A 72,089-nucleotide genomic window follows, 5' to 3' on the forward strand; every position below is an offset into this window, starting at 1 on the left:
TTGAAGGTATCATGATTTCACCCGCATAGCATGTGCGAAAGAGTAGAGAGGGTCACGACAAAGAAACTAAATACAGCAAAAAAACTACTCAGAAATAAATAGAAGAAAAAAATAAAGCAGAAAAGAAAAACCTATATAAAAAATTACTCAAAAATAAATAGAAGAAAATATATAACGCATAAAAGAAAAAGCTATATAGAAAATTGTTGGGGCACTATCCAGTGGTCCTGCCAGACCTAGGGTGTGCAAATTAAGGCCCAGAAGGGCCGGCAGGCTCACAGGGCAGCACACCCTAGTTAGGCCCAGAAGCCTGCTATATAGAGGAGTTCGAAGGAGCAGCCACGGCTAGGTTTATAAATCAGTGCGGCTGCTCTTTGCTCGGCGAGGTGGGACCAAACAAAGTGCACCGCGGGTGGCAGCGCACAACCATTAGTACTGGTTGGTGGCTCCAACCGGTACTAATGGGTTGGCCTTTGGTACCGGATGGGGTAATGAACCGGTACTAAAGGCGGTTGTCGGTGTCAAAACCGGCGGATCTCGGGTAGGGGGTCCTGAACTGTGCGTCTAGGCGGATGGTAACAGGAGACAAGGGACATGATGTTTTACCCAGGTTCGGGCCCTCTTGATGGAGGTAAAACCCTACGTCCTGCTTGATTGATATGGATATTGTGGATGTTTACAAGAGTGGATCTACCACGAGATCAAGGAGGCTAAACCCTAGAAGCTAGCCTATGGTATGATTGTAATGGTTGTTGTTGTTGTTGTGTCCTACGGACTAGAGCCATCCGGTTTATATAGACACCGGAGAGGGCTAGGGTTACATAGAGTCGGTTACAATGGTAGGAGATCTACGTATCCGTATCGCCAAGCTTGCCTTCCACGCCAAGGAAAGTCCCATCCGGACACGGGACGAAGTCTTCAATCTTGTATCTTCATAGTCTTGGAGTCCGGTCGATGATGATAGTCCGGCCGATGATAGTTCGGCTGATGATGGTAGTCCGGCTATCCGGACACCCCCTAATCCAGGACTCCCTCAGTAGCCCCTGAACCAGGCTTCAATGACGATAAGTCCGGCGCGTATATTGCTTGGCATTGCAAGGCGGGTTCCTCCTCCGAATGATAGAAGATTGTGAACACCAGGATAGTGTCCGGCTCTGCAAAATAAATTCCACATTCCACCGTAGAGAGAATAATATATACACAAGTTCAATCTGCTGACGTTTTTTGCGGCATGACGTCACGCCACTACCAAGCCATTACTTGAATCGTTTTTTACTCTACCACCTCAGCGCATTTAGCGAAGCGGTTTCCTTGGCACGTCTTGTCGAAGCAGAGATCGTGTTCCCCCTTAATCCGGGATTCTCATCAATACGGACGTGGGTAACCCAACCGCGCCATTGATGGTGACGCTTGGGGGATAAGCGAGTTTTACCAGGCCGGTGGGGGACGCGTAGACTTCGCCCGCCCATATAAGGGATAAGGATTCACCTTTTCACCTACGCCTTCTTCCTCCTTTGCTTATCCATCTCCGCGCACTCGAGCTCCAGCGCCCAAGCCCGCACATCTCGTCTCAACCTTCCCCAGTCATGTCTGGAGCGGGAGGCAAGTGGATGACCTCCTCCGTTACGGAGGAGCACATCGAAAGACTGCGCAGCGCCGGCTACCTGTCCGGCGACATCGCGCACCGGCTGCCCGACGAGGGGCAGCTCATCCCCACCCCCAGGCCCCATGAGAGGGTCGTTTTTCTTCCCCACTTCCTCCGCGGACTGGGCTTTCCACTTCACCCCTTTGTCCGGGGGCTCATGTTCTACTACGGCCTGGATTTCCATGATCTGGCGCCGAACTTCATCCTCAACATCTCGGCGTTTATCGTCGTGTGCGAGGCCTTCCTCTGCATCCAGCCCCACTTCGGCTTGTGGCTCAAGACCTTCAATGTCAAGCCGAAGGTAGTGAAGGGCACTCAAGCGGAGTGCGGAGGCGCCATGTTGGGCAAGATGCCCAACGTCCTTTGGTTCGAAGGGGCCTTCGTGGAATCCGTCAAGGGGTGGCAATCGGGGTGGTTCTATATCACCGAGCCGCGCGACCCTACGTGGGCGGCGGCCCCCGAGTTCAGATCTGGTATCCCCACGCAGCTCACCTCCTGGAAAGAGAAGGGCTTGCTGTGGGGTAGTTCGGAGGAGCTGACGGGACTCCAAGCCTGTATCCAGAAGCTGGTGAAGAAGCTCAGGCTGGTTAACGTGGTCCAAGTCATGCTCGTCCGCCGGATTCTCCCATGCCAAGAGCGGGCATTCAATCTGTGGGAGTTCAATCCGGAACAGCACCAGGCGCTGAGCGGGCTCTTCGACACGACGTACGAAGGCGCCTGGAGGGTGCTGTTTAAGGGCGCCGAAGCCCCCGCATCCGCGACTGAAGATCGCGGATTTCGCTCGCAGCGCCAAGCCGACGAGGTAAGTGATTCTACCCCTTTACGGGACACTTGCTTTTCATAGTTTGACTCTATGCGGGTTTTAATTTCCCCTTTTCCTTTGACAGGACTGGATGAGGAAGGCGGAGCAGATTATCTGCCCGGCTCCTATGCCAGAAAACCCAGTAGACGCCCATCTAGCGAGGCTGCTGGTTCCGGCACCGCACGTGGTGCCGGAGAAGAAGGCCAAGAAGGAGGCCACGGGTGCTCGAAAGAGTTCCCGTTTTCAGGTGTCCGACGACTCCGGGGCGGACTCCTCCCCCGAAAACGAGGAGGAGAAAGAGGACTCTCTCCCAGAGGAGGGAGAGAGGAAGAGGAAGGCTTCCCCAACAGGGGAGGCCGAAGGGTCCAAGAGGGGAAGGACTATTCCCCCGGACAGCTCCGCCAACATCAACGTTGGCGAGGAAGAATGGCCTTCAAGGGCCAGGCCTCCGGCGAGATCGTAAGTATCCGGATTCCTGAATGATTTATAATTTCTTTTTCTGCGTCACATAGTGTCATTCTGATGCCGCATGCTGCCTGTAGTCCGGCCAATGATGATCTCCCCGCTTCATCGAGCGGGTCGTTGGCTCCGTCGGATGTAGACTCCATCCCGACCGCCTCCACCCCTCGCGACACCGAGGACGCCGAGGTGGGATCCCAAGAAGGGACCCATCAGGGGGAGGCTCCGGAGGCGCCACAAGGCGGCCTCCCGGACTTTGCGCCGGACTCCACATCAGAACCCGCAGTGGTTCCGGAGTCCGGCCGGCGGCCCCTTCGCACGAAGGGCAAGACCGTGACGCCGGCAGCTTCCGTCCAACCGGAGGCGCCGGACAATTTGTTGGAGGCGCTGCAGAGCGCTTCCATCGAGGAAGAACACCGCACTATTATGAGTGCGGTGATTCAGAAGGTACAGCTTGCCAAGAGCGGGCTGACCGAAGCCTGCAGTAGCCTTCTATCAGGCTTTGAGGTAAGAAGTTAAAAATATGCAATGTAATACCGCATAGACAGTAGCCCCTGATGCTCGGTTCGGTGTTCGGAAAGAAAAGCCGGACTGAGGATCTGAAAAAAAGAAGATATACGCAGGGTTGCTAAAAAATTATGTCAATATGGGTTGCAGGCTGCGCTGCTGACCTCTGCCGCACTGACTGCGGAGGTCGGTGCTTTGAAGCAGGAGCTCGAGCGGTCCGAGCAAGAGCTCGGCCGCGCCAAGAAGCAGCTCCAGGACAAAGAAGGTGAGTAACACCACTTTGAACTTGTACCTTACAGAAAAGGATTTAGGTTGCAACAAAAATAACAAGGATAACATGGGTACTGCAGGGGCCACGAACGAGGTGGCGACCCTGAAGGAGGCCGTGTCCGCGGCCGAACGCAATGCGGCCGCGGAACGGGCAGAGCGAGAAAAGCAGGAGGCGCGGGTGGCGGTGGTTCGGCAAGAGCTCCAGGCTCTCATGGAAAAGCATGAGAGTTTGGAGCGTGACTCAAAGACTCGAGAGTCCGAGCTTGCCTCGGCTCTCGAAAGTGCCAAAACTGCCAAGGCCGATGCCCATAAGTCCCTTCAGGAGATTGAGTTGGTGAGGAAGATAGCGGCGGGTAAGGCATTTTTCATGCAAAGCAAGCATGTGAATGTAAATTACGTGTTACTTACCCGAATTCGGAGCTCTCCAGGGGCGTTTGCAGATCTGCCTCGCAGCGTGTCTGATGCCGCCGCATTCTACCGAGCCGAGGAGGGGAGCTCAACGGAGAAGGTCTTCTGGTCTCAGTATGCTGAGGCCGGCCATCCGGTGCCCCCTAGCGACCAGCTGAAGCAGCTGGTCGAGCTCCACAAGGTGGCCGAGCAGGCCATGAAGGGCCTCATAGTCCGGCTGTGGCCTGGAGAGGCCATGCCTGGGAGCTACTTCGGCCTCGTGCGACGGTTGGTGGATGCGTGCCCCTGGGTGGAGGTTATCAAGCGCTCCGCCTGTATTGAAGGTGCTCGTCGGGCCCTTGCCCGCGCAAAGGTGCATTGGGGCAAGCTGGATGCGGAGAAGCTAATCACTGACGCGCCACCAGCGGGCAAGGAATATCGTACGCCCGAGATGTACTATAAGACTGTCCTGAAGGGTGCCCGCAAGATTGCGGATGAGTGCCCCAGGGATGTAATTATTGAGTAAATTCGCAATGTGTTATCCTGTGCGCTGAAAACTTTGTTCATATGCGCTAAGCAACGCTTGTTAATTTAAAATATTACCTTCTGTGCGGCCGTTTATTAAATCTGAGAGATGGCAAGTCGTCGGCTTCAGCCCCCATGCCACGAGTGCTGGGGTGTTCGGGATAAACTTGAGCACTCTTGTTCCCATTTTTGGGTCCATCTAGGGAGGCGCTCAACACAACGAACAAGGCAACCGGACTTATAGTGCTTGAACACTCTCACTTAGCCATAGAATTCTATAATTTTAAATTTCGGCGAAGCCCCTAGTATTCGGAAGACCGAATTCGGGGCGCTATCCACGCCTTCGTCGGACATTATCCGGTACTTCGCTCGAAGCGGCGTAGGTCTTTAAGGACCCGAAAAGACCTCTCGAACAGCGACCAGTCTCTCGCCTTATCATGACAGTCAGTTTTAGCTTTCTCCACTGAGGCGTTAACCCGGCTCAACCGGGGCGCAATCGCAGTGGTTCTCCCAGTGCTACCTTAGCCGATAGAACGGAACGTAAGGTGCCAAACATGGGAGCCGGGCAAACCCAACTATTGACCCAAGACATGATTCGGAGCCGATTCATATAATGCTATAAGTTCGGGGTGCCGCACTTGTGAAAGTGTTCGGACTTTATCACACCATAATGCGGGGAACATAAGCCCCTGGTGTATTTGGCCGTACCAAAATGTACGGATGCAACATGTCGTAAATGAACATATATATATATAAGGTAATGCAATTATGGGCAAAAAGTGCTGCATTTTATTCGAGAAGATCTGCTATGAGTGCGGAATGATACAAATAGTGCGGAAAGCAAGGGATTGGACGAATTAAAGGCGTCTCCCTCCAGGGGTAGGCCGCGGAATGGTGTATTTAACAAATTTAATGCTCGTAATGGAGACCACCTGAGTGTTCGTCGCAGCCTTTGTCCCTCCCTGGCTGTTGCATCATGAGTTCGGCAGGTTCGCCGCCGGACAGAGTTCTGTATAAAAAAGAGAGAAATAAAAGATAAAAAGAGCGACACACTTGGGAGCCCCTGGTGTGGTCGAACCGCACTCTGGGTCTGTTGTGGTTGTGCCTCTCCCCCTATGCCCATGGTATCTCCAGGGCGTAATTATGTACGCGGAGAGTTTGTCTTACAATTGTGCGAGGGCTGGGGTTGAGGCCGCATTGCTACGCGTGCTCGGAACGTGCCAGGTGGTCTTGGTTGATGTTGCTCCGGGCGCGTTTGGCCGTGTCCGGTCGTTTAACGGCCGGACTCGAAAATTGCCTTAAAAGGCTGCTCTGTACTTCTGCCGCGAGAGCCGCTGTATGTTCCTCCGTTCGGAGGGAGCGTTCCGTGTTTCCATTGACCGTGATGACTCCACGAGGGCCTGGCATCTTGAGCTTAAGGTATGCATAATGCGGCACCGCGTTGAATTTTGCGAACGCGGTTCGTCCGAGCAGAGCGTGATAGCCACTGCGGAATGGGACTATGTCGAAGATTAACTCCTCGCTTCGGAAATTATCCGGGGATCCGAAGACCACTTCCAGTGTAACTGAGCCTGTACAACTGGCCTCGACACCTGGTATGACGCCTTTGAAGGTTGTCTTTGTAGGTTTAATCCTTGAAGGGTCTATGCCCATCTTGCGCACTGTATCCTGATAAAGCAGGTTCAGGCTACTGCCGCCGTCCATCAGGACTCTCGTGAGGTGAAATCCATCGACGATTGGGTCTAAAACCAATGCGGCGAATCCGCCATGGCGGATACTGGTCGGATGGTCTCTTCGATCGAAAGTGATCGGGCAAGAGGACCATGGGTTGAATTTTGGGGCGACTGGCTCCATCGCGTATACGTCCCTTAGTGCACGCTTCCGCTCCCTCTTGGGTATATGCGTTGCGTATATCATGTTTACCGTCCGAACTTGAGGGGGGAATCCCTTTTGTCCTCTGTTGTTCGGCGGCCGGGTCTCTTCCTCGTCATCGCTGTGTAGCCCCTTGTCATTGTTTTCGGCGATTAATTTGCCTGCCTGCTTGAATACCCAACAATCTCTGTTGGTGTGGTTAGCTGGCTTTTCGGGGGTTCCATGTATTTGACAGGAGCGGTCGAGTATTCGGTCCAAATTGGACGGGCCCGGAGTGGTTCTTTTGAATGGCTTCTTCCGTTGACCGGGCTTGGAGCCTCGGAATCCGGCGTTGACTGCCGTATCCTCATTGCTGTCGCCGTTAATGCGGCGTTTGTTTTTGTTTCGACGCGACCTGCCATTGCGGTCCTTGGTATCCGGACTGCCAGCGTTTTTGCTGAGGTTGTTGCTGCGAGCTAGCCAGCTATCCTCTCCCGCACAGAAGCGGGTCATGAGTGATGTGAGGGCTGCCATGGATTTCGGCTTTTCCTGTCCTAGGTGCCGGGCCAGCCACTCGTCGCGGATGTTATGTTTGAAGGCAGCGAGGGCCTCTGCATCCGGACAGTCGACGATTTGATTTTTCTTTGTTAAGAACCGTGTCCAGAATTGCCTGGCCGATTCGTCTGGCTGCTGGATTATGTGGCTTAGGTCATCTGCGTCCGGTGGTCGCACATACGTGCCCTGGAAGTTGTCGAGGAATGCGGCTTCCAGGTCTTCCCAGCATCCAATTGACTCTGCGGGCAGGCTGTTAAGCCAATGCCGAGCTGGTCCTTTAAGCTTGAGCGGGAGATATTTGATGGCGTGAAGATCGTCGCCGCGGGCCATATGTATATGGAGGAGATAATCCTCAATCCAAACCGCGGGGTCTGTTGTGCCATCGTAGGATTCGATATTAACGGGTTTAAACCCTTCAGGGATTTGATGATCCATTACTTCGTCAGTGAAGCATAGTGGGTGCGCGGCGCCTCTGTATTGAGCAATATCGCGACGTAGCTCGAGAGAGCGTTGTCTGCTGTGTTCGGCCCGGCCGGAGTAGTTGTATCCGGCGCGACGGTATTCGTCGTGGGTCTTGGGGCGCCCACGTGATCCATAGATAGATCTGGATTGTCTTGCCTTGTCCTCCAATATATCCCGCAAGTCCGGCGCGTTCCCCCGTGGCTTCATGCTTTTTGAGCGGTGCCGGGGTACGGTTTTGGTGGAGGGCTTGCACGCCTCTCTGTCGCGGCCACGAGGTGGTCGGTCTGCCGTATTGTGCGCTGGTGATGCAGGTTTGTACGCTTCCTCCTCTAGTCGGGGGAGCAACTTGCGTTTTGGGTAACTTTTGGAGGGGCGTTCGAGTTCATACTCTTCGGCCGCGAGGACCTCGGTCCATCTGTCGGCCAGTAGGTCTTGATCAGCTTGAAGCTGTTGCTGCTTTTTCTTTAGGCTGTTTGCCGTGGCCATTAGCCTGCGTCTGAAACGCTCTTGTTCGACGGGATCCTCAGGCACGACGAATTCGTCGTCGTCGAGGCTTGCCTCGTCTCCGGAGGGAGGTAAGTAATTATCATCCTCGACCTCTTCGTCTGCCGCCCTCTCGTGAGGGCTTGCTTCTGCCTCCTCCTGCGCTGGATCGTGCTGGAGGGGGTTGTCTTCGGCACTTTCTGGGGTGTTATTATCTCCTGTGCCGGAATCTCTATTCTTGCTGTGGCGGGATTTAGAGCGGCGCCGCTGATGTCGGCGCTTGGGCTGTTTCTTTAAGGAATCGGCCTCCGTTGCTTCTTCGCCGTCCCCATCTTTTGGGGTGTCCACCATATATATGTCGTATGACGAGGTGGTCTTCCAGTGTCCTGTAGGCACTGGTTCTTGATAGTCTCCGGCATCGTCGTCCATACCGTCGATGTCTTCGGAGTCGTAGTCGAGTACGTCGGTTAGATCGTCGACGGTGGCTACGAAGTGGGTGGTGGGTGGGCTCTGAATTTCTTCGTCGTCCGCGTCCCAACCATCCTGGCCGTAGTTCGGCCAGGGCTCTCCGGATAGCGAGAGATGCTTCAGCGAATTTAAGATATCGCCGAAGGGTGAGTGCTGAAAGATGTCCGCAGCGGTGAATTCCATGATCGGCGCCCAGTCGGATTCGACTGGCAGGGGCGCAGGAGGTTCGGAGTCCGGCAGAGAGTCCGGCACCTCGGAGTCATGAGCTTTATGCGGGACAAGGTAAGTGTTCGGCTCCATCGCCGTAGAAGTTGCAGCTCCCGAGGCGGTGTCCAGCCATCCGTCCTCGATCTGAGCGATCGGCTCCGGACTATGGGTCGGAGCGGATTCGTGTGCGGCCTCCAAGGTGCTGTCCGGCGGCAGAGTTAGGTCGTGCCCATCGTGACAGCGCGGCACGCTCGGCTGTGGCTCAGATCCATCGAAGATCAAGTCCCCGCGGATATCGGCCGTGAAGTTTAGGCTTCCAAACCTGACCTGACGGCCAGGGGCGTAGCTTTCGATCTGCTCCAGATGGCCAAGTGAGTTGGCCCGCAGTGCGAAGCCGCCGAATACGAAGATCTGTCCGGGGAGAAAAGTCTCACCCAGGACTGCGTCGTTGTCGATTGAAGAGGCCATCAAGCCTATCGGTGACGACACAGAGGAACTCTCAATGAAAGCACCAATGTCGGTGTCAAAACCGGCGGATCTCGGGTAGGGGGTCCCGAACTGTGCGTCTAGGCGGATGGTAACAGGAGACAAGGGACACGATGTTTTACCCAGGTTCGGGCCCTCTTGATGGAGGTAAAACCCTACGTCCTGCTTGATTGATATTGATATTGTGGATGTTTACAAGAGTGGATCTACCACGAGATCAAGGAGGCTAAACCCTAGAAGCTAGCCTATGGTATGATTGTAATGGTTGTTGTTGTTGTGTCCTACGGACTAGAGCCATCCGGTTTATATAGACACCGGAGAGGGCTAGGGTTACATAGAGTCGGTTACAATGGTAGGAGATCTACGTATCCGTATCGCCAAGCTTGCCTTCCACGCCAAGGAAAGTCCCATCCGGACATAGGACGAAGTCTTCAATCTTGTATCTTCATAGTCTTGGAGTCCGGTCGATGATGATAGTCCGGCCGATGATAGTTCACCTGATGATGGTAGTCCGGCTATCCGGACACCCCCTAATCCAGGACTCCCTCAGCGGTCGTTTCCCGCCGCTTGGCCTGGCCAAAATTGGCCTTTAGTACCGGCCGGTGGCTCCAACCGGTACCAAAGGCCTCTCCTATATATATGGCACTTACGAAAAATTTAGTTCATCGACCACCACTTCTTCTCCAACTTCGCGCGACATCGCCGCCGTCGCCGCGCCGTCGCCCCCGCCGCCCGTCGTCGCCGTCCCCGTCGTCGCCGTCTCGCGCCGCCGCCCCGTACTACGTCCCGTCTCGATCGCGCCGTCGATCGCCCCCGGCCCGTCGCCCGTCGTCGCATCATCCCCGTTGCGTCGCCGTCTCTCGTCGCCGCCTGTACGCCACCGCCCATCGCTCGTACACACACACATACACACATACACACACACACACACACTACACACACACACACATACACACATACTACACACACAGTACTACACACACACACATTTTTTTACTTATTCTCTGTTTTCTATTGTTTAGATTAATGTTAGATGAATTACGTAGATAAGAATGTTAAAATGTTAATGTTAGATGAATTAGATAGAAAAGTTTTTAAATATTAATGTCAATTGTTAGCTAGATGAATTAGCTAGATATTAATTAGGTATATATATGAGATTTGAACTAGTTGAATTAATATAACTAGTTTATTTTTAATAAGAAAATTAATAGAACTAGTTTATTTTTAGTAAGAAAATTTAGATATATGTGATTATTTAAACTAGTTGAATTAATATAACTAGTTTATTTTTAGTAAATGTTTAGTTGAACTTGTTGAATTAATAGAACTAGTTTGTTTTTAGTAAGAAAATTTAGGTATATGAGATTTGAAGATCTAATTAAAATATTACTATATATAGCTACTTTATATATTTTAGTAAGTAAATTAATAGAAGTAGTTTGTTTTTAGTAAATTCCTAGTTGAATTAATAGAACTAGTATATTTTAGTAAGAAAATTAATAGAACAAGTTTATTTTTAGTAAATGCTTAGTTGAATTAGTTGAATTAACAGAACTAGTTGAATTAATAGAATTAGTAAGTGTTTAATATTTCACCTATATGAACATAGAAAATGTCGTCTGACGACGAAAAAGACATCATTATGTGCGAATACTGTGAAGACCAGCGCGGCATGTGCGACAGAAATTTCCTTGTTTATGATAGGCGATTAAGCATTAAGCTGGATGAGACCTTCGAATTTGATACAGTAAGTCACAACGACAAGTGTTTTTTCGTAATTAAGCATGACTTATATATGCTTCATTTGCTTCAACTTATAATTTTAAATTTTCACTATTCTACTAGCGCATCCCCTGCCATTCAAAATTTTTTGTCTTGGAGAAGATAGGTTTCAGTGTTATGGAAACTATGGAGGTAAAGAGAGTTTACCTGAAAATCGAGCATGGTTATACTTTCAACGTCAAAGTATACAATGCAGACACGTACACCTATTTTGAATGCAAAACTTGGCAAGCACTATGCAAGGCTTATGCATTTGAGCCTGATATGGTTATCACCTTTGATATTCGTCCGGGAGATGATATTGAAGGTAATAGAGATATCTGGGTCGATGTGCAGACGCCTCCAGTTCTACCATTATGTGAGTTTCTTAACCATATTTATGTCTTTGATATTGTTTATTCAAAAATAGTTGACAACTAATTTCTATTGACAGCTTATTTCCATTCAAGCAAACATGTCCGACGCTTGGTAGACAGGACCTACTAGTGTCCCGGAGCTGAACTAAACTGCGAGGAGGTAAGTCATTATGTTTCATGGCTTGAGGATCTTCATACTGTCAAAACAAATTTTCTTCCTGTACTTAGAAATGTTAATACTCAAAACGTGCGACCAATAGCGATCGTATTGAACTACGGTCACATCTATTTAGAAATGATGGTAAGATTTTTACTATTTGTCCTCAGTGCATCTTTTTTATACATAATTTTTTTTAAACTTTCATTGCTAAGTATATTAATTAATATACGATGTTCTTCAACAGGGACTCCCGATGACAGGTGTGCCTCAGTGGATCGAAACTAAAGGTCGCATGTAAATGGTTAGCTTACGACCAAGATATCCTACATTGCACATGAGTGCATTCAGGATTTCTAAAAGCGATGAATGCTTAATAGTGAAAGATTGAAGTAAAATTGTTAACAATCGCAGAGAAGTACTAGGGGACAGCAATGAGAAGCGCAGCCCATGATTAGGACACAGGTTCATCTGCATGCTCCAGTATGATGAATCAGGAGAGCTATAGATGTTCTGTGCTATTTTATCTGAGAGAGAGCAGCATGAGTGATTTAGCTAGTTCATGCTCTTAGTACTTTTCCTCTCATGTCCGTGTTCTTCGTCCTGAACTTAATCTCAAAGAGTGATTTGCTTTTGTGGTGTTATGAACGCTTATAATATCATGACCATGTTGAACTCAATGATATCTTTGCTTCTAGTACAAGTGAATGTTTCTTCTTTAAGCTAGTGTTGGTGGTGATTAGATAGCGGTAATGACTATGATGATTAAATAGTGGTAATGACGACTATGATGATTTTTAGCTAGGTAGTATACTGTTGTTGATGACATAATGCAAGAGTTTTTATATTAATATGATGTTGATGATGATGAGTTATTATATAATTTATGAAAGAAACCGCAGATTGGTTTCAGCTGGATGGATCCTAGCTAAGTGATCAAGTATATGCCATATCCACATTATACTTGATCACTATGGATCCTAGCTAAGTGATCAAGTATATGCCATATCTATATTATACTTGATCACCTAGTGATCAAGTATAATATAGATATGGCATATACTTGATCACCTAGTGATCAAGTATAATATAGATATGGCATATACTTGATCACTTAGCTAGGATCCACATGCATCCAGTCGAAACTAATCTGCGGTACTTTCACCTAATAATTTAACAACTCATTCTAATCTAAAACAATCACTAAATTAAATTGAAAACATAAAATTAAAAAAAAAATAAAAAATAAAACCAAAACACGCCCAAACATTTAGTACCGGTTGGTGTTACCAACCAGTACTAATGTCCTACACGCACCCGGGCCTGGCTCGTGCCACGTGGTGGCACTGTAGTGCCGGTTCGTGATGAATCGGTACTAAAGGAAGGACCTTTAGTCCTCACTCTTTAGTGCCGGTTGCCGAACCGGCACTAAAGGCCGTTACGACCCGGCGCTAAAGCCCGGTTCTGCACTAGTGGATGTCGTGCCGTGCCGAAGAAGTATGTTGACATGTTGCCAGTGTAGTCCTGTCTCGGACATCTCGATGTTGTTCAGCTCAGGAGTCCATAGTTGCACATCGGTGGCTTGATGCAAAATAACTCATACAAACACGCATGTGGATGCGTGCGGACGTTCACCCTCCCGTGATCGATGCACGGCTGGTTCGCTCGGTGAGGACGGATGATGCAGATGGCTGACCCGCGTTGCTCCGGTCCGGCGTCCGTGCAGGACGCGTAGATGATGCGCTGGTCTCCTATTTGCCGGCTCGTTTGGCCGGCCTGCGCCGCCCTCGCATGAGGGAGTCTGAACGTAGCGTCCCGCTTGAAATTGCTGGTCCGGCAGGCGGATGGTGGATGCAGAGCCCGTGCGTATGCGTCGTCGTCCCGGCTGTATCGGTATAGTGTCATGCATGGAGTTGCTTGAGTCGAAGTAGATTGAGATGTCTGAGACAGGACTACACCGGCAACATGTCAACATACTTCTTCGGCACGGCACGACATCAAACACTTTGTCGCTGCGGAGGGACGACATCGACATATGCCGCTGCTTGTAGCTAGCTTGGATTCGCGATCTGATCATCTGTATCCTGGGCCAATTTGTTGTTGCATGCATGCACTGGAGAAGTCGCCGAGCACATGCATGGCTGCATGCAGTGCCCCGCGCGATTCGGGCACGGGTGAGGCAGCAGGCTGGAGTCCCGGGGCGCCGCGCGTCCTTGTCTTCTATCGGCGAGTGCTGTGCTGTGGATGCCTCGGAAGGCTCAACGCAGGTGGCGGCGTTGGTACGTTGCAGAGTGGATCTTGCTTGTATGACGAAAAAAGATTTCCCCCCCTTTGTATTTCAAAGCAACCAACCGAACATCCAAGGATAGGTGGTGGGGCGGAAGCAGCACAATCGCACCCAAAAGAAACAAAAGAGAAACAACAAAAGAAAAGAATGCCGACAACGGCGGATCGACGGAAACGAAGAAGCTTCACGGCCACTGCGCCCACCGAGGGTCTCCCACCAAGCTCCAAGGCTCCGAAGCACCGGTACCAATCAGCACCTCAAGAGGGACCGCGACGAAGACGACGCTGCTGCCAAGGGTTTCCCCCGGTACCCGACGAGGCGAGAGGAAGGGTCGCCCCCGACGCCCTCCAGGAAGGTCCGGCGACACCCACCGGCGTCGCCGCGTCGGTGTCGGACAGGCCGACAGAGGTTTCCCCCGATCCCAACCTTCACCTCGGGTGCTCCAGAGCCTGCCACCAAACCGACCACCAACTTGCGCCACCATGGTCAAGAAGCCTCCACGCCGTCTCACCACGGCACCACGAGGTGAGGTCTGCACGACAAGGGATAGGAGCCGGGACTAGGGGCCGCGGCACGTCGGCACGCGGGAGGGCACAACCTCCACCGTCAACAACGGTAGCCGACCGGACACACAAGCAGGAGCTTACCAGGCTCATGTGCCCACAGGCCCGGCCAGGAACTCCATTTCTGGACAGCTCCCGCCATCGCGCTGCAGCCGGCATGCCATCGGCATCGCCGCCCCCCATCCAAGCCGCTCCTCCTCCTCACCACATAGACGACGACGAAGCCACGCCGGGGAGCCGGCCCGCTAGGACCCAGACGGGGCCCGCCGGGCCCAGATCTGGGCCGGGGTCGCGACGACGGCCACCCAGCACCACCACGCCGCCCCGCCGCCAAGGAGCGGCGCCGACACCACGCCAGCCGCCGGCCGCCGCCGCATGGCAGCTGGACCGCCGCCATGCCGAGCTGCACCGCCGCCGCCTCCCTGCCCCGGGAAGGGAGCACGCGCGCGCGGGGAAGGGAAGGCCCGCCGCCGCCGGAGCCACCCGGGCCAGCGCCGGGGGCGACCGTCGGCGGCGGCGAGCGGGCAGAGGGGGAACGGGAGGCCCGCGGAGGAGGGGCGCGAGCTCCGCCCCGGCCACCTCCCGGGGAGGCGGCGCGAGGCGGGTCTGGACGGGGGAGAGGGGAGGGAGGAAGGGGGCGGAGGTGGAGCGCGGGGCCGGCGGCCGGCGGCGGCGGGAGGGCCGGCGGCGGCGGGAGGTGGGGAGGGGGAAACCCTAGTCGCCTCTCTCTCGTCTGTCTGTAATTTCGGACTCTGATCTTCCTGCCTCTCTTGCTTGTATAGACTCGCGCACATAGACCGCACAGATCATGCCGTGCCCTGCAGTATGCACTGATTTTCACCGGAGATTTGAGGGTCGCGAGGATCTAATCTAGGGATTTTATTTGTGGCTAATTGGATCTAATCTACGAATTGAATTTTTTTGAAATTGGGATCTAATCTAGTCTAAGGAACCGATCCGATCTTTGATCGATACCAGGCAATATATTTCAACATAGAGGTCCGATCAAAAAAATTCCAGAGTTCTCTAGGTCCCAAGAGATTGCATTGTTATGTAGAGACTTGACTGAAAATTGTCCTGAGACCAGTAGTTGCAATTTTGCATCAGTGGAGACAGGAGACGTACCTTACACGATGTGTTTTGACAAAAAAAAGTGTTATTGTAATGCTACAAAATAATATAATTTACTGTATGGTGGTTATTCAAGAAAATATTGCAGGGTCAGTAGTACAGTGTGTCGTAGCAAAATTTTCCAAAAATAATCATCTGTTTTTTTTCCTTTTCCAATGGCCCGAAGGGTACTTTTTTTTAGAAACACATGCAACTTTATTCATACTCGTAACAATTACAGGTACACTGCTTTGGACCTTACATCCAAGAAACTACAAAATAACTTCTATGACTAAGAATTACAATGAAATCTCTTAAAAACACCTTCTTCACGACGTCAATCTCTGCTCGAAGAAATACTCCAAAGACTTCGGTAAAGAGGCTGCAATTGAACTGGAGCAACAATATTGTCACTCCTTCACCCGCACAAACATTACCAATAATGGTTTTTTAAAACGCGTTGAGTCGCCCATCCAAAAAGACAGGAAGCCTTGATCGATGAACGTACTTGGCCGCAGCGGCGAGGTACGAGGTAAGCAACCCAACCTCCCCTGCTTTAGGAGTCGCCATTCCTCATATCGGTGACCTTTCCCTTCTTTTTTTTTGTTAGGATGCCCAAGTATTTGGGCTTGTACTAACACAGGATTAAGACCAAATTGAGCATCCATTCGTCCTCAAGCCATTTACGTCTTGAGCAGTCGAGCTATATATTTGTTGGCTTCGAGCCCCTTGAGAAGGGTTTCTGCATTTCCATTAAGAAAAAAAATATGCTGCAGTATTTTCTTTGAGTAAGTATAACAAAAAGAAACTTGCTCTCAGGCTCTCAGCTATTTAAACTTTACTTATTTCTTTTCTGATGGGATCTCCAGCCGTGGTCGATGGGCCTGAATTCTGAACAAATTAGGCATCATAAGTTGCTTCTTTAGCATCTCGTAAGCTGTTAACAGGTCTCAACCAGGTTGTCGCCATCCACCATTTGCTTATATGCCTTAACATGGCTGCCAGCACCAGCTCTCAGATTAGTTACAAGCAATTGTTTACTTGGCCAGTTGGAACTAATTAAACAAAATATGTCACTATCAATAATTGGAGGCGTGAACTCATATGCAATATAAGCTGCTTCTTTAGCATCTCGTAAGCTGTTAACAGGTCTCAATCTGGTCGCCGTCCACCATTTGCTTATATGCCTTCACATGGCTGCCAGCACTAGCTCTCAGATTAATTACAAGCAATTGTTTAGTTGGCCAGTCGCCACTAATACAACAAAATATGTCACTATCAATAATTGGACGCGTGAACTCATATGCAATATGTACTTATGTAATTAGGGCGGCAATTATTTGTACTAAAGATGCTACCTGATTGACGTACTTGACTAAAACATTTCCAGGTCTTCTCTTTTGTGACATCAACTTGCCGGTAGCTACACCATGTTCTTGAAATTCCACACCAACCACTCCTGATTTTTAAAAAGAACAATCATTGGGCTCATAAGAGATGGATGAGCAATGTGAAGTTGAAGAAAACAACAGAGCCATATGGCTAGACTACCATCTGTGCAAGTCCAAAGGTTATGGGGACTGCAAGAACTTCAGGATCTGATTGCCGCGTCAATAACAGGTACACATGAATATAGCTTTTGTACAATACTTCCTTGAACTTCTACATCGTTTAGTGAAATTTCATGCTCAACATATCTGAACTCGATAACACTTCATACAGAACTATGCGATTGACAGTCAATACTTCCAAGAGTACCATTTATTGCCTCTGCTAATGAAACAGTAGGATCAACCATTTCAGAAAAATACAGAAGCTGCTTCACTCCTTTTCCCAAGTTAATCTACATTTATCAGTCTGCTCAGTTTGCATGCATCTCCTCTTGGTTATAGGCATGTTTTTGTTCTGCCTGTATTCTTTTAGACTTTTAGCTGCAATTTTCTTTCTTTCAAATATGCAGGAAAAAGTGTATGCTGTGTACTAAGAAGAGATGGAGCGTAGCCAAGTGGAACTCTGAGGTGCAACGTAAAATCCTTGCAAGAGCGCAGTGCACAAAAACCTAGATTAAAGCTGCAAACTTCTACAAGTCCAATCTACTCGTGCACAGCTGCAGCCGATTTTAGATGTCCCTTGTAGTTTTTCTTACATTAACAAAAAAAATGGTATCTGTCACTAGATTGATTGTCGATAATAACTTTATTTTGATATAAAGTGTAGCACATCCGATGTTCTCAGCTCCCAGCTGGTGGAATTTGCAGCCTTTAAAAAGTGACTGGCATCTCCCCATAACATTGTTTTAGTTACATTATATAAGATAAAATTTTGATTTTCTCCTAACATGAACATTTGCTAATGCCATTATGGTTATCCTTCCTTTTTTTCGTTTTCTTGTAATGTTCATCTATTTGATTATTTCGTCAATGACTGTGGTATTTATCATAATGCTTTTTTCCAGTTCATGCTTTTGAAGATCTTGAGAGAGATATCAAGGGTGCCCTGATGTTCAACCTAGCTGTCTCAAACTTGTAGCAAATGGCTGAATCAGTGATTCTTTTAGCTGTGGCAAAGATTGGTGCTGCTCTGGGGAATGAAGCAATCAACCAGGCTAGTTCACAATTCAAAAAGTTCATTACGCAGCTAACAGAGCTTCAAGGCAGCATGGGTCGCATAAGAAGAGAACTGAGGCTAATACATGAATTTCTTTGCTGAATGGATGTAAGGAATCGCAAGAATCCAACATATGAAATCTGGGTGGAGGAGGTGAGAATGCTTGCATATGGGATTGAGGATATTGCGGATGAGTATTTGCATATTGTCTGTCAGAAACATCATGGTGGATGGAGAATCTATCTGAAAAAGGATTCAAGCATCCAAATGTCTTGCTTTCTTTAAATAGGAGAGCTTCATTGGTTAAGGAAGCAGAGATCAATCTTGTGCATCTGTTCCAAGCCAAGGATCGGTGGGTTCCGATAGTAGGTGGTGAGAATACCAATGACTCAAGTTACATTGTTGAGAGGTCTCAACATCTGGCAAGAATTTCACGTTCCCTTGGTGAAGAAGATCTTGTGGGGGTTGATGAAAATAAAAAAACACTTCTGAACTGGTTGCAAAGTGATGATTTGGAAAGCTCTGTGATAGTACTGCACGGGATGGGAGGGCTTGGTAAGACAGCTTTGGCTGCAAATGTGTACCGGAAGGACAGAGAAAAGTTTGACTGCCATGCTTGGATCTCCATCTCTCAAACTTATTCTAGAGAAGATATTTTGAGGAATTTAATCAAGCAACTATTCAAAGATAAAACCAGTGTTCTATCCAACATAGCCAACATGGACATAACAGAGCTCGAAGAGACGCTGAGGAATTTTCTGGAACAAAAGAAGTATTTTATCATATTGGATAATATCTGGACTCTCGAATCATTCAATGATTTTTCTGGGGCACTTATCTGTCGGGGAAACTGACCCACGGACACCTATGGGGACCGAGCCCCTTTCGGTTCGGCGGGGGGGGGGGGGGGGCGGAGGTCGCACGAAGAGCAGATCGAGGCGAAGCACACGAGCAGTTTACCCAGCTTCGGAGCTCTCCGGAGAGATAACACTCCTACTGCTGCCTGTCTGATTGTATTATGTTCTTGCTCGAGAGAGCTAAGTGTTTTTCTGGGTCCGAACCCCCTCTACGTTGCGCATGGGCCTTCTTTTATATGCTAAAGGGGTCACCGACAGGTGGCAACGCAGAGAAGGGTACAAATGTAAAAGGCAAGGTAGTTGGTACAGTTACTTGTACAGTGTTTTCTATCTAACCCTGACGGCAGGGGACAAAGGCATTAAATGCCCGTCTGAGTCGCCCAAACAGCGCAGAAAAGGACCGTTAGGGGCGCCACCGTTCGCCACGATGGCGATCTTTGTCAGCTTCGCATGCCACCGCGCACCGCTGGCTGCACAGCCATCCGCCACGCGCGCCTGGGAAGGCCCCAGAACGACACGTTGGTGGATGTGCTGGAGCGTGGATACAGAGTGGCCGCCTGCCGCGGCAAGCGCCTTGCCGCGGCCATTGTCTTGCCGGGCCCGGAAGCTTGTCGCCCACCAGGCCTCGAGATGCCTTGGTTAGTCTTCCCGGCAAGCTCCTCTTGCCGGGGCCTTGTTGCCTTGCCGGAGCGCGTGGCGCGTCGCGGCAAGTTCCTTGGAATGCCTTGGTTGGCCTTCCCGGCAAACTCCTCTTGCCGGGGCCTTGTCTCCTGAGCTTAGATACTTTGTTCTTGAATGGCTCCCAGGGAACCACAGAGGACCTTGGCGGTCGCCCGGCAAGCCTTGCCGCGGGGCGCTGCAACTGCCCGTGCACAAGTTCGGGGTACTAGGGTACCCTATTCTAGTACACCGACAGGAGCCCCCGGGCCTGGGCCATACACGGTGCCGAGCGCTGTTGGGCCAGGCCCAAAACAGGGCACGGACACACGCGGCCTGGGCCACGCCGAATCTTGCTCCGTATCGACCGCGCCCTCCCCTAACGGCACGCGTTGAATGCGGTGTCGTGGGAGAGATCGTGGGTGGTTTCTTTATCTGGAAGGGCGAAATGTCCGCCCCCTCCCTCTTTATAAGTAGAGGAAATAGGGGTAGTTCGTTCCCCCTCGCTGGTTGCTACTACTCCATCTTCACGAACCTCCGCCGCATCCCCCTTCTTCTCAAAGCCGAGAGAGCAGCACTCCGCCCCCCATTGCCACCAGCACCACCAACGCCGTCGACCTCCCCCACCACCTCCGCCATGGCTCCGAAAGCCGACAAGGGGAAGGGCGTGAAGTCGGCCGAGGCGCAGCGGCTCACGGCGCTGCGGCAGGAGCGGGCGATCTTCTCCCCCCAGCTCGGTGCGAAGGAGCTGAGGGAGTATTTCTACCTCTTTTGGGCGACGGAGACGCGTGCGCATCCGCGCACGAGGGTACTCCCGGCCGCTGCTTCTGAACTGGCTCCAAACGGGTACCATTCTTCGCGCTATTCTTCTATTGCGGGCTCTGCCCGCCCTTCTCGGAGTTCTTCTGCGACATAATAAACACCTACGGGCTCCGCCTTCTTGATTTCACCCCCAACGCCGTTCTGACCATGGCAGTTTTCGCACATTTGTGCGAAAACTTTGTCGGAGTCCACCCCAACATAGCCCTTTTCTGCCACTTCTTCATGCCTTGAGTCGAGAGAGGAGAGCCGCGTGCCGGAGGGATCGCCTGGATCTCGAGAGTCGGCAAGAAGGAGGCGTATCTGGAGGGCGAGCTCCGTAGCAAGTGGGAGGAGTGGAGAGCGGAGTGGTGTTGGATCGTTGAGGAGAACCCGCAGCCCTTCACCGCCGTGCGCCAAGCCCCAATAGTGCGTGGCAATGACTGGAGCAACGTGGCCCCGGAAGACGAGAGGCTGAAGATCGCCATCACTAGGATCCTCCGCCTCAGGCTTGCCGGGCTCACTGTAGGCGCTGTCGGCGCAGATTTCCTCCGCCGCCGCATCGCCCCCCTGCAGGAGAGGGGGAGGCTCGCCTGGGAATTCAAGAACTCGGCAGACATCATGAGGCTGCGGCCGGGCCTCAACTACAACTTCACCGTCCTGGAGCTGGATGCAATGCTCTTGGAGTTGTTCAAACGCGATCCCCAGCACCCATTCTTGCTGCCGAGGGGCGTAGTTCCATTGTGCAATAACTCTTCGCTTGACCGGATCCGCGCCATGATGCCATTGTGCGATTCACACGGAATCGTTCCAACTTGGCAAGAGCCTGCGGATGACGTCGTGCAAGCGTTCTTCGACAACTTGGAAGAAGTGCCGGTCCGCGCTGACGAGCAGAAGAGCCTCACCCGTGACACCACCGACGAGAAACTGCAGCGCATCGCCACTAGGGCGGAAGAGGTTGCGGCCACAGCTGCCGCGGGCGCGTTCGGGTTCACCATGGAGGAGGCGGAGGCGGCAGAGGCGGCAAACCTTGCTGAGCGCGCGGAGTTCATTGGCGAGGAAGATCTTGCCGGCTCTGAAGCTGAGCCGAGCGAGGCCGGCGAGGAAGGGCCTGAGCCTTCAGAAAGCTTGCCGCAGGCGGAGCCCCTGGCCCCGCCAAGAAGGCGTCTTTGCAGGGCCGCGGACGTAGCGGGGCGGCAGTCGGGTCAACAGCCGCCGAGCCGTGCGACACGCTCTACCGCGGGAAGCAATGTTGCCGCGGGAGCACCTCACGCAGCAGCGGCAACTGGAGCGGGATCTTCCCGGTCCACCGCCCCCGCCCCCGCCAAACAGGCAAGGGATCCTACTCCTCCACCTCGTCGCACCGGAGGGGAGCCAGACTTCGATCTCTCCGCGCTCAGTTCCGACGAGGAGGAAGAAGAGTAAGTTTCTTCAATGCTCCTGTAGTTCTTCAATCTTGCTGTTTTTATCTTGTATCTGACTTGCTTCAATCTGAACCTACTCCTTTTCAGGACGCTGGCCCAGAGAGCGGCGAAGAGAGCCAAGGCCGCGGTGATCATCATCGAGGATGACCCCACCGTGTCAGCAGGGGGTGGGTCCGAGACCACCTTGACGGACCCGGCAACCACTCCTCAAAGCAGCCCCCAGCGCAGCCCCCAGCGTAAGTTCATAGTTAGCTTCCTGCTGTCAGGCGCGCATAAGTGCTTTTTCCTTTGCTGATATCTTGCTTGTTGATTTCTGTAGGAGTAGAATAGCCACATCAGGAGCGCCCGGAGGCTGGTCCCGAAGCGCCATCTGCTTCGACTACACCGCCAAGGGAGGGGTCCCCGGCAAGGGAGCGCTCTCCGGCAAGGGACAGCACCAACGACCCTGCGGTGGCTGAGACCGCAACTGCAGATCTTGGCACAGGTAATCCACTTGTTCAAAAACTTTTCCCTTGGGTTCTTCTTCTTCTGATCTTCTTCTTGCATATTTGCTTGACTTTTTCTTCCTTCTTCGTTCTTCAGATCCATCTACTGCGGAGCCAATGGAGATAGAGGACGCCGGCGAGGAAGGCGCGCGTGGCAGCAACGACGACGCCGCCGTCAACGAAGAAGGGGCCGGTGCTGATGAGCCTGCCGGCGAAGAGGCCGCCAAGGCTGCCGCCGCAGAAGCCGACAAGGGGTCGGGCGATCGCACTGACGGCCCTGAGGCCGCAGGAGCGCCAGGCGCTGCACCGACCGCCGATCCCTCCGCCGCTGCCGCGGAGCCAGGCTCCGAAGAGCCCCAGCCCGGCGCCTACTTGAAGGCCGGCGACGATATCTTCATCAAGCTACCCTGGGCGTCGAGCTCCAGGGCGCCGGTCGAGGGGGAAACTTTCGATGAGGAGCTGCTCACCTCCGCCGGGCTGTCGTTGGTCGATGCGCCAAGCAGCAGCAGTGGCGAGCCTGAGGAGGAGCAGCTGCTGCGGAAGCTGCTGTCACTCTACCGTGCCCGACGAGCCAAGCTGACTTCCCGGGAAGCGCTTGTCGCCAAGGCGGGAGTTGATATGGAGAAGCGCGCGGAGGAGCTCCGGGGCCTCAACCAGGAAGCTCTCCGGTCCCTGGCACAGGAGCGGGAGAGACTCGCAGAGGAGCGTACGGCCTTCCTTCTTGAGAAGGCCGAAGCTGAGGAGGAACAAAGGCTTGCTGCCGAGAAGCAGTCTGCGCGAGAAGGCGAATTGGTGCAGCGGAAGGCCAACCTCGACAGCTACGAGGAGGAGCTCGCCGAGCGCGAGCAAGCACTTGGCGGGGCGCTCAAGGAAGCAAAGGACGCTGCCGCAACCGCAGAGGCCGCCAAGAAAGAGCTGGAGGAGAAGGTGGCGCAGCTGGAGGCCAACATCGGGAAGAGCAGCGAGGAGCTTGCCGCGCTCAAGCGCGAGCGCGAGAAGGATGCTGCCGCCCATGGTGAGCTGCAAGGTCTTCTCGCCGAGAGGAACAAGGATCTCAGTGCCGCCAAGGACTCCAACGCGGACCTGGAGATGAAGCTGGCCACGCTAACTCAGATGCTGGATGACGCCAAGGAGCGGGAGAAGACCTTGTCAGAGAAGGTCAAGGCTGACAAGGCGCTGCTGGAGAGTATCGCCGTTACCCAGAACTCATTCAGAGAGACTGTGGAGCACTGGACCGAGGGTCTGGTGAATATCGCCGCAGTCATCGACGAGGAGCTGGCGCAGCTGGGGATGGAGGACTTTGGGTATCCCTCCGACGAGAGTCTCCAACCCAGTGCCAAGCTCAGCCTGTTCTTCAAGGGCGTGGCGACGGCACTCCAGCGGCTCCGGGAGAGGATCCCAAAGCAGCTGGCCGACGAGTCGCGCAGGATCTGCGCAGGAGTTCTCCAGAAGGTGCTGATGAAGGTGGCCTTCCGCAATCCAGGCCTCAGCTTCACCAACGTCCTCAAGTCCTTGCCGCCAGACGCCGATCGGGACGCGCTCAAGGCCCTTGTCGCACCTATTGTGGACAAGGTGAGCGAGATCAAGAGGGTTGAAGGCGATCGCGTAGACTAGGCCGCCCATTTCTTGCTTTTCCTTGTCGCTGCTAATCATGTTATGAAAACAGTCTGTTAGAGTTGCGACAAGTTATCATATAATATAACTTTATTTCTGTTATCAATTGCTATATTATTTCCTCTACTAGATTCCTTCCTTTGTACGTTTTTACCCTACGCTTTTAGGGAACTTGTCGGCGCAGGCACCCGAGCCGCGAGCGCTGAGTGCAGGACGTCAGCAGCCTGCTGGCGGTGCCGCTTCCGACAAGAAACCTTGTCGCAACTAGATGCAGCACACTTAAGTTGTTGAGCGGACTCGAAACAAAGTAAGGGCGCAACTAGCTACGAGTTGGTTCCTCCGCGCACAGGTTTTCTATACAAAGCAGGGTCGTTCGAGGAAGATAACTTATAAATTTAGAAACTGATTGCTCAAACTTTGGCAACTTAGCTTTTCTGTCGTTTGCTTCCCGGCAAGGCGAAACTTGCTTGAACGACGCCTGGTCCACATCATAATCTTCTCCTTCCCCCCCGGCAAACTTGTGTGCAGAGGAACCTTCCTTTCCTTTGTTGAGAAAGAGAAAGGAGAGAAAATAATGATATGGAACCTTTTGGCTCGTTATTGCTTACCGGGTGTAGGTGCTGCACAAAGTGTCAGATAACGCATGCAAGAAAGAAGATAATGCATGAAATTGACAAGATGTGCGGATCACACGATCTTTACTTATGCACGGGATCTGCGCCCGACTTTGTACAAAGGATTATATGCAACAACGGCAAGACTTGTACAAAAGGTGGTTGCCGGAATGGGTTCCGGCAACCGCGCGCTACGGGTAAAACTTGCGAAGATGCTCAATATTCCAGGAGTTGCTCACCGGAGTGCCATCTTCGGTCTCAAGGCGGACAGCGCCGGGCCTAGTGACTCGTTTCACCCGATAAGGGCCTTCCCACTTCGGCGTCAACTTGTTGGAATTCTTGGCGGACTGAACGTGCCGAAGAACAAGGTCGCCTTCCTCGAAGCTTCTGGCATTAACTTTGCGGCTATGGTAGCGGTGCAAAGCTTGCTGATATCGAGCAGCTCGTACAGCAGCCTGAAGACGATCCTCCTCAAGGAGCAGGGCGTCATCTTGTCGCAGCTGCTCTTGCTCAAGCTCATCATAAGCGAGTACTCGAGGTGATTCGTATACGAGTTCCGTGAGGAGAACTGCCTCTGCTCCATAGACTAGAGCGAAAGGTGTCTGGCCAGTGGCTCGATTTGGCGTCGTCCTGATCGACCAAAGAACCACCGGCACCTCCTCGATCCAGTTTCTTCCGCACTTGCGCAGCCTATCGAAAGTTCTGGTCTTGAGCTCGCGCAACACTTCAGCATTTGCCCTCTATGCTTGACCGTTGCTTCTCGGGTGAGCAACAGAAGCAAAGCAGACCTTGGCGCCAAGGTCTTGGACGTACTGCATGAAGGTGCGGCTCGTGAATTGCGTGCCGTTGTCGGTAATGATCCTGTTAGGGATCCCGAAACGGCAAACAATTGACCTGAAGAACTTGACTGCTGACTGTGCTGTCGCCTTCCTCACTGGTTCCACTTCCGGCCACTTTGTGAACTTGTCGATTTCAACGTACAAGTACTCAAAGCCCCCGACAGCTCGGGGGAAGGGGCCGAGGATGTCGAGCCCCCAGACCGAAAATGGCCAGGATAAAGGGATCGTCTGGAGAGCTTGAGCTGGCTGGTGTATCTGCTTGGAATGGAACTGGCACGCTTCACACTTGGTTACTTGTGCAGTTGCATCCTGGAGGGCTGTCGGCCAAAAGAAACCTTGCCGGAAAGCTTTGCCGGCAAGTGCTCTTGCGCCAATGTGGTGGCCACATATGCCTCCATGTATCTCTGCTAACAGCTTTTGTCCATCTTCCCGGCAAATGCATTTCAATTTCACACCGTTGAGTCTTCTTCTGTACAGTATGCTATCGACAAACTGGTACATACTTGACTGTCGGGCTACTTTTTCTGCTTCTTCTTGCTCTTCGGGAAGTTCTCCTGTCTGAAGGAAATGGACAATCTGCTGCGCCCATGCTGGAGCTTGTGGCTCGATAACAAGGACTAAAGGCACATCTGCTGCTGCGGGAACATCCGCTTCTACGGCAAGGACTTGCGGCCCTGCCGGAGCTTGATGTTCCCCGGCAAGCTTGTCGGAGCAAAGCTTGTCGGGAGCGTCTGCTTCAACAAAACAAACCATAAGGCTTGCCGGAGCAGACTGCTCCTCAGCATCCTTGGCGTTGATCTTGGGGACTTTCTTGGCGGCAGCTTCGGGGAGCTCTGCCGAAAGGTAGTCACCAGAAACCAACTTCCTCTTCTTGCTTTGTCCAGTTGATGGTGTTACAGATGGTTGAGTCAGCTTGAGCACAAAGATCCCTGGTTCTACAGGTAACTTTAGTGCGGCGCACTTTGACAGGCCATCAGCAATGTCATTCTGTGCTCTTGGGACATGCTCCATCTGTAGGCCGTCAAAGTACTCTTCTAGCTTTCTCACTTCATCAACATATGCTTCCATCAACGAACTCTGGTAATTCTTGTTCACTTGGCGGACGACAAGCTGTGAGTCACCCCTGACAATGAGCTTCTTGATTCCAAGGTCTGCTGCGATTCTGAGACCGGCAAGCAATCCTTCATACTCTGCAGTATTGTTGGTTGCTTGCTCCTTGGGAAAGTGCATCTGGACTACGTACTTGAGGTGCTCTCCGGTGGGCGCGACAAGCAGCACGCCCGCACCGGCGCCTTGCAGCGAGAAGGCACCATCAAAGTACATCAGCCACTCTTTGCTTGCCTCCTTGATGGGGATGCTCGTCTCTGGAATTTCTTCATCTGGCGTTGGCGTCCACTCTGCTATGAATTCTGCCAATGCTCTGCTTTGGATAGTTGAAGTGCTCTCAAACTTGAGGCCAAAGCTTGACAGTTCCAGCGCCCACTCGACAATCCTGCCCGTCGCTTCTAGATTTTGCAGTATCCTCTTCAGCGGAAAGCGAGTGACGACTATGATCTCATGTGCTTGGAACTAATGGCGCAGCTTTCTCGAGGCCATGAGAAGGCCGAAAAGCAGTTTCTGCACACCGGAGTACCTTGACCTAGCCCCCTGCAGAAGGGAACTGACAAAGTAAACTGGGCGCTGCACCATTCTCTTCTGCATCTTGTCATGCTCCTGCGCAGATCCATCCTTGTCGGGACCAGAGCTTGTCGGCGAGGCCCCCTGCTTGTCGCTGGATGCATCTGTCGTGGTTGCTGGCTCATCATCTGCCTCCCTCTCCGCCACTAACGCAGCACTAACCACTTGATTAGTTGCCGCTATGTACAACAGCAACTTCTCTCGTGGTTTAGGTGCGACAAGTGTTGGAGTGGAGGACAGGTATCTCTTCAAGTCCTACAGCGCAGCCTCCGCCTCCGGAGTCCATTTCATTGGACCTGCCTTTTTCAATATTTTGAAAAATGGCAGGGCGCGCTCAGCAGAGCTAGAGATAAACCTGCTGAGAGCAGCGACGCAACCGGCAAGTCTTCGTACATCCTTGACGCGCTTTGGTGCTTCGATTTGCTCAATGGCCTTGATCTTGTCGGGATTGGCTTCAATTCCCCGCTGAGACACAAAGAACCCGAGAAGCTTGCCGGAAGGGACTCCAAATACGCACTTCTCGGGGTTAAGCTTGAGGTTGATCTTGCGCAGATTTGCAAATGTCTCGTCTAAATCTTGAATCAGGGTCGCCCTGTCCTTGCTCTTGACCACTATGTCGTCCATGTAGGCTTCCACATTTCTGTGCATCTGCAGCTCAAAAGCGTGGTGGACTACCCTCGCAAATGTTGAACCAGCATTCTTCAAACCGAAAGGCATCCGTACGAAACAGTACGTGCCACACGGGGTGATGAATGCGGTCTTCTCCTCATCCTCTTCTGCCATGAAGATCTGATGGTATCCTGAGTATGCATCAAGAAATGAAAGCAAATCACATCCGGCTGTGGTGTCAACAATCTGGTCAATGCGCGGAAAGGGAAATGGGTCTTTGGGACAAGCTTTATTAACATCGGTGAAGTCGATACAAAGTCTCCATTTCCCGTTAGCCTTGCGCACGACAACAGGATTGGCCAGCCACGTGGGATGGAGCACTCCTCTGACAAGGCCTGCTGCTTCCAACTTCTTGATTTCTTCGGCAATGAATTCTTGGCGCTCTACTGCCTGTTTCCTGACTTTCTGCTTGATGGGCCGCGCATGAGGACAGACGGCAAGGTGGTGCTCAATTACTTTCCTGGGAACACCGGGGATATCAGACGGTTGCCACGCAAACACGTCGACATTCGCCCGCAGGAAAGCAACGAGCGCGCTTTCCTATTTAGGGTCGAGAGTGGCACTGATGGTGAAGGTACCACCAGTGCCGTCCTCCTTGGCGGACACCTTCTTGGTCTCAGGTGGAGCTGGCATCGCCTTCTTACACTTGCCGGTGGAGCTCGATGGTGCGTCCTCGACGGTAGCGCAGCACTCCGAAGAGGTGCGCTTGCCGGAGTGGGCATCAGAGCTCTTGCCGGACTTGGTCTTCTTCTTCCCCCCGGGAGCTTCAGCGGCAAGTGACTTGCGATCTGTTGCGGCTATTGCTTCCCGGTAGATCTTGTCGGCACATATAAGAGCATCCTTCTTGTCGCCAGGGACAGAGATGACACGTATCGGGCCTGGCATCTTCAGTACGTTGTATGCATACTGAGAGGCTGCCATGAACTTGGCAAGTGCTGGGATCGATGATGCGGTGGAGTCGCTGTCGAGGTGGATCCGACGAGTCGGCGATCTTGGCCTTCGGGGCGGTGATTGCATGGTGGTTGCACCTCCACCAGTTTCGTCGCCACCGGCTCGCGCCTGGCCACCCTGCCGCAGCAGCGACGCGCTCGGCTGTCGTGGAGTGTCGCCGTTGGCGTAGCCGATGAGACTCTGAATGGTGGCCCTCCATTCGTCGATCTTGTCCGACGTTGGAGGGTAATCCAGGAGCAGTTGAGCTCGCGCCAAAGCTTCTGCTGGGGTGGTGGGTGGTAGTGGCGGACGGCGCAAGGAGCGGGATGTGCTCAGACTCTTAACTATGTTAGAAGGAGCAGCATCCCGTTCAGGCGACCGTGCCTCGCTCGCGCCAGCACGCTGGCGTGCATGCTGGTCTTGAGCGCCCCGAGATCCACCAGCTTGGTCTTGGCCTATCATGCGCATGGCACTGCGTGTGCCATGACGCGGTTGGTCCTGCGCCTCCTGGGATGGACGCGGAACATGTACGGTCGCCGAGGTTTGTGCAGCCTCGTCCTTGGACCTGGCAGCATCATAAGCTTCCTCGTCGACGTCCATTCTTCCGCCGGTGTCCATTCCACCACCCGTTTGCTCCAACGGTGGCGGAAGTGAAGTGGACGGAGCGGCTGCCGCCGAAGTCTTCTTCTTCGGTGGCATGTTGATGAAGGAAATGAAGATCTAGCTCGTGTGAACGCTGGATCAGGTTCACGCAATCTCGACGCCCCCCTACCTGGCGCGCCAAAGATGTCAGGGAAACTGACCCACGGACACGTATGGGGACCGAGCCCCTTTCGGTTCGGCGGGGGGGGGGGGGGGCGGAGGTCGCATGAAGAGCAGATCGAGGCGAAGCACACGAGCAGTTTACCCAGCTTCGGAGCTCTCCGGAGAGATAACACTCCTACTGCTACCTGTCTGATTGTATTATGTTCTTGCTCGAGAGAGCTAAGTGTTTTTTTGGGTCCGAACCCCCTCTACGTTGCGCATGGGCCTCTTTTTATATGCTAAAAGGGTCACCGACAGGTGGCAACGCAGAGAAGGGTACAAATGTAAAAGGCGAGGTAGTTGGTACAGTTACTTGTATAGTGTTTTCTACCTAACCCTGACGGCAGGGGACAAAGGCATTAAATGCCTGTCTGAGTCGCCCAAACAGCGCAGAAAAGGACCGTCAGGGGCGCCACCGTTCGCCACGATGGCGATCTTTGTCAGCTTCGCATGCCACCACGCACCGCTGGCTGCACAGCCATCCGCCACGCGCGCCTGGGAAGGCCCCCAAAACGACACGTTGGTGGATGTGCTGGATCGTGGATACAGAGTGGCCGCCTGCCGCGGCAAGCGCCTTGCCACGGCCATTGTCTTGCCGGGCCTGGAAGCTTGTCGCCCACCGGGCCTCGAGATGCCTTGGTTAGTCTTCTCGGCAAGCTCCTCTTGCCGGGGCCTTGTTGCCTTGCCGGAGCGCGTGGCGCGTCGCGGCAAGTTCCTTGGAATGCCTTGGTTGGCCTTCCCGGCAAACTCCTCTTGCCGGGGCCTTGTCTCCTGAGCTTAGATACTTTGTTCTTGAATGGCTCCCAGGGAACCACTGTAACGCCCCGAGACCGACGCTCCAGAAGACTTCCAGCTATTCCGAGTTTCGTCGTGTGATTTGTTTTATTTGTTGCATTCATCCTTGCATCATGTGCATTGCATCATGTCATCATGCCATCATATCATTAATTTTTAAAACCTCAACTAAATAAATTGTATGGATTTTTCGATCCATTTAAATCGAGGGACTCACATGGTGACTTCTCTTTATAACATATCCTCCAATATTAGGGAGCTATATTAAATATTCCACTATTTTGGAATCACCAAAACACACTTACAAATAATTTCGTTCCTTTTCTGCTTCAAGTTTGGTCTCCAACCTTGCCAATATTTATTTCATCATTTTCCGGAGCTCCACCAAAAATCCGAACATTTTTGGACCTTCCTTTCATCAAGTCCTAGTTCAAACCCATTTGAATTTCAAATGAGTTTGAATTTAAATCTTTCGATCATGCCCACTTCTATTTTTCCTGGATCGAGCTCATTTTAGTGAGTCCAGGAAAATTGTCTCCATGCGCAAATCCTTTCCCTAACCCTCTCTTTCCTTTTCTTCTCTTTAATTGTTTTCTGCTAAGAAATATAAGAGAGAGAGAGAAGAGGGCCGCTTCCCCGCAGCCCATTTGACCCAAGGCTAAGCCGGCCCAAGGCCCAGCCACGCCCCCCTCTAACCCTAGCCCGACTCCCTCCTGTCGATCTCTCCCTCTGTGCCGCCGCCACACGCTCATCGATCGATTCCCTCTCCTCGCGCCCGACCCCCATCTCCTCGCGCAGCGCATCACCGATCCCCTCGCGTCCCTCCTCTCGATCTCTCCCTCTCCCTCGCTCGTGCCCCCATCCTCACAGGGAGAGAGAGGAGCAGAGCCCTCGCGCGCGACCCCGCCGCCGAACCTTCTCCGCCTCGCGCCTCCACCTCCGTCGCCCTGCCTCGACGCCCGCACCTTCGCCTGGCTCGGCCTCCCGCGGCTGCCGCTGCTGGCCCCGCTGCCGAGCTCTCCACCGCGCCCGAACTCTCCCTCCACCCGCAGCGCCTGAACCCATCGCCCCTCTCAGCCTCCTGCGCCCGTGCCCCTCCTCTGCCTCGTCTCTGTTTCCGGCCGTCGACAGCGAGCAGCTCCGTCGGAGCTCGTCCCCGAGCGTGCCCAACCTCCTCCCTCGCCCGTGGCCTCCTCCTCGTCGCCTCTACGTGCGACCCTGCTCCCGCGCGCCTCCTCGCCCGCGCGACTCCTCCACCAAGCAGCCTGCCGTGCCCCGTCGGTCGCCTGACCGCCCCTTCCCTCGCCCGTCTCCGGCTAGGTCCGAGGTCTAGGGACCGGGTCCTCCTCATCTCGGCCATCCCCGTCGTCTGCCCCGCGCGCCGCCCTGTGGCTTCGCCTCCCGCAACCCTGCGGCGTCGCCTCGCCCTTGTCCCGCGTTGCCTCGGCCAGCCCTGTGCTGCTGTTTGCATCCGCAAAGACCCGAGGTATGAGTGTGCTCCACTGCTAGTTTCATGGACGAAGAGTACCTCTACGATGACCCTGGATGTCTACGAGCGTCAAGTACCACTACAACCCATGTTCGACTACGTGGATTCGCCAAGTACCACGACGACCATCGCTTGCCAAGATCGACTACACGGTGATGCGACAAGTACCTCTCTCGACGACCCTGGACGACTACAAAAACGTGTACCACTACCGTCGACCCTCGAAGACCCCGTGGACCCCGAACATCTACGGATCATGAACACCGACTTCCACTACGAGATGTACCTCTACCGACGCCGCGAACGACTACTTCCACGACGTCCCGTGAACGCCTACTTCCTCTACACCGCTCCGAAATCGAACCGCTCCAAAAAACGCACGCTTCAAAGGTATAACCCGAGACGACCGCGATGAGATGGCCTTGCATGTATGAGATGTACGATACGTTTGCACCGTGTTCGAATTGTCACTCGTTTTCCATGCCACTAACCCGTGGGAACCCGGTAGTCGGGAGCACCCCACCATCTCTAGCATGTTCCGCACATCCGCACGCCTCCTTTTGCACCGGTATCTCCATGAGTTACCGGGACCAGAATGTTGCCGTGGCACCATTTTTGTTTCGCCGCCGTGGCACCCTTTTTGTTCCGCCATGGTGACCAAATGCTTCATAACATGCTCATGTCAACATTTTCTTAAAAAAATTGCATAAAACTTGTATATGTCATCCGCATCATGATAACAACATTTAAAATGTTTAAACTTGTTGTTGCATTAAATTGCTAAATGCATATGGGGATTTACCGGATTTGTTGTTTTCATATCCGGCCCCATTTAAATTGTTTAGATGGTATAGTTAATGTTATGCTTCACCTCTTGCCATGTTTAACAACAGTTAATATTGTTGGGTAGCTTAAAAGAGAGATAACTAAATAATTGCTGTGGTGTTTCGTCAACATGCACCTCGTTGCATATTGAGCTCCACTTAACTTGTAGTATTGTTTGTTGCACTTTGCCATGCCATGCCTCATTAAACCGGACATGCATCATACTTGTTTGTGCATCATGACTTGTTTATGCGTGTGTGTTTACTATGTTGTTTGTTTCTTTCCGGGTTGCTTCTCTCGTTAGCTTCGGTTTCGTTCCGGAGTTGTGAGGATTTGTTCGTCTACGACCGTTTGTCTTCTTCTTGGACTCGTTCTTCTTCCTTGCGGGATCTCAGGCAAGATGATCATACCCTCGAAATCACTACTATCTTTGCTATGCTAGTTTGCTCGCTCTTTTGCTATGCCAATGCTACGAGGCCTACCATTTGCTTGTCAGCCTCCTAAATTGCCATGACAAACCTCTAACCCACCATGTCCTAGCAAACCGTTGATTGGCTATGTTACCGCTTTGCTTAGCCCCTCTTATAGCGTTGTTAGTTGCAGGTGAAGATTGAAGTTTGTTCCTTGTTGGAACATGGAGATGTTGTTCCTTGTTGGAACATGTTTACTTGTTGGGATATCACAATATATCTTACTTAATTAATGCATCTATATACTTGGTAAAGGGTGGAAGGCTCGGCCTTATGCCTGGTGTTTTGTTCCACTCTTGCCGCCCTAGTTTCCGTCATATCGGTGTTATGTTCCCGGATTTTGCGTTCCTTACACGGTTGGTCTATAATGGGAACCCCTTGACAGTTCGCCTTAAGTAAAGCTCCTCCAGCAATGCCCAACATTGGTTTTACCATTTGCACTAACAACCTACCACCTTCCCTTGGGTTCTGCAGACTCAAGGGTCATCTTTATTCTAACCCCCCCCGGGGCCAGTGCTCCTCTGAGTGTTGGTCCGAACTGAGCTGCCTGCGGGGCCACCTCAGGGAAACTTGAGGGTTGGTTTTACTCGTAGCTAGTCTCATCTGAGTGTGCCCTGAGAAAGAGATATGTGCAGCTCCTATCGGGATTTGTCAGCACATTCGGGCGGTGTTGCTGGTTTAGTTTTACCCTGTCGAAATGTCTTGTTGTACCGGGATACCGAGTCTGATCGGAACGTCTCGGGTGGAGGTCTATTCCTTCATTGACCGTGAGAGCTTGTGATGGGCTAAGTTGGGACACCCCTGCAGGGTATTATCTTTCGAAAGCCGTGCCCGCGGTTATGGGCAGATGGGAATTTGTTAACGTCTGGTTGTAGAAAACCCAAAGTTGACCTTAATTAAAATACATCAACCGTGTGTGTAACCGTGATGGTCTCTTTCCGGCGGAGTCCGGGAAGTGAACACGGTGTTGGAGTTATGCTTGACGTAGGTTGCTATAGGATCACTTCTTGATCATACTTTTATCGACCGTGCTTTGCCCTCTCTTCTCGCTCTCTTTTGCGATTGTAGCCACCATATATGCTAGTCGCTTGCTGCAGCTCCACCTCATTACTCCATCCTTCCTATGAGCTTAAATAGTCTTGATCTCGCGGGTGCGAGATTGCTGAGTCCCCGTGGCTCACAGATACTTCCAAAACCAGTTTGCAGGTGCCTATGTTACCGAGCAGGTGACGCAACCAAGCTCAAGGAGGAGCTCGATGAAGATCTTGCCCTTTGTGTTGTTTCGTTCTAGTTGATCAGTAGTGGAGCCCAGTTGGGGTCGATCGGGGACCTTTGTCGCATTTGGAGTTCTTCTTTTATTTTGGTTCCGTAGTCGGACCTTGATTGTATCTGGATGATGTAATGCTTTATTCATGTAATTGTGTGAAGTGGCGATTGTAAGCCAACTATGTATCTCTTTCCCTTATGTATTACATGGGTTGTGTGAAGATTACCTCACTTGCGACATTGCTTTCAATGCGGTTATGCCTCTAAGTCGTGCTTCGACACGTGGGAGATATAGCCGCATCGAGGGCGTTACAAGTTGGTAATCAGAGCCTTCCCCGACCTTAGGAGCCCCACTGCTTGATCGTTTTTAGCGGCCGAGTTGTGTCTAGAAAAAATGTTTTGAGTCATTTAGGATTATATATATCGGAGAGTTAGGAATTCTTTTTACTCCCCAGTCTCTTCATCGCTCTGGTAAGGCATCCTGACGTAGAGTTTTGACTCTTCTCTTCTCAAATTTCACTAAAATTTTTTTAGGATCACGCGGGTATCTTGGAATCGTTCCGATGGTTTTATGATGAGAACATTGTCTTGGTGCCTCCTGTCAGGGGTTTAGTGGAAGTGTCCCGGGGAGTTGAGCTCTGAGGTGTTGTCGTCATAATTTTATCGTTGCAGTTCTGGAATACCTGAGTTTAGTACGCCGACATCGAAAATCTCTTTTATGCAGTTCGTTGGTGAGATAACCCCGATAACCCAGTACTGAGGTGAGTACGGGAGTATTGCCATAACTTGTATAACGGATGCTTTTCGAAGGTTGAGGTAGATGATTTCCGAAGGTTTCTTGGTTATGTGTTGAAGGATGGATACAGCTGGATGTAGGATTTGTTAGTTTGGGTGAGATATTATGCTTCCCCTGTATCCCCAACACCTGATTGCATAACCGGAAAATTTCGGGAGTTTCATAGGTGGGAATTCAAGTAGCTCTTAGGATATCTTTCTGACGGATGTATGATATGAAATTGGGGTTCGACGTCTAGTGGTCCGCCTATTCACGGTTGGTTTTACAGTGGTCTCGTTGTGTCTTAAAGAGTCCTTGGCTATGCCGACTCGGGGACGCTTCGTATGTCATGTGCACTGCCTTGTACATGATGGTGCTGTACGATCGAGCCCGTGTAGGCCCCACCACGAAAACTTCGGACGAAATCTCTATCATATGTTTGTTCTGGCTTATTTTGCAAGCCAATCCTTTGTTTTGTTTTGAGTTGTGGTATTCGAGTTGCTTCGAAGTCAAATGTTGATTCCATACCTTTTCCAAATGGTGTTCTCATATTCCTATGTGAATACTAATCCTTCTTGATCATCGAGTCTGTCTTGTCAATCCTTTTTTTAACCGGTGTGTCTCTCCTCAAGTGGATCCGTTCACGTCAACATTTGCAAGATCATTTATCCCTTCTTCTCAACGGTGTTTGTTTCATCCGTCTCCAAGTTGCCTTTGTTTTTCCCACCCTCCCTCCCTTTTGTTTTCTTCAAGGACTAAGATTTCTTCTTCAAGTATCCATTTTATTGATGGGAAGTTTCTCCATTCTTTTCCGTCAATGTTCTTATCCGGTGATTCTCATGAAGATTCTAATGGAGCTTCAAGTTCGTCATTCCTCGTTCTTTTCTTCTCCGGTGGATTTAATTCAAGCTTTGGTATTAAGCATACTCCTTTTCTTTTTTTTCCAATGCTTTTCTTATGCCGGTGCACCTCTTAATCATCCATCTCTCGCTATTAAATTGTTCCGGAGTGCTCAAGATATCTCGAAGATTCGTGTTTCCACTCTGCATTCGTTCAAGCTCTTTCGAGATTGGTATCTCATTCAAGTCATTTAATTCAACCGGTGCAACATCTCTTTTAAATCTTTTCAACGGTGTTCTTTTGAGTGGGCCCTAACCCACAGGTCTTTTCCCAGGATCTTACCTGACTCTTCTATTTTCCCAGAGCTATCCTAAATTCTTCTCCAAGTTTGACGTAAGAATGAGTTATCATTAGTCAAATGCTTTTCTCCAAGATCTTTCAAATTCTTTTCATAGTTGGCTTAACCTCTTCGCTTTTGATTCTTCCGGTGTGCCTCAATAATTCTTGGTGGTGTTTCTCGTTGTCATTCTCATCATTTGAAGACCGAAGAAGAGTTTCTCTTTAATCTTGCTCTATTCTCTTCAAGATTCATGGTGCTAGCTTGTTGCCATCCTCTCATAATTGTTTTCGATTGTGAGAATCTTTTTCACCCATCAGGAGATATTCAAGAGTCTTCTCAGTTTGTCATCCGGAGTCCATCAATTCAGGTTTATTCATTCTCAGCCGTCAGTTATCATTCTCCTATCTTGCCGGTGCATCTATCGAATATCCTCTAATCAGTTCTTGATCTCTTTGTTCTCATGTATCTAGTTTGTCTCAAGCACCTTCGTTCATTTGCTAATTCTTACCGGTGATGCACCCCTACTTCGATCATTTTCAATTCTTACGGTGGTTCTTTCAAGATCTCTCTTCCTTGTTCATCATATCAATTCATTTGTTGTTCCAATCCTACCGGTGGTTCGTTGAAGACCTTCTCAAGTTTTGATATATCTCTTTTAATCCTTTCTACGAGAATAAGTAGTATGCCAAATCCGTTGATTGTCGTCAATTTAATTGGTGAAGGATAAGCATAACATAATTCTTATTCTTGTTCATCCAAGTGATTAATTCTTTATTCCGGAGGCCCTTAAAATTCTCGGTTTCATTTGTTTCATCTTCTCTTTTTCCCGGAGTTCCAAGCTCTAATTATCACGGAGATCCATCTAAATCATTGCAAGGATTCACCTTGTGTTTTCAATTTCTCTTTCTTTTCATTCCTTTTGTTTACCGGAGTTCTTCATGGAGGTTCTACATGATGGTTCATCAAGGATTTAATTCCTTCTCAAAGTTTTCATCGAGATTCTTTCCTAGGAGCTCAAGCTTTCTTCATATGGTAATCCGGAGTGCAATTCTTTCTACCATATTTTGGAAGGTGGTATTATGTCATTCTTGATAATTTGAGTTCATGTTTCCATGATTCACATGTTGTTAAGAATGAGTTATTTTTAAATCCATCAACCTCGTTGTTGGAGTTATCTTGTGTCATATTTCACCTAAAAGCCTTCCATTGGGAATGTTGCTATTTGTGGTGCTTGCCAATGATCCAAGTTATCTCTTTATCATCTTGGTGGAAGAAGTTTTCATCTCTTCGTTGATCTCAAGCAAGCAATTGTTTCCGTTAGTGGCCGGTTGTCACCTCATAATTTTGAGATGTTTTCCATAAGCCCACTACAAGCTTGTGCTTTTCGTTGTTGATTTTCCAACAACTCCGTTCAATTCTTCTTTGCAAGGATGCTTTCCAAACTCATTTGTGGCAGAAGTTGGCATTTTCTTCTCCATTCTGTTATTCCAATGATATATCTTCTATTATTTCTTTCGGAGGCATTGTGACGTTGCTCTTTTCACTCACCATCTCGATTCGTGAGGATCGTGTTCTTTTCTTGCTTATCCATTTAACCGGAGTGTCGTGTTTTCATTCGAGTTCTCTAATCTTATCAAGTTTTCCCTCCTTCCTCAACTGGAGAGATGTCTGAAATCCTTCTTACCCATTGTGCCATTCTTTCAATAGTTCCGGAGGCAGTGTGTTGTTGATTTCATCAAGTAACATCCCATCTTCTCAAGTTCATGTTCTATTCCTTCCATGTTCAACCGGAGTACTGCCCGAATTCTTCCCCTCTCATCTTGTTTTAACGGAGTGGTTTCGAATTCTATCTTGTCCATTAAACTCTTGATTCATGTCTTTGCAACCTTCAAGTTCTCGTAATGTTCCTTGTTCCTCTTTCTAACGGATTGTTTGCAATCTCGTTCATCTCCTTTGTATTCTTTCTTTCAATTTGTTCAACCTCTCAAGGTTCTTTGGTTTCATTCATTGGTCAAAGAAGCAACTTAGTTTTACCTCTTCTCTTCCTCTTCCATTTCTCTCCGGTGCCATCCTAGATCTCGGGACGAGATCCTCTTGTAGTGGTGGAGTGTTGTAACGCCCCGAGACCGACGCTCCAGAAGACTTCCAGCTATTCCGAGTTTCGTCGTGTGATTTGTTTTATTTGTTGCATTCATCCTTGCATCATGTGCATTGCATCATGTCATCATGCCATCATATCATTAATTTTTAAAACCTCAACTAAATAAATTGTATGGATTTTTCGATCCATTTAAATCGAGGGACTCACATGGTGACTTCTCTTTATAACATATCCTCCAATATTAGGGAGCTATATTAAATATTCCACTATTTTGGAATCACCAAAACACACTTACAAATAATTTCGTTCCTTTTCTGCTTCAAGTTTGGTCTCCAACCTTGCCAATATTTATTTCATCATTTTCCGGAGCTCCACCAAAAATCCGAACATTTTTGGACCTTCCTTTCATCAAGTCCTAGTTCAAACCCATTTGAATTTCAAATGAGTTTGAATTTAAATCTTTCGATCATGCCCACTTCTAATTTTCCTGGATCGAGCTCATTTTAGTGAGTCCAGGAAAATTGTCTCCATGCGCAAATCCTTTCCCTAACCCTCTCTTTCCTTTTCTTCTCTTTAATTGTTTTCTGCTAAGAAATATAAGAGAGAGAGAGAAGAGGGCCGCTTCCCCGCAGCCCATTTGACCCAAGGCTAAGCCGGCCCAAGGCCCAGCCACGCCCCCCTCTAACCCTAGCCCGACTCCCTCCTGTCGATCTCTCCCTCTGTGCCGCCGCCACACGCTCATCGATCGATTCCCTCTCCTCGCGCCCGACCTCCATCTCCTCGCGCAGCGCATCACCGATCCCCTCGCGTCCCTCCTCTCGATCTCTCCCTCTCCCTCGCTCGTGCCCCCATCCTCACAGGGAGAGAGAGGAGCAGAGCCCTCCCGCGCGACCCCGCCGCCGAACCTTCTCCGCCTCGCGCCTCCACCTCCGTCGCCCTGCCTCGACGCCCGCACCTTCGCCGGCCTCGGCCTCCCGCGGCTGCCGCTGCTGGCCCCGCTACCGAGCTCTCCACCGCGCCCGAACTCTCCCTCCACCCACAGCGCCCGAACCCATCGCCCCTCTCAGCCTCCTGCGCCCGTGCCCCTCCTCTGCCTCGTCTCTGTTTCCGGCCGTCGACAGCGAGCAGCTCCGTCGGAGCTCGTCCCCGAGCGCGCCCAACCTCCTCCCTCGCTCGTGGCCTCCTCCTCGTCGCCTCTGCGTGCGACCCTGCTCCCGCGCGCCTCCTTGCCCGCGCGACTCCTCCACCAAGCAGCCTGCCGTGCCCCGTCGGTCGCCTGACCGCCCCTTCCCTCGCCCGTCTCCGGCTAGGTCCGAGGTCTAGGGACCGGGTCCTCCTCATCTCGGCCATCCCCGTCGTCTGCCCCGCGCACCGCCCCGTGGCTTCGCCTCCCGCAACCCCGCGGCGTCGCCTCGCCCTTGTCCCGCGTTGCCTCGGCCAGCCCTGTGCTGCTGTTTGCATCCGCAAAGACCCGAGGTATGAGTGTGCTCCACTGCTAGTTTCATGGACGAAGAGTACCTCTACGATGACCCTGGATGTCTACGAGCGTCAAGTACCACTACAACCCATGTTTGACTACGTGAATTCGCCAAGTACCACGACGACCATCGCTTGCCAAGATCGACTACACGGTGATGCGACAAGTACCTCTCTCGACGACCCTGGACGACTACAAAAACGTGTACCACTACCGTCGACCCTCGAAGACCCCGTGGACCCCGAACATCTACGGATCATGAACACCGACTTCCACTACGAGATGTACCTCTACCGACGCCGCGAATGACTACTTCCACGACGTCCCGTGAACGTCTACTTCATCTACACCGCTCCGAAATCGAACCGCTCCAAAAAACGCACGCTTCAAAGGTATAACCCGAGACGACCGCGATGAGATGGCCTTGCATGTATGAGATGTACAATACGTTTGCACCGTGTTCGAATTGTCACTCGTTTTCCATGCCACTAACCCGTGGGAACCCGGTAGTCGGGAGCACCCCACCATCTCTAGCATGTTCCGCACATCCGCACACCTCCTTTTGCACCGGTATCTCCATGAGTTACCGGGACCGGAATGTTGCCGTGGCACCATTTTTGTTTCGCCGCCGTGGCACCCTTTTTGTTCCGCCATGGTGACCAAATGCTTCATAACATGCTCATGTCAACATTTTCTTAAAAAAAATTGCATAAAACTCGTATATGTCATCCGCATCATGATAACAACATTTAAAATGTTTAAACTTGTTGTTGCATTAAATTGCTAAATGCATATGGGGATTTACCGGATTTGTTGTTTTTATATCCGGCCCCATTTAAATTGTTTAGATGGTATAGTTAATGTTATGCTTCACCTCTTGCCATGTTTAACAACAGTTAATATTGTTGGGTAGCTTAAACGAGAGATAACTAAATAATTGCTGTGGTGTTTCATCAACATGCACCTCATTGCATATTGAGCTCCACTTAACTTGTAGTATTGTTTGTTGCACTTTGTCATGCCATGCCTCATTAAACCGGACATGCATCATACTTGTTTGTGCATCATGACTTGTTTATGCTTGTGTGTTTACTATGTTGTTTGTTTCTTTCCGGGTTGCTTCTCTCGTTAGCTTCGGTTTCGTTCCGGAGTTGTGAGGATTTGTTCGTCTACGACCGTTTGTCTTCTTCTTGGACTCGTTCTTCTTCCTTGCGGGATCTCAGGCAAGATGATCATAACCTCGAAATCACTACTATCTTTGCTATGCTAGTTTGCTCGCTCTTTTGCTATGCCAATGCTACGAGGCCTACCATTTGCTTGTTAGCCTCCTAAATTGCCATGACAAACCTCTAACCCACCATGTCCTAGCAAACCGTTGATTGGCTATGTTACCGCTTTGCTTAGCCCCTCTTATAGCGTTGTTAGTTGCAGGTGAAGATTGAAGTTTGTTCCTTGTTGGAACATGGAGATGTTGTTCCTTGTTGGAACATGTTTACTTGTTGGGATATCACAATATATCTTACTTAATTAATGCATCTATATACTTGGTAAAGGGTGGAAGGCTCGGCCTTATGCCTAGTGTTTTGTTCCACTCTTGCCGCCCTAGTTTCCGTCATATCGGTGTTATGTTCCCGGATTTTGCGTTCCTTACACGGTTGGGCTATAATGGGAACCCCTTGACAGTTCGCCTTAAGTAAAGCTCCTCCAGCAATGCCCAACATTGGTTTTACCATTTGCACTAACAACCTACCACCTTCCCTTGGGTTCTGCAGACTCAAGGGTCATCTTTATTCTAACCCCCCCGGGCCAGTGCTCCTCTGAGTGTTGGTCCGAACTGAGCTGCTTGCGGGGCCACCTCGGGGAAACTTGAGGGTTGGTTTTACTCGTAGCTAGCCTCATCTGAGTGTGCCCTGAGAAAGAGATATGTGCACCTCCTATCGGGATTTGTCGGCACATTCGGACGGTGTTGCTGGTTTAGTTTTACCCTATCGAAATGTCTTGTTGTACCGGGATACCGAGTCTGATCGGAACGTCTCGGGTGGAGGTCTATTCCTTCATTGACCGTGAGAGCTTGTGATGGGCTAAGTTGGGACACCCCTGCAGGGTATTATCTTTCGAAAGCCGTGCCCGCGGTTATGGGCAGATGGAAATTTGTTAACGTCCGGTTGTAGAAAACCCGAAGTTGACCTTAATTAAAATACATCAACCGTGTGTGTAACCGTGATGGTCTCTTTCCGGCGGAGTCCGGGAAGTGAACACGGTGTTGGAGTTATGCTTGACGTAGGTTGCTATAGGATCACTTCTTGATCATACTCCGTGCTTTGCCCTCTCTTCTCGCTCTCTTTTGCGATTGTAGCCACCATATATGCTAGTCGCTTGCTGCAGCTCCACCTCATTACTCCATCCTTCCTATGAGCTTAAATAGTCTTGATCTCGCGCGTGCGAGATTGCTGAGTCCCCGTGGCTCACAGATACTTCCAAAACCAGTTTGCAGGTGCCTATGTTACCGAGCAGGTGACGCAACCAAGCTCAAGGAGGAGCTCGATGAAGATCTTGCCCTTTGTGTTGTTTCGTTCTAGTTGATCAGTAGTGGAGCCCAGTTGGGGTCGATCGGGGACCTTTGTCGCATGTGGAGTTCTTCTTTTATTTTGGTTCCGTAGTCGGACCTTGATTGTATCTGGATGATGTAATGCTTTATTCATGTAATTGTGTGAAGTGGCGATTGTAAGCCAACTATGTATCTCTTTCCCTTATGTATTATATGGGTTATGTGAAGATTACCTCACTTGCGACATTGCTTTCAATGCGGTTATGCCTCTAAGTCGTGCTTCGACACGTGAGAGATATAGCCGCATCGAGGGCGTTACAACCACGGAGGACCTTGGCGGTCGCCCGGCAAGCCTTGCCGCGGGGCGCTGCAACTGCCCGTGCACAAGTTCGGGGTACTAGGGTACCCCTATTCTAGTACACCGACATTATCTGTAATGACAAGGGCAGTAGACTCGTAATCACAACACGGGAAGGCCACGTTGCTGCACTTGCCTCTGCAGGACATGTCCTATCGCTGGAAGCTTTACCAAAAAATAAAGCATGGGAGCTCTTTTGTAATACAGCATTCCCAGGAGATACAAATCATAAATGCCCGAAAGAAATGACAAAATTAGCACATCAAGTAGTAAGCAAGTGTAAAGGCATACCTCTTGCCATTGTCTCTATTGGTAGGCTCCTCTTCAGGCGTGACAAGACCAAAGAGGAATTGAAGTGAATACACGACCAGCTCAACTGGGAGCTATTTTTTTTTAAGAAAAGGCATCCGCCGAGCCCGAGTGGAGGCTCGAACCTAGCCCGGCTTTGAATTAGCAAAGCCATCAACCGGCCAGGATTACATAGAACCACATTACAATGAAAAGAAAACAAAGCGGAGCAGAGATACATAGCGCTAAGAGGAATGGCTCAAAAGGCAACAACGCAGTGTTGCCAACGACCACTGCAATGTCAAACAAGCAACCAAACTGGGAGCTATTTAATAATCCAAGCTTGGAACATGTCAGGAATATCCTTTATTTGAGCTACATTTACCTTCCGACACACTTGAAAAGTTGTTTCCTATACTGCAGCTTGTTTCCAGAGGACTATCTCATGAGAAGAAAAAGACTTATAAGGTTGTGGGTAGCAGAGGGGTTCATCGAGAGAAGGGGTGAAAGCACAATGGAGGAAGTGGCAGAAGGTTATCTAAAGGAGTTGGTTCAAAGAAATATGCTACAACTTGTTCAAAAGAACTCATTTGGTAGGATGAAATCATTCCGGATCCATGATATCATGCGCGAGTTGGCAGTAGATTTATGTCAGAGAGAGTGCTTTGGTGTTGCATACGAGGAGGATAAGCATACAGAATATATTGAGGAGAAGGATGGACGTCGACTGGTAATACACAAACTGAAGAAGGGAATATACCAATCACCCTCAAACTTACACCGCCTTCGATCTCTCATTGCATTGGACATTGGTACTCCATCATCCAGTCTACTGCCTCTAATAGTGGGGATGTCAAGATATATGTCGGTACTGGAGCTAAGTGGCCTACCCATTGAGAATGTTCCAGATGCTATTGGAGATCTTTTCAATCTCCGCCATTTAGGTCTGCGTGGTTCAAAGGTGAAGGTCCTCCCTAAGTCTGTTGAGAAACTTACAAATTTATTGACACTGGACCTTTTTGGATCTGATATACAAGAGCTTCCTAGAGGGATTGTCAAACTGAAGAATCTTAGACATTTGCTTGCCGAGAGAGTGTATGATGCAACTTGGGCAGAATTTAGGTCTGCTAGTGGTGTACGTATCCCCAGAAATCTTGGGAACCTGACAAATCTACAGACATTGAATGCGTTAGATGCACAGGATGAGTCTCTAGGTTGTTTGGGGGAGCTTAGGCAACTAAGAAGCTTCAGGATATGGAATGTGAAGGGAATCTACTGTGGACGCCTGTGTGAATCCCTTGTTCAGATGCAATTTTTGTCTGTGCTAAGTGTGAATGCAAGTGATAAGAATGAGGTTCTCCAGTTGAATGCTCTCCCACCAAATCTGAAGAAGCTACGTCTGACTGGAAGATTAGCGGAAGGGACATTGTGCGAGTCTCTCTTCCAAGCCGTGGGTCAGAACTTGTATTCGTTGCATCTATATTGGTCCGAGTTGAAAGAAAACCCCCTGCCATCACTTTCTCAGATGTCAAATATGACAGACCTAGATTTGACAAGTGCATATACTGGAGAGGAGCTGATATTTCTCACTGGCTGGTTTCCTAATCTAAAGACCCTCTTTCTTAGAGACCTTCCTAATCTGAAGCTGCTAGAGTTTAAAAAAAAATGCCGTGGCGAGCCTGGAAAGATTGATACTGATCAACCTAAATAGCATGACGGAGGTCCCACCTGGCATTGAGTTCCTTGGGCACCTTAAAAAGCTAAGCTTTGCCGGAATCACCCCCGACTTCCTGATGTTACTGCGCCAATGTTCTAAAATTGGCAGGGTGCGATGGCAGCATTCTCTACGCCATTGACCGCTACTGGTCTGGACATGCATAGGTATGTAAAACACTCAACTACTGACTGGAATTTCCATATTATTTCCTCCTGTAACTTGAACATGCTCGTGTCTTGGCTAGGTCACCAGAAGCAAAATGCTTTAGACTGCATGATGAGGGAGACGTATCCATGCATGGTACAACTGGTGGCTCGTCTGGTTTCTTGTGTTTTTACTGGGCTCCACCCCTGTCGTTAAAAGACTCCTCCGGTGCAGTATGGGTGGTAGTTCCATGATGCTTTACTTGGGGTGCTACTTCACTACTCTATTGGTGTGCTTGTGAACTGTGTTGCTGTCGATTCTGTTTGTTAAATCATGTATCATTTCCTTGAGGGAAAATGATACGACATTCTGTGCTCTGATATGATGTTGCTTACAGTTTCGCACAGTCATTACATGTGTGGTTGTTTTCTTGGGCCATCTCAGATAGTTAAATATCTTCTGTTCTTGTTGTTTTCCCTGTAAAAATATCTTAAGAGTGATCAAGGTTGATTGTGTTCCATTTTCATTTAGCGCTGACACATGGTAAAGTATTTTACATGCTGCGTTCTGGAATACTTCTCTGGAGCATCTTAATTATCGTTTGAACTGTACACATTAATACTTGTTCCTTTTTATGCATTATATGTGGATATTGGTGATTTCGGAAATTTTCGGATGTTCTCTCTTTTTAAGGATATGTATCGAGGAAGCAGAGAGCAGTTTTGTGCAGCTGTCCTGCAAATCTGGGCGATGGCAGTTAATTTAAGATCTTCATGTGGTTTGTTGTATGATATCTGAAGCATCTACAGTACTACACAACACCAACTGCAAAGTAGTGACACTGAAATTTCTAGGACAGAAGGTGAACATCATTAGCTCGTGCAGTGCCACAAAAGAAATACTAGGATCGCAAGGCAGGAAACCCTCTCGGGTCCGAGAATTCTGATGAGATGCTGGTTGGAAGTTTGAAACATGTTCGTCATATTGCAGGACACAGGGTTGATGAAGATTAGCCAAAATTGTTCGAGATGGACACGTTGGGGCTTGGGGATCTGTGGTGCAAAACTGCTAACCGACAAGATCATCCTCTTCTTTACATGGTGGCTATGTCCTGTCTGGGTTGAATATTTTGCTTGCTAGAGTACCTGAAGTATCGCTGCACGCTCCAACTCAAACTCAACCTATGTAAGTCATGTACTCCCTCCATCCCAAAATATAAGAACGTTTTTAACACTAGCATAGTGTTAAAAATGTTCTTATATTCTGGAACCTCCATCCCAAAATATAAGAACGTTTTTAACACTAGCATAGTGTTAAAAATGTTCTTATATTCTGGAACAGAAGGAGTACTTCAAGACGTATATAAAATAGATAAATAGACAGAAGATATCACAGGGCAGCATGGCATTGGCGAAGCAACCTAGGTATGGAGCCGCGTACATGAACTCGCCACCTTAGGTGTGGCTCGCCGTCGTTTGGGTCAGGCAAGACTGTGCAATGACAGCTTAGCGGCTGACGTCACACGCTTGATGGAGCGTGCGGAGACAATTATGCAAGACTGCACAATGTTGTTGACAAATATTTGCACAATTATTATTTTGCATCTGTAAATCACTTGGCAAATATTTGTCAAGCTGCAAATATGAGTTTTATTCGCGATAAAGCCATTTATATTCGCGTTCCATCCACAACGCATATCTCCACCGTCCAAAGCTGCTCATGATGGAAAGATGCATGTGAGAAAGCTGACATGGGCACCTGCAACCGTGTCCTTTTTTTTTCGCATGCATGTCAGGTAGTAGGTGCATATAGGCGCTAGATTCTTGCATGTCCAACAATAATCTGCAGCCCAATTGCGTGAGTAATTCCCCTGATTATCTTTGATGATGGCTGTAGACCGGCACACAAACATGATTTAAATGCCACAAAAATTAAATATCTTGTTGTTTAAATCGGTTTGGAAGAACGTTCTTTAAATAATTTCAAAGAGAACCAAACTTTGTTAAATTGGTCTCTGAACTTTACCATGAAAAACAGAAGAACTTTTGAAAAACTTTGGCATATCTCATAACTGTTGAAAAATAGTCAGAATACTTTATTAACTCTTCTTTTGAACTTTACCTTCAAAACTCAAAGAACTTCAGGTTTTTACTGGTTTTTTCAAAAGTTCTTCTGATTTTCATGGTTAAGTTCAAACAGGAACTTATAGAGTTCTCTGACTTAATACTTGTGAAAAGGGCGCATATGATAAAATTAGCAACTATAGTATTATTTTGTTCACCCCCACAGTAATTAGCAACATCAGTTATGCATAACAATTCAAATTAAGGAGCTGGCCCGCCATCTAAAAGTGAGCATGGGAGGAAAAAGGACGCATGACATGCACAGGAAAAGCTGACATGCAGAATACTAGCCTGTGGCCTCAGCGTCTAAGTGGACCCACCACGTCCTTTCTTTGCATGCAACACTGATCCAAATGCATGAAACAACGACGTGGATTTCCGCTGCAATGGAACGTGAACGGAAAAAACCGCGTCCTTTTATTCGAGAAAACAAGGTGCTTGTTTCCCTTCTGCGTTATTTTTGGGTGAGGTTTTTTGCAAGAGCTTTTATGAATTGGGAATGTTCTGCAAAACGTTTTCTTTGTTCATGACAAAATCAGTGTAGATTTTTTTATGTGCAAGCTTGCCATTTATACAATTAATAATTTTGTTCATGTAATCCTTATTGTTCGCAAATCAACATTTCTTTTAGCAAAATACAGATAACAACAAATGTTTGGGACAACATTGCACATGACCACAAACCATATTTCATCATGCATGCCCAGTGATCAATGTTGCCAGTGATACACGGCACATAAATTCAAAAAAAGAAAAGAAAGATGATGCACGGCACAGCATTGGTGAACCAACCCGTGATATCAGTTGGATTCCGGAGCAGCCTCAAACCTTGGCATTGTCGTCGTTGCAGACCTCTTTGTCATCGTTAAGAGTGTAATGCTTCAGAAGTGGATTGTGAGGCAAAAACTCTTCGCGCCGGAGCTTCCTGTGTTGCTCCCTCAACCCCTCAATAAAGGCTTTACTCTCAGCTTCTGAGAGTGGCTCATCATCGCTGGAACCGTCATCAGAGTCTGCTTCTGCTACTTTGATGGCCTGCTCTTTGGTCTCATCAAATGGTTGAGTCGGCCAGAACAGTATCTTCCTCGTCGTGCCCGTCGGCCGGCACCTTCCTTTTGGCGGAGCAGATCTTCAGCGAACACTCCTGCTCCCCTGTGGCATCCTTCATGCTCTGGGCTGCGCGCTGCTTGAACTGAAACTCCTTATGCACCTCATCTTATGTTTCCTGCATAGTTCCTAAAAATGGATAGCACCCAGTAATAATCATACAATACAGAGTAACACCAATCGACAATGTGTCAGTCGCTCTACCATGTGGTAAGCTGAACCTACAGTCAAAGAGAGAAAATGGTTTATCATATTGAGCAGCTGCTACCAATGGCCATGGAATATCTGATAACTTGAAGCAATGGCCAAGGAATATCTGGTAATTCGAAGCAAGGGCAAAGGAACCAGCATTGTTGCATTATTCCTTATTCACGTCACACTTCATAACCAAAGTATGCACAACATACAAGAAACCATCACAAAAACAAGCATAACTGAAGAATTCTGAACCCCTTTCAACATACACCATACGTCTCCGGATTGAGAGAAAAACAACACATGTCACAAGACATGGCATAGCTATAGAAATTCATCAAAAAATATACAGGTCAGTTTGGCTCTTACACCAGCAAAAATGACACTGGCTATGCCGTTAAGGTGATAGTCGAATACAAATCCATCCTCACTAGAAGCCAATGTCAGGAATCAAATTGGCATCACATAAACATGGCTAGTTTATCTTCTTCACGTGTTTCTCTTTGGTTGCTATGCATGCTCATGACCCTCCCTTGGTGGATGTTGTGTTGTGGCGAGCTTCGGGCTCTTGGTGTCGTCTCGGCTCACCGTTGCTCAATGACGACGCAATGACACCCCCCCAATTTGCTAATTGTCTTGAACTTTCATGGCAGAGCTCTCAGTCAAGGTTCGTGTTAAGTTTTGACACTTGTTGATTGTGAATGCTCCTCTGTTGTGCCGTGGAGTTTGATACGCACGCCGGTGCGGTGCGTTAGGCTGCTTGTAGAGTCTTGGTATTGTGATCCCTCGACGTACCCCTCATCTACTTGGTCCTGTTAGTCTGCTAGTTAGGTCATGCCTTTTGTTGGGCGTCCCTGTTCTTCTCTTCTTGTAACACTTGTTGCTTGTACGGTTTTCGGCCCGGTTTTTCTTATAAACAGGGTCAATTTATTAAGGTTTTCGATCCGGTTTTTCTTATAAACTAGATCACTCTCCTGGCATTATGGCCACTTTGAGTAATATATTCAGGTGGAGGAACTCCTCCGCCGGTGATTCTCGAAAAATAAAAAATAAACATGGCTAGTTAATAAGATATCAGCAACCACACTGGCCGTTGCCAAAAGGCATCACATATTGCACTCAACACTATAATCAGCTAAAAAAGGCCACTCTTGTGCCACTGTGCAATGATACAAAATATGACTAATGGAGAACCGAATTTAAACATATAACCTCCGTCCCAAATTACAATGTGTCTAGATACATTGATATCTAGACAAATATAAGACAAGTAATTCGGGACGGAGGGAGCAGTATATTTATGTCAGCCTAACTTCATAACAAGCTCAAATTATCATGAAGATGTATCTACGAGAAAAGACTGACATTATTTTCGTGAGCTAGGTGATCCACCATGCACATTAATATGAAATCCACAGTAACAAGGACATGTACTCTTTCAGAACAACAGAAAACGAAAACTCCTGGTTGGGAAAAATAATAACCAGCAGGCATAATCGGGTGGTCCAAGAATCATACACTTCCAGATGATTACCCAATCAGCAAAGCAAAAACGGGGAACCTCTTGTGCAAGACAAAAAATAAGATTGTACCAATTGATAATATAGTTTCAATATACTACTAGTAAATTAACATACATGCATTGGATTATCAGTGCCAAACTTTAACATAGTAATATGGTCACAGCACAACTCAATAAAGATCACAACATCACGAATATACTGGCGAATCCATAATATAGATAAGGTCTGGATTTGTTGCATATAGATAGATAGCAGACTGAGACCGATGGTACACACGAAGCACAGCATGGTGAAATGACGAGGCCTAGTAAATTCTCATATCAGTTGGATTCCATAGCAGCTTCGCCATTGGCACTGTTGTTGCAGACCTCTTCGACATCGTTAAGAGTGTAATGCTTCAGAAGTGGATTGTGAGGCAAAAACTCTTCGCCCTAGAACTTCCTGTGTTGCGGACACTCCTCGTCGCGGACAGCCTGCGCCGCCTCCATACTTTTGGTGTTGCACGGCTTGAGCGACGAAGACTCCTCGTTTGCGGCCATAGCTCCGATCTCTGCCCGCCTCCACGGGCGATTTCGGTGATGGGTTGGTGGCTAGGGATCGTGGATCGTTCAGGTGAAGGCGGATTGGGATCTCGTGCGTCGTGTCGATTTGTATATAAAGGCGCTGGTGTGCTTTGTTGCGGACTCTACACGAGGAGACCTCCTCGTCAGCGCTCCCGGCGCCGGATCGTGTTGCTGGCGCCCACACGCACGACCAATTGGACCGGCCCATTAAAAAACGAAAAAATTAACGTCCACACGTGTGGGCGTTCGCCCACACGCCTCCATCAGCACTCATTTTGCCACGTATGAATAGATGACATCAGCAGAAATCTTTTTGGTTTTCGGCTTAAAAATGTTTTATCTCCTAAATAAAAAAGCGAGCTAAAAATCTGTTTTTATCATTAAATCCGTCTCGACGAGATCTTCAAAACTAGACTTCTGCTGATGTCATCTATTCATACTTTGCCCAGACTTATATGTTTTATCTCCTAGACTTATATGTTTCAACGAATTTTTTTAGCTCGTCGACAAAACTATAGATCGTTCACTAAAAAAAGTAGATCGCACTCGATTGCGCACAGGTAAGTTCATCTCAACAAAAAAAGGTACGTTCGTCTCTTGATCGCACTTCCTCGAAATATTGTTTTACGAAAATCCATCAAAAAGTTTGTCAATTATGAAGAAAATCAAAAATATGAAAATAGTTCATTGATTTTGAAAGGAAAGTTCATTGAATTGAAAAAAAGTTCATCAGTTTTGAAAAGAGTTCATCGATTTTGAATTTTTTTTGCCGATTTTGAAAAAAGTTCTTTGGTTTTGGAAAAAGTCATCCATTTTGAAACAAGTTCATCAAATTTAAAAAAAAGTACATCGTATTTGAAAAAAGTTCATCAACTTTCAAAAAAGTTCATCGATTTGAAAAAAAAGTTCAACAACTTTGAAAAAATTTCATCAATTTGAAAGAAGTTCATCGATTTTGAGAAAAGTTCATCGGATTTGAAAAAATTCATCCAATTTTAAAAAAAGTTCATCGATTTTGCACAAAATTTCCCGCTTTTGAAAAAGTTCAAGCATGTAAGGAAAAAAATAGAGAAAAAGGAAAAGAAAAGGAAAGCAAATAGGAAATTAGCGAAAAACAACTACCTTTTTTGCATTTTATAAAAGAATAAAAGAAAAGGATAGTAGCACATCGGTCCTGTGATTCAACTGGTTAGTGTGGTCGCTACCGGAACAAACGAACTCGGTTTGAGTCATGACGGATGCAGTATTTTTTGGTTTCTTAAAACTGGAAAGCATAAGAGCAGAAGGAAATGGGATGGGCCGGCCTGCTATGAAACCAAGTGTATAGGGGGGTGTGCGCCCTGTACAAAAAGGCATATATTCAGTGATTAAGGTGCTAGCACTCAAAAAAAAAGGTGCCGAATAGAATTTGGTTGCGTAGAGTCATGTCTGTCATCTTTTTTTTTTGAGGGCCAAAGCTAAACTTTATTGCTGATAGTCCACACGTGGCGGAATACAAATCGGATCATAGGGGTTTACCAACCAAGTGTGGCGCCCCGCACCGAGAGAAAGAGCATGTTTAGCTAAACTATGAGCTTCACCGTTTGAAGAACGGCTTTCAAAACCAAAATTACAAGCAAAAACCGATGACCGGAGGTTTATTTCTGTAATCACCGAACCATATGCTCCCTGGTTGCCTTGTATGATGTCATCTACAATCCGCTTGCAATCCGATGCGATGATCAGGTTGTTCAACAAAAGATCCTCGGCCAAAGCAAGACCTTCTCGACATGCTATCGCCTCCAGCGTTGGTGGGTCCGTTATTTCTGGAATGACAAGAGCTGAACTTCCCAGATAGTTGCCCGCGTGGTCCCGGCATACTGCCGCCGCAGATCCTCGCCGGTTGCGCTGTACTGCCCCATCGACATGAATCTTGACAAATCCCTCGGGTGGCGCCCTTGGTCTTGCATGTGCAGCTCGGTTTTCATAGGGGGTAGCTTGCAAAACGCGTTGAGGTGTTGAGTTAATCAGCTCAAGCTCTTTCAGGAACCTGCTAACAAACAGAGAAGTGGCATGTGGACTCTGAGTAATCCCCTCATGTATGTACTTTCGCCGCGCCGTCCAAATGGACCAAAGGGTGACTGCCACGCGGACAAAAGATCCATGGTCTAAAGTCGCCATGAGGGTAAACAACCACTGTTTCGCGTTTGGTTCAGTCGTAGCGATCATGCAATCCACCGTTTCACCTTTTTCCAAAGCCCAAACACACCTTGCAACCAAGCACTCGAGGAGAGAGTGTCTCCGTGAATCCCTAGCGCCACAAAAGGCACACGAACTCGTTGTCGACATATTTCGATGAGCCCGGACATCTTCTGTTGGGAGAGATTGCCTTGCTAACCGCCACAAGAACATCCGTATTTTAGCTGGAACTTGCACACTCCATAAGTGTTTCCACGACTTCTCCTCATTCCTTCTGGTCGAGGGCCCCGCTGCTTCTTCGATCCATGCACCTCGCCGGCTACATATTGCAACCATCATTCTGTAAGCCGACCGAACAGAGAACTTGCCGTTTCTCTCGAAATGCCATGCCCAGTAATCATCAAAATTATGGGTGCTAATTGGAATAGCTAGGATAGCATCAAGATCCATAGGCATAAAAGTCTGTCATCTTTGTGTCCAACTAGTCCTTGCCATCGTAATGGCCCATGGGCCAATAGGCCTTTCCTTTTCCCCTATTTCCCCCTTTTCACAAAACCTTGCGGGGTCTCTAATCTAAACAAAAGAACGAAACCTCGAGGGGAGCTACCACAATTGCATTGCACTACGAGAGTTGATCGAATTAGCATGGGAAATTGGATAGCAAAACCATACATTGTCGGTTAACTACAAAAAGCCAAGCAAAACCCTACACGCGGCCGCACGACCTAACTATACTAGGTTTGAGACACCGGTTGAGAAGGGAGACAACCATCCAAAGACCCAATAACTGTTGGGGAACGTAGAATAGCAACGAGAGGGGAGAGTGTGTCCACGTACCCTCGTAGACCGAAAGCGGAAGCGTTAGCACAACACGGTTGATGTAGTCGTACGTCTTCACGGCCCGACCGATCAAGCACCGAAACTACGGCACCTCCGAGTTCTAGCACACGTTCAGCTCGATGACGTCCCTCGAACTCCGATCCAGCCGAGTGTCGAGGGAGAGTTCCGTCAGCACGACGGCGTGGTGACGATCTTGATGTTCTACCATCGCAGGGCTTCGCCTAAGCACCGCTATAATATTATCGAGGAGGACTATGGTGGAGGGGGGCACCGCACACGGCTAATAGATCTCAAGGATCAATTGTTGTTGTGTCTTTGGGGTGCCCCCCCTGCCCCCATATATATAGGAGCAAGGGGGGAGGCGGCCGGCCTATGGAGGAGGCGCGCCAAGGGGGGAGTCCTACTCCCACCGGGAGTAGGACTCCTCCTTTTCCATGTTGGAGAAAAAAAGAGGAGGAGAGGGAGAAGGAAAAGGGGAGAGTCCCTGTTGGACGCTCGTTAGCGTCAGAAAGTCGACCTTGCGCTGATAGGAGTTGTTTGCGGGCTGGATTCTTCGTGGCCCGCTAAGAAAGTTTTCCTGTAAAGTACTTGTGGAACGTTGCGTCTATTTCCCGCTGGATTCTTCGTGCCTGTTTCGTGTCTGTTTCGGGATGGGTTTCTTCGTGGGGGTAGGAATTCGTTTTTTTGGTGACTGTTTGATGGTGCTTGCCAGACGTTGAGACGTAGAACTGTTCTCAGTATACGTTGAACTGTTTCTTCTGTAATAGAGTGAAACTTTCTTCAGCAATATATGTTGAACTGTTTCCTGAGCAATATATGTTGAACTGTTTCCTGAACTTGTTTCTCAAATATAGGTCAAGAAAACTGTTCGCTTGGCAACAAAATTGAAGCCGGAGTACCAAAAAATAATTAATACGACAAAAATAAACCCGCAAAACACAAAGAAAAATAAATGAAGTATGCTAAAAAGAACAAATTAATGTTCAGAGAATACAATAAAATGTATGTATATATATGAAAAAAATTGAGGAAAAAGCATAGAATACTGAGACAAATGCATAAGAGAAACTACATGGATAGAAAAAAATAGGCTCCAAAAACTTAACAAACTAGAGTGAAGAAAGAAGAACAACATGTAGCTGCAGGGATTATTTCACTGCCGGGAGTTGAATTTCGTTGTCTTTATAGTTGACTACGGAATATAAGGACTTTTCACGAAGAGCTTGCACATCATCCTAAGGGATGAATGCAGAAAAATCATTGTTATAAGCTTTACCAAAAGAACAACTGACCTCAGGAAAGATTCTAGCGAGGCTAGCCAGCCGAACTAACGAGGTGAAGCGATATAAATGCAGCGCAAACCTTAAAGTACAATGTACAGCGGAAAAATCCTTAAAAATTGCATTCAGCATTTTTATGATATATGTTGAACAAAACTTAAAATACAGTGACATTTTTTGCAAAACATATTGAACCAAAAATATATATTCAAAATGAACATTTTATAGTATACATTGAACAAATGTCTTAGTATACGATCAACAAAATTTAAATACACAAATAAACATTTTTTAAAAATACGTTGAACAATTTCATAATATATGATGAACATTTTTGTAATACACGATGAACATTTTTGTAATACATGATGAACATTTTTATAATGCAAGGTGAACTATTTCATGGTATACAATGAACATTTTCTTAATATGATGAATTTTTTTGTTATACTTGGTGAACTTTTTATATAATACACAATAAGAGAATAAGAATAGAAACAAAAAATAAAAGGGAAACATAAAATAAAAAAATGAAAGGAAAAAGGGAACCAAAACATAGAAGAAAAACGAAAGAAAAAAAGGAACCAAAACATAGAAGAAAAACGAAAGAAAAAAAAACCCGCAAGAAACAAGGAAACAGCAGCAAACCAAATCTGTACGTGGGCCGGCCCATGTGGTGACTCCCTTCAGCGAAGGGTCATCCTTTTGACGCCTGCGGGCGTCAAATAGGATCTGCCGGAAAAGGGGGCTGCCACCCTTGTCCAATTCGGACCAGAGGGGGGGGGGGGGGGCGCAGGCCTCCTTCCTTTTGGCCTCTCTCCTCTATTCCCGTATGGCCCAATAAGGCCCATATACTCCCAAGCGAATTCCCGTAACTCTCCGGTACTCCGAAAAATACCCGAATCACTCGGAACCTTTCTGAAGTCCGAATATAGTCGTCCAATATATCGATCTTTACGTATCGACCATTTCGAGACTCCTCGTCATGTCCCCGATCTCATTCGGGACTCCGAACTCCTTCGGTACATCAAAACTCATAAACTCATAATATAACTGTCATTGAAACCTTAAGCGTGCGGACCCTACGGGTTCGAGAACAATGTAGACATGACCTAGAACTATTGTCGGTCAATAACCAATAGCGGAACCTGGATGCTCATATTGGCTCCTACATATTCTACGAAGATATTTATCGGTCAAACCGCATAACAACATACGTTGTTCCCTTTGCCATCAGTATGTTACTTGCCCGAGATTCGATCGTCGGTATCCAATACCTAGTTCAATCTCGTTACTGGCAAGTCTCTTTACTCGTTACGTAATGCATCATTCCGTAACTAACTCATTAGCTACATTGCTTGCAAGGGTTATAGTGATGTGCATTACCGAGAGGGCCCAGAGATACCTCTCCGACAATCGGAGTGACAAAACCTAATCTCGAAATATGCCAACCCAACATGTACCTTTGGAGACACCTGTAGTACTCCTTTATAATCATCCAGTTACGTTGTGACGTTTGGTAGCACCCAAAGTGTTCCTCCGGTAAACGGGAGTTGCATAATCTCATAGTTACAGGAACATGTATAAGTCATGAAGAAAGCAACAGCAACATACTAAACGATCAAGTGCTAAGCTAACAGAATGGGTCAAGTCAATCACATCATTCTCCTAATGATGTGATCCCGTTAATCAAATGACAACTCTTTTGTCCATGGTTAGGAAACATAACCATCTTTGATAAACGAGCTAGTCAAGTAGAGGCATACTAGTGACTCTATGTTTGTCTATGTATTCACACATGTATTATGTTTTCGGTTAATACAATTCTAGCATGAATAATAAACATTTATGATGATATGAGGAAATAAATAATAACTTTATTATTGCCTCTAGGGCGTATTTCCTTCAGTCTCCCACTTGCACTAGAGTCAATAATCTAGTTCACATCATCAGGTGATTTAACACCAATATTCATATCTGTATATGATTAACACCCATAGTTCACATCGTCATGTGATCAACACCCAAAGAGTTTACTAGAGTCAATAATCTAGTTCACATCGCTATGTGATTAACACCCAAAGAATACTAAGGTGTGATCATGTTTTGCTCGTGAGAGAAGTTTAGTCTATGGGTCTGTCACACTACTAGAAAAACCCCTACTAATGGCGCACCTAGTATGGCTATTAATGGCGCATCTGTGGTGCGCCATTAATAGCACGCCATTAGTAATTTTTACTAATGGCGCACCACCTGGTGCGCCATTAGTATCTGGTATACTAATGGCGCACCGCGGATGCGCCATTAGTATAGGCCAGGGTGCGTCATTAGTATGCCTCCCAGGGGCCATGTATACCCAGGTGCTCTGGCATACTAATGGCGCATCACCTCTGGATGCGCCATTAGTAACCGCGGCATACTAATGGCGCACTATCCAGTGATGCGCCATTAGTATGCACTGTCATACTAATGGCGCACTGTCATGTGATGCGCCATTAGTATGAATATTAGGTTTTTTTTATTTTTTTATTTTCTGTTTTTTGCACAGGTTACAAAATGTATAATTTGACAAAATATAGACAACACACATCAACAACAGATTCATCAAATACAATAGAAGATTAGTCTTTGAATACAATTCATCATATTAGTCTCCGAATACAATTCATCATATTAGTCTCCGAATTGAAAAGACCGAACAAAGATAGAACATTATATTGCAAGTCTCGAGACCGCGAGTAGCGAGTTTGTCTTCACATTACAAGTCGATATCGATCATCTAAACTACCATCACATAGAAGAGAGCTGCGGTCATCACGATGAGCATCATCACGATGAAACTCGTCTTCATCCGGTTCCTCCAACGCTCCCTCCCCTCTCCCGCTAGATAGCGGGCGTATCTAGATTCGGCCTCGGCCCTAGTGGTGTATCCTTTGTAACTGTTACCGCTGAATCGGTGAACCTGTCTCCGACACTCCTCCCAATCGTCGTAGACTCCGGGAACCTTACCCTTGTACACGACATACGACGGCATCGCTATGCACTAGCCAAACGAAACGTTAGTACCAATTCACAGACAATACATAAGCAATATATAAGTATGCAACAGAACGATCGGAAGAGAAAAGCAAGACATTAATAGCATCGATTACATCTAAGTTGAACGACTCTCGAAACCAAAGAGACATACTACAAGTTCATTAAAGTTTAATTACAACATGAGCCAATCGATGTTTCAGAACTAGACACAACATCACTGCTTTCGACTCGACTCAAGGGACCGGAGCGTGGATGAAGCCGCCGTCTATCATGGGAGTCATGAAATAACGGTCGTTGTCAGCCTGCATTTGTAGCATTGTGTCGATGTCACTGTTGGACGGTTGATTTCTGAGGTAGAACTGCCCCGAGGTACGAAGGACATCTTGATGGATGATTTCCGCAAACTCCGACTGGATGCGAAAGAATTCTTGTCGGAGGTCCGCGTCCTGGATTGCCGACACGCTCGTGGCCCAATCTTTGAGTTTACTCGGTAGCAGAAGTTGATGATGGTCCCGTACGATCACCCGCATGTGATGGATGGCGTAGTAGGCACCCTTCTGACCGCCAGGCGGCTGCTTGACGCAGCAGAACGTCGTATTGTGGGAGAACACGTGCTTGCTGTACTTACGAATAGGCCTGGTGAAGGTGCCTCCAGATTTGGCGTAGCCGGGGAGAACATCATCAAGAACCTTCTTGACATTTGTGTAGTCTACGTTCGACTGACGGTCCGGGTCGAAATACATGGCCATGGAATATTTGGGGCTTAGGAGGATGAGCGTGCAACGTGTGTCACTGCAGAAAACACGGAATGTTAAAAGAAAAACGATCGAAATGTAAGAATTCATATGTTACGGGCCGGTTGAGGGGAGGACTTACTCGGGAAAGTAAGGCACGAGGAAGTTATCCTTATCTTGGTTTGCCAGAATGACGCCTTCGAGGTAAGAACTCGCGACTTGCCGGTCCCCAGCGCTGCCCAAGATCTTGGCATGCATGTAGAAGGGGTCGACTATCACGATGTCTGGGGTCTTGTCGCGAATGATCCACATCTCCATACTCAGCGAAAATAGCCGAACGAAGGTGTAGTGCAGCGGATGAAGGTTCAACATAGCGTGGATGTCATCAAAACGCAGGACGATCGTACGCCCGATGGAGTTATCCACAAAGCCCTTGCCCTCTGGCACCTTGGCCGTGAAAACCGGGTATGCCACATCCTTCTCCCTGAGACACCGCTTCTCCAAAGAAAGAACACTGTCATGCAGACTCCGCATAGCACCGGTTGCAGCATTGAGCATATTTGTCGGTAGCATCGCCCTACCCGCCACATGCACCCTCCTCGAGATATCCTGCGGTGAAGGTGGCCCGTCCTGAGCACGGATCGTACTCGGTGCCGGCTGGCTCGCACCCTTCTTAGTCTTTCTTTTGCGTGCCTTCTTCTTCTCCTGTAACGGGACCGAGTTCTGCTCACAGACCGCCTTCTTGAGTGTGTTGGGGCTGATAATATTTCGCACCTCGCCTATCTGAGGCTCGGTGAAGTCGGCAGCTGGAGGCGTCTCCTGAGAGCTGAACGCCAGACGGCGCCTGTTGCAACTTGGCTTCTCCGCGGTACCAGCTAGATCGCACACGTCTTTTGTTGGGTTTGGTTCTTGAGAAGGAGGCCCCATGAAGTCGCCATCGTACCCATGCTCGGCAAAGTACTGATCGACGTTGCCAAATGTATCATCGTCGTCATCGTCGTCGTTCTGATCCTGTGCCATATGCATGTTTGGATCCAGTGGCATAGGGATGTCCGGCACCGTTACGGCGGTCTTGCCATGGGCCGACTTGGCGCCGGCACGACTGGCGGTGTTGTCTTTGGGGTGGTGTCCCCCGCCCCCAAACGAATCTGGCTCTTCGGCCAAAGCAGGGGCCAGCTCAGGCAGGCGCTGAGGCTCATCACGTCTTCATCGTCGGCCCCGACGGGTCGAATCGGAGGTAACAAGTCGTCGCAGCCTGGCAGCACCCGAACCAGTTGAACCCTAAACAAGTTGGGTGGCATCTGGGTACCGTGGAACAAGGGGTTGCCCGGTTGAACGATTTTGCCCTTGGCGGCATCGACCAACTCGTTGTTCACGAAGTGGAGGAGAGTGCACGGAACGTCGGCGGCGCCCTGCGAAAACATGTAGGGCGTTAGGGATGCCCAGTCAAAGGCAAGGAGATGAAGTCCTCGGCCAAGAGAGGCTTTATTAGTTACCGTGATGATGGCATCGAGCTCGGCTAATGTCGACGCACCGCCAACGGCGGTCGTGCAGTTGACGGAGGAGCCGCTTGCTGAAGAGGTGTCGGCCGGCGTACACCCGGGTGCATTAAGCTCCCGTGCCGGCGTCGGAGACACCAATGCCGCCTCCGCCGGAGGCACCAATGGCCCCGCCATCGCATTATGCGAGTTGCTAGCCGTGAAGCTAGGAATCGGGGGCGGCCCCTGTTGGCCGCCCGCAATCCACGCACTCAACCCCGAGATCAAGGTAGGCACAAGGGCGGTGATCGTCGCTCCGAGTCGTTGTTCCACTTGCTCTTGGACAATCTCCGGAATCCGCGCCACCTGTGCCTTGAGTTCTTGAACCTCTCGCGCCTGGCTTTCCGAGCTGGTCTTTTTCTCCTTCCGCACACCCGCGGTATAGTATGACCCCCATTTTGTCGACAAGCCTTTGCCGGCCACACGACCAGCTGACGTCGGCTTACTGAGCTTATCCTTGTTCTTCATTACATTCAACCCCCTATTTAGAGTGGTGTCCCAAGGGTTGCTCTTAGTCGACCCCGCGCTACTGCTTTCAGTCGCCTGCGGAAGGAATGTGAACCATTTAGAAATTTGGCTTCATTAATTAGAATGCAACCACATGGAGCTAATTACGCGGGGGTGTATTCCTTACCAGAACAAGCTCAAGCTGCCTGGTCTTCGAATCCGTGGTAAGCTCCTTTGTTTTCGGGTCCTTCTTGTACCGAGCCCTGACAAAGTTCCTGGTCTGCTTGTCACCGTATTTATCGAAGAGGGGCGGTAGGCCTTGCTCGGCACGGTCCGCCTCCTCCTTGTCCCATATAGGCTCCGCCACTCTGTAACCGCCGGGACCAAGTGTGTGTTCCCCTATGTTCAGCTCCCGCATTTGTTTCCCCCACTCACTTGATTGGGAGCTTGCGGTGCTCGAGCAATTGATCTTGAAGTCGTTGTAGTCATCTTCGGTGATCAAAGGATTTTTCTCCTTGATCTTCTGATAACTCTCACCTTTCTCGATCATTCTCTTCACATTGCTTTTCCAAGTAGACAGGGCCTTGCTCATCTTCGTGAGGGCAACATTGTTCACTTTATTCCCTTTGAGGCTTGTGTTTTCAAATTCAGCGGGGAACTTGTATCGTTCGTGCAGCTTCGTGAAGAGGAGGTTGCGCAAATTCCCTCGGTCAGGATGCCTCAGGTTCTCGGTGTTGATCAAGACGGTGCTCCGGACAATGCACCCGAGTTGAAGCGAGTACCCCTTGACTATTCGTTCGGGCGCCGTTGGATTCCCGTTGGAGTCCACTTCAGTAACTTCCTCCTTGAGGGTGCGGAGCACGATCGGGCGCCGGTCCTTCCGTTGCCTCTTCGGTTGGCTGCCATCTGTGCGTGCGCCGCCATCATCAGTGGTGGCATCCTCGGCGGCACCATCAGTGGTGGCATCAGTGTGGTCATCCTCGGCGGCACCATCCGTGGTCTCAGGATCGGTGGGGAAGGCGGCGGCCTCATACAAGTGAGGTTGTTCCTCCATCTCCTGGGACAGCTCCCAGAATGCCTTGCCGCCCGAACCCCCGGCCTCATTGTTATGGGCCATGTTTCTCTCTAAATAGAAACAAAGTTTGGTCAAAAAGTTGGTTATTGTCAAGGAACAAGATCTCTAAGTTGACCAAATAACCTAATTCTCGAGGAATGTCACCAAAAAGTTGGTTATTGTCAAGGAACAATTGAGAGATGTTTGTGATATTGCCTAGGTGTTTTGGGATAGAACCTGTTAGTGTGTTGTTGCTAAGGTCCAAGTCCACGTTCTCAGTGTAAGCTAGTTCTTGAGGGGTGTGTCTAGAAAGTTGGTTGCTGCAAAGATACAAGGTTGTGAGTTTGGTCAAATTGCCTATGATGTTTGCGATATTGCCTTGGATCTTGAAGGCACTGTTGCATGATGCAGTGGTACAGCCAGCATGGGACCTCATCTTTGCAGGCTAATTTTCTAGATTGTAACACTGGGATTTGTGCACAAGCTAAGCTAGCTAAGACAGTAGCTTCCTTGCAACCCACAAAAGACATTTTAGAAGACATTTATTGGAGCACTGTTGCATGAAAAAAATACTAAACTAATCCAACCACTAAAGCAAATTAATTTTTATTTCGGTTGAGAATCGGGCACCTTCTAGGTCAAGAAATTTGGGCATGACCTTTGCTAATTTTCTTGACCTTGGAGTGCCCCATTTCTCAACCGAAACGGAAATTATTCAACGTTTCAGGAGAAAGGGGTCATTTTAGAAGATCACAATTAGCAGCAGCATCACTTGACAAAATCAGAACTAGCAGCAGCAACTCACAGATAGCAGCAGCAGCATCACTTGACAAGTAGTACAGCAGCAGCAGCAGTATGCATGCACTGGTCCATGGCACAAAGTCCATGACCCAGAACAGAGCACTTTACTAAAAATGAAGAAGAAAAAAGGCATGCATGCACTGGTTGTAGCAAATCATCACTTCTGAATCAAAACAACAACTAGGACAGGGAAATTATGACACACTTCTGAAGAAAAAATGATTTGTGTAATCTGGTTGGTACTATTACAGTTGCATAAATTGAAAAAAAATTGATCTGTGTGATCTGGGTTACAGTATCAGCAACCTTGCATTTCATTTTATACAAAGGAGCTCACAAAGGCCATGTCATGCTTCGCAATATAGGTTTACTGAAACTAAATGAACATTTTACAAGTGGATATGGTACTCTTACAGTTTGTGCCATGGACAAGTGCACATATGAACAAGCCGAGAGGAACACAATACATGCCAAGCTGCATCTACTAAACAAGTGAAAATGGCAAATTCAATCAAACATGTCACTCCGAGAATTTAAGATTCTCGGTGCAGACAATGATTTCAGGGCCAAAATATTGACTCATGTGTAATGTAAGCATGCATTCAAACATAGGAAACTAAGTTTCCACATCCACATGGACTAAGCAATTTCACTTTGGCTCCAGAATAACAGCAGGTAGATCATATTGACAAAAAAGAAACAGAAATATCAGAACTGTAGACTGCAGACAACTGAGATGAGGTGAGAACGAAATTCATTGAATTCAGATAACAGACACAGGAATACATGCCTGAGAACGTAGAAAATTAAGTTTGCACATTAACGTGGTTGAAATGTTCCGACTAGACTTTTTTCTACTTATATAAGGTTAACAATATCAGCAGACAGTAGATTGAAGATTGGCAAGCCAGCCATTTGACTACATCGGACTACTAAAGTGAGACGAGAGCAAATTTCACTTCATTAACTTGAAACAGACAATGCAATGCATGCCTCATTTCAGTTGAGTGGCATTATAACCTAATAATAAAGATACTACATTAGGACTACCAAACCATAGACGGTCGCAACTGGTACAGAGCAAGAAACTCTCCCACAATTGAAACCAAATGACACTCTCTCCGATCCGAATATGAGTACTATAATATGATGAACTAGGCTGTTATGAACTAGGCTGTTCATGCAAATTATCATGCTCATATGGAGATGGGATGGGAGGAGGGAAGGGGATAGGGGTCGGGGCAGTAGCTTACCTTGGAGGAGCGGGCCGGGGTGGAGGAGGCGGTCGGAGAGGATAAGGATGCCGGGGAGTGGTGGTGGTGGTGCTCCGGCGACGTCCGGGCGGCGGTGGTGTGGATGGGGCGGCGTCCGGGTGGCGGGGTCGCGTCGAGGCGGTGGGGCAGCGTCGAGGTGGCGGGGCAGCGGCGTCGGGGCGGGGTCGAGGCGGCGTCGGGGCGGCGGGGCGGCGTCGAGGCGGCGTCGGGCGGCGGGGCGGCGTCGAGGCAGCGTCGGGGCGGCGGGGCGGCGTCGAGGCGGTGGGGCAGCGGCGTCGGGAGAGGAGAGGGGAAGGGGATCTAGGGCGAGGGAGAGGGCGAGGGAGAGGGAAGGCAAGGAGAGGGCGAGGGAGGGAGAGGGCAAGGGCGAGGGCGAGCAGTGGGTCAGGGCAGCGGCGGCGGTGGATCGAGAGGGAGAGGGAACTGGCGAGGGGGAGAGGGAAGGGGGGATTGGGCGAAGGGGGAGAGGGAAGGGGGGATCGGGCACAATACTAATGGCGCACCTCACCGTGGTGCGCCATTAGCATATCCATACTAATGGCGCACCTCACCGTGGTGCGCCATTAGTATTTTTTTTTTCAACTCGAGCCAACAGGTTATGTACCACCAGAACTGACCCACATCAAGTCCCCTCTACTAGCTCGACTGGTCAGCAGCCAGTTCTCACACCAGGAGGTCCTGGGTTCGACTCCCAGGCTCCACAAATTTTTTTTAGCATTTAAAAAGCTGTTTGATACTTATTTGTGTTTAAATATGTTCAAACTTGTTTAAATAATAACAGTAATATTTTTTTATAAGACAGTAGCATTTAAAAAGCTGTTTGATACTTATTTTTTTATAAGACGGTGCGCGGGGTGCGGGGGGTCGGCGGCGGCGGTTGAGTAGGGGAATCGAGGGGTGCGGCGGCTGGTGGACTGGGGGGGTGCTTGGCGGCGAGGGGGACCGGATCTGGCGAGGTGGGATAGCGATCAAGATGGAGGGGGATCAAGGTGGGCTCCACAAAATTTTTTTTAGCATTTAAAAAGCTGTTTGATACTTATTTGTGTTTAAATATGTTCAAACTTGTTTAAATAATAACAGTAATATTTTTTTATAAGACAGTAGCATTTAAAAAGCTGTTTGATACTTATTTTTTTTATAAGACGGTGCGCGGGGTGCGGGGGGTCTAGGGGAATCGAGGGTGCGGGGTGTCGGCGGCGGCGGCCGGTGGACTGGGGGGGTGCTCGGCGGCGAGGGGGGCCGGATCTGGCGAGGTGGGATAGCGATCGAGATGGAGGGGGATCGAGATCGAGTGTCCATGAAATTTAAAAATATTCATGATAGTTCAAACAGTACCCATGAAATACAATCGAGAAATGAAGGCTACGATTTAAATTCAATCGATCTTAGCTAGCTATCTGTTCACAATCTTCTTGCCCTTCTTTTTCGCAAATGGAGTTCTTCTGTGGAACGGACGTCCTTTAGGTAGGGTGGTCCTGCTTCTTCTTGTGGTGTATGCTGCTACTTCATCATCGTCGTCATGTTCGATCCTCGGGTCGCCGTACTTGTCGAAGTCTTGCTCATTGGCTACTCCATCCATTCCGATGATCTTCCTTTTGCCTCTCCTCACGACAACACGACTGGGCTTTGGCGGGTCGGTAATGAAGAAGCATTGGTCCACTTGGGAAGCCAGTACCCATGGCTCTTTTTCGCGGTGACGTTTGCGCCCGCGGTCTTGGATTTGGCTTCGGGTATAACCATGGTGGTGAAATACCGGTCTTCTTTTATGACGTTCTTGGCCCATCTGACACGGAACATCGGGACCTTCTCTCCAGCGTAGCTCAGCTCCCAGATCTCCTCGATCCTTCCATAGTATCTGTCCTTGTCGTTACCGGTGTAGGATTCCATCGTTACCCCGGAGTTCTGATAACCATCGCTCTTCATGTCCTTGGCCTCGGTGTAGAATGTGTAGCCGTTGATATCGTACGCCTCATAGGTCATCAGGTTGTGCTCGGCGCCCTGTGACAAGGCGAATATGAGTTGTTCTTCCGCGGAAGAATCCTCATGTAAAGGGTACGACAGAAGCTTCTGCTTGAACCAACGCGTGAAACATGAGTTGTGCTCTTTGAGTATATCTCCGTCCGTCCTCTGTTGGCCTCGGTCATTGTACGTCTTCTTAATAAAGGTTTTGTGCTCTACCACCCAAGGATCGACCACGTCTATGTGTTGTAGCGCGACTAGGTTTGCTCTTTCAAAGTCGGCGAGTCGACCTCGAAGTCGACATGCATTTCGCGGCGACCCTCACGGTGACCCCATCCAGCGAGCCTGCCGAGGTGCCTGTTGACGGGCAGACCAACGGGGTTCTCGATGCCTAGATAATTCGTGCAGTAGGAGATGCACTCTTCGGTCAGAAAGCCCCTGGCTATGCTTCCTTCTGGACATGACATGTTGCGAACGTATCCTTTGATGACACCATTCATCCTTTCGAACGGCATCATGCTGTGCAGGAACGTCGGCCCGAGTTGGATGATATCCTCCGCTACATGGACCAGCAGATGCACCATAACGTCGAAGAATGCGGGCGGGAAGTACATCTCAAGCTCGCATAGTATCACCACGATCTCTTCCTGTAGCCTTCTGAGTTGCCTCACGCCAATCGACTTCCGAGAGATGACGTCGAAGAAGTTGCATAGGCCAAATAGCGTTTCACGGACGTGCGCGTCCATGATCCCACGGATTGCAACTGGAAGTATCTGCGTCATCAGCACGTGACAGTCGTGAGACTTCATCCCGCTGAACTTCTGCTTCGTTGGGTCTAGCTATCTGCTTATCTTCCCCGCGTAACCGTAAGGAAGTTTTACTCCTAGGAGGCAGGTGAAAAACTGCTCGATCTCCTCCTGACTTAGAGTGAAGCACGCGGGAGGGTAGTCATTTCCGGTCTTCTTGGCCTTTTTGCCTTTGCGACGACTTTCTGTGTCCTGCTTCGCCTCATCATCATCATCATCATCATCATCATCATCATCATCATCATATATAGTGTGAAGCTCCTGCCTGATGACCATTGATTTCAAGTCTGCCCTTGCTTTCGGCCCATCTTTGGTCCTCTCTGGCATGTTGAGCAGGGTACCAAGCAGACTCTCGCACACGTTCTTCGTGATATGCATGACATCAAGGCTGTGAGGCACACGGTGGATCTTCCAGTACGGCAAGTCCCAGAAAAAAGACCTCGTTTTCCATACCTTCAGTAGCGGCTCTAGCGCCTTTCGCTTCTTTCCCGGCTCTGGCGCCTTTTGCTTCTTTCCCTGCAGTGGGCAGTCTTTCCAATTTTTCAACAACTTGTCTATTTCCTCGCCGCTCCTCGTACACGGGCGTTTTCGGGGTTCGTTTCACCATCGAACAGATCCTTGCGTTTCCTCCACGGGTCATCGTCGCGAAGCCACCTTCGATGTCCCATGAACACAGTTTTCAAAGACCCGGGTTCTCTATCTAGCTGGCGATACGTTGTGTCATCCATGCACCTTACGCATCCAGAAAATCCGTGGACTACCTGCCCCGCAAGATATCCGTAACCGAGATAGTCGTGCACCGTCGTGAGCAGTGCGGCTCTCATAGGGAAATATTCTTTCTCTGCGGCGTCCCATGTATTGGCTGGCGTTTTCCACAGCGTGTCAAGCTCCTCTTTCAGCAGCCCCAGATACAGATTGATGTCGTTCCCTGGTTGTTTCGGCCCTTCAACTAGCATACTCATGAGAATGTACTTCCTCTTCATGCACAACCAGGGGGAAGGTTGTACATCCACACAAACACAGGCCAGGTGCTATGTGTGCTTCTCTGGCTGCCAAACGGATTGACTCCATCGGTGCTCGCGCCCAGCACGATGTTCCTTGGATCGTTCCCAAATTCTGGGTATTCGAAGTTCAACGCTTGCCACTGGCTCGCATCCTTAGGGTGACTCAGCATCTTGTCTTTTTTATCTATCTCCAGATCATTTGCGTCATCTTCTCGCTTCTTCTCCTCCCTATCCGCGTGCCAACGCAGGAGCTTTGCTACCTTAGGATCCGCGAAATACCGCTGCAGACGAGGAGTGATCGGAAAGTACCACACCACTTTTCGAGGAGCTTTCTTCCTCTTCTTGTATCGAGTGACACCGCACACCGGACATATGGTAGACTCCGCGTGCTCGTCCCGATAAATGATGCAATTGTTCATGCACACATGGTATTTCACGTGCGGTAAATCCAGAGGACACACGATTTTCTTCGCCTCCTCCAAACTGGTCGGGCACTTGTTCCCCTTGGGAAGACGTTCGTGCCAGAATGACATGTTCTCGTCGAAGCATGCGTCGGTCATTTTGTGTTTTACCTTCATCTCCAGAGCCATGAGCGTTACTTTCAGGCGGGTATCCTCGGGCCTGCATCCTTCATACAATGGAGTAACCGCGTCTAACTCAAGTTGATCCATCTTGGCTTTCTCTCGGGCGGCAGCTCTTGCGTTATCCGTCTGCTTGAGAAGCAGCTCTTGAATATGAGGGTCCTGCACCCAGCCCATCGATGGTCCAGCGTCGTCTGCTCCGCCGGCATCATCATCATGTCCTGCATCTTCTACATGATGACTGTGTACAGCATCACCGTCGTGATCATCTCCTCGGGATTCTTCGTCTTCTCGCCCCCCCCGAGCCGCGGTGGTTGTCTTGCTGCCCTTCCTCATTTCTTGCCCGGCCCCCATGGACGACTTCGTAGTCATCTTCATCACCTTGCCACCGATAGCCATCCATGAAACCACGCAAGAGCAGGTGGTCCCGCACCTGCCCGGAATCCGGGTCCGCAATAAGGCTATTCAGCTTGCATCTTCGACACGGACATCTTATCTCCGTCTCGTTCTTTTGAAGCATCTCGACCTTCGCGGACCTCAAAAACCTATTCACGATGCCTTCGGTCATCGTGCGGACCATGGTCGCCTGCGGGGTAGAGCAAAACGATATTTTAGAACCAAGAAAAAATTTGGCATGACTTTCCCTAAAAATAGGACCAAAAAGAATGCTTAATGCCAAAATTCTCGCCGAAACGGAAATGAATCAACATTCCGGCAAAATATTGGCAACTATCGCATTTCAAATACCGGTACACCTCCAAACACAAACACATATGCAACACCACAAACATATGCAACACCACGAACATACATAGATCTAGCTAGGCCATAAAAAGTGCATGTGCACATTGTTGTAGGGAGAACAACATAAATATAGCTTCCCCCCTTACTTACCTAGCAAAACAAGGTAACTTAACCACTTAATTTGAATGAATCTATGGTGGAAATAAGGTGAAAAAGAGGAGGCACCCGAGACAAGGAGGAGGCGGTGGAGAGAATGAAGTGGGGAGAAAGTGAGTGTGGGAGGAGAGGCTGTCCAAAATATCTTGTTGCTGCCCACTTACTAATGGCGCACCAGCAACAAATGCGCCATTAGTAATCTAGGTTACTAATGGCGCACCCCCTGGTGGTGCGCCATTAGTACTTTTGCAAAAAAAGGAATAAAAACAATAATAAAAAAAATAACATTAGTGGCGCACCTTCTGGCTGGTGCGCCATTACTAGTTACAACTAGTAATGGTGCACCACCAGAGGATGCGCCATTAGTATGTTTGGACAGGCGCACTAGTTCAAAAAAAATTGGTACTACTGGCGCACCGTGGGCAGGGTGCGCCATTAGTAGTTTCAACACTAATGGCGCATCAGAGGGTGGTGCGCCATTAGTATATACTAATGGCGCACCACATGTCTGGTGCGCCATTAGTGTCAATTCCATCTATAGCCCTTTTCCTAGTAGTGTCACATTCAGAGCCGTATGTAGTTTGCAAATATTCTATGTCTACAATGCTCTGCATGGAGCTACTCTAGCTAATTGCTCCCACTTTCAATATGTATCCAGATTGAGACTTAGAGTCATCTGGATCGGTGTATAAGCTTGCATCGATGTAACTCTTTACGATGAACTCTTTTATCACCTCCATAATCGAGAAACATATCCTTATTCTACTAAGGATAATTTTGACCAATGTCCAGTGATCTACTCCTAGATCACTATTGTACTCCCTTGCCAAACCAGGGCAGAGTATACAATAGGTCTGGTCCATAGCATGGCATACTTTTATAGAACCTATGACTGATGCATAGGGAATGACTTTCATTCTCTTTCTATTTTCTGCCGTGGTCGGGTCTTGAGTCTTACTCAATTTCACACCTTTGCAACACAGGCAAGAACTCTTTCTTTGACTGTTCCATTTTGAACTATTTCAAAATCTTGACAAGGTATGTACTTATTGAAAAACTTATCAAGCGTCTTGATCTATCTCAATAGATCTTGATGCTCAATATGTAAGCAGCTTCACCGAGGTCTTTCATTGAAATTTTTTATTCAAGTATCCTTTTATGCTATCCAGAAATTCTATATCATTTCCAATCGACAATATGTCTTGCACATATAATATCAGAAATGCTACAGAGCTCCCACTCACTTTCTTGTAAATACAGGCCTTTCCAAAAGTCTGTATAAAACCACATGCTTTGATCAACTCATCAAAGCGTATATTCCAACTCTGAGATGCTTGCACCAGTCCATTGATGGATCGTTGGAGCTTGCACATTTTGTTAGTACCTTTAGGATTAACAAAACCTTCTGGTTGTATCATATACAACTCTTCTTTAATAAATCCATTAAAGAATGTAGTTTTGACATCCATTTGCCAGATTTCATAAAATGTGGCAATTGCTAACATGATTCAGACAGACTTAAGCTTCGATACGAGTGAGAAAATCTCATCGTATTCAATACCTTGAACTAGTTGAAAACCTTTCGCAACAAGTCGAGCTTAGTAGATAGTAACACTACTATCAGTGTCCGTCTTCCTCTTGAAGATCCATTTATTTAACATGGCTTGCTGATCATCGAGCAAGTCAATCAAAGTCCATACTTTGTTCTCATACATGGATCATATCTCAGATTTTATGGCCTCAAGCCATTTCGTGGAATCTGGGCTCATCATCGCTTCCTCATAGTTCGTAGGTTTATCATGGTCTAATAACATGACTTCCAGAACATGATTACCGTACCACTCTGGTGCAGATCTTATTCTGGAAGACCTACGAGGTTCGGTAGTAACTTGATCTGAAGCTTCATGATCATCATCATTAACTTCCTCACTAATCGGTGCAGGAATCACTGGAACTGATTTCTGTGATGAACTACTTTCCAATAAGGGAGAAGGTACAATTACCTCATCAAGTTCTACTTTCCTCCCACTCACTTCTTTCGAGAGAAACTTCTTCTCTAGAAAGGATCCATCTTAGCAACAAATAACTTGCCTTCGGATCTGTGATAGAAGGTGTACCCAATAGTTACCTTTGGGTATTCTATGAAGACGCACTTCTCCGATTTGGGTTCGAGCTTATCAGGTTGAAAACCTTTTTCATATAAGCATCGCAACTCCAAGTTTTAAGAAACGACAGCTTAGGTTTACTGCTAAACCATAGTTCATACGGTGTCGTCTCAACGGATTTAGATGTTTCCCTATTAAACGTGAATGCAGCTGTCTCTAATGCATAACCCCAAAACGATAGTGGTAAACCGATAAGAGACATCATAGATCGCACCATATCTAGTAAAGTACGATTACGATGTTTTGACACACCATTACATTGTGGTGTTCCAGATGGCGTGAGTTGCGAAACTATTTCACATTGTTTCAAATTAAGACCAAACTCATAACTCAAATATTCGTCTCCACGATCAGATCGTAGAAACTTTATTTTTCTTGTTACGATGATTTTTCCACTTCACTCTGAAATTCTTTGAACTTTTCAACTATTTCAGACTTATGTTTCATTAAGTAGATATACCCATATCTGCTCAAATCATCTGTGAAGGTTAGAAAATAACGATACTTGCCACGAGCCTTAACACTCATCAGATCGCATACATCGGTATGTATTATTTCCAATAAGTCAGTAGCTCGTTCCATTGTTCCGGAGAACGGAGTTTTAGTCATCTTGCCCAAAAGGCACGGTTCGCAAGCATCAAATGATTTATAACCAAGTGATTCCGAAAATCCATCTTTATGGAGTTTCTTCATGCGCTTTACACCGATATGACCCAAATGGCAGTGCCACAAATAAGTTGCACTATCATTATCAACTTTGCATCTTTTGGCATCAATATTATGAATATGTGTATTAATACGATCGAGATCCAACAAACTATTTTCATTGGGTGTATGACCATCGAAGGTTTTATTCATGTAAATAGAACAACAATTATTCTTTGACTTTAAATGAATAACCATATCGCAATAAACATGATCAAATCATATTCATGCTCAACGCAAACGCCAAATAACATTTATTTAGGTTTAACACTAATCCTGAAAGTATAGGGAGTGTGCGATGATGATCATATCAATCTTGGAACCACTTCCAACACACATCGTCACTTCACCCTCAACTAGTCTCTGTTTATTCTGTAAATCTTGTTTCGAGTTACTAATATTTAGCAACCGAACAAGTATCAAATATTCAGGGGCTACTATAAACACTAGTAAGGTACACATCAATAACCTGTATATCAAATATACCCTTGTTCACTTTGCCA

The 72,089-nt window shown here is 48.6% G+C and overlaps 1 pseudogene; it reads left to right on the plus strand.

Moving 5' to 3' along the window:
- The first annotated feature begins 17,105 nt into the window (after positions 1–17,105).
- On the plus strand, positions 17,106–44,768 carry LOC123162917 (disease resistance protein RPM1-like; annotated as a pseudogene).
- Positions 44,769–72,089: the final 27,321 nt, after the last annotated feature.

The sequence above is a fragment of the Triticum aestivum genome, chromosome 7B, assembly GCF_018294505.1.
Source record: "Triticum aestivum cultivar Chinese Spring chromosome 7B, IWGSC CS RefSeq v2.1, whole genome shotgun sequence".
Lineage (NCBI taxonomy): Eukaryota > Viridiplantae > Streptophyta > Magnoliopsida > Poales > Poaceae > Triticum > Triticum aestivum.